This window comes from Pocillopora verrucosa, chromosome 7, assembly GCF_036669915.1.
Source record: "Pocillopora verrucosa isolate sample1 chromosome 7, ASM3666991v2, whole genome shotgun sequence".
Taxonomy (NCBI): domain Eukaryota; kingdom Metazoa; phylum Cnidaria; class Anthozoa; order Scleractinia; family Pocilloporidae; genus Pocillopora; species Pocillopora verrucosa.
The window spans coordinates 12,324,547-12,396,090 of record NC_089318.1 but is presented as its reverse complement, the minus strand read 5'-3'; the positions used below and the strand labels follow the sequence as shown (position 1 = coordinate 12,396,090).

At 38.5% G+C, this 71,544-nt stretch overlaps 4 protein-coding genes across 5 annotated transcripts; 3 read left to right on the top strand and 1 right to left on the bottom strand.

The window, feature by feature from the left end:
* Positions 1-15,934: 15,934 nt before the first annotated feature.
* LOC131775784 (polycystin-1-like protein 2) lies at positions 15,935-23,325 on the top strand. Of its 2 annotated transcripts, XM_066169483.1 has the most exons (5): positions 15,935-16,009; positions 17,181-18,265; positions 18,682-18,925; positions 19,947-20,115; positions 20,958-21,093. In XM_066169483.1, exons 1-4 carry the CDS (start codon positions 15,950-15,952, stop codon positions 20,004-20,006), a joined length of 1,449 nt encoding a protein of 482 aa, XP_066025580.1. In that variant the 5' UTR covers positions 15,935-15,949; the 3' UTR covers positions 20,007-20,115; positions 20,958-21,093. The 2 variants fall into 2 exon arrangements, with proteins under 2 accessions (XP_066025580.1, XP_058947896.2); XM_059091913.2 differs by lacking the exons at positions 15,935-16,009; positions 17,181-18,265 and having other exon boundaries at positions 18,785-18,925; positions 20,958-23,325.
* A 2,783-nt stretch (positions 23,326-26,108) lies between these two features.
* On the top strand, positions 26,109-44,453 carry LOC131775801 (uncharacterized). Its single transcript, XM_066170160.1, has 23 exons — positions 26,109-26,147; positions 27,476-27,545; positions 27,688-28,287; positions 29,161-29,258; positions 29,382-29,446; positions 29,608-29,771; positions 30,495-30,812; positions 31,822-32,136; positions 32,767-33,066; positions 33,372-33,695; positions 34,080-34,382; positions 35,273-35,380; positions 36,485-36,619; positions 37,692-37,991; positions 38,550-38,900; positions 39,342-39,644; positions 40,001-40,467; positions 40,777-40,871; positions 41,413-41,572; positions 42,076-42,142; positions 42,350-42,621; positions 43,149-43,302; positions 43,523-44,453. Exons 1-23 carry the CDS (start codon positions 26,109-26,111, stop codon positions 43,948-43,950), a joined length of 5,436 nt encoding a protein of 1,811 aa, XP_066026257.1. The 3' UTR covers positions 43,951-44,453.
* A 3,540-nt stretch (positions 44,454-47,993) lies between these two features.
* Positions 47,994-50,805, top strand: LOC131775762 (uncharacterized). The gene is made up of 3 exons (XM_059091885.2): positions 47,994-48,285; positions 48,626-49,485; positions 50,103-50,805. Exons 2-3 carry the CDS (start codon positions 48,745-48,747, stop codon positions 50,544-50,546), a joined length of 1,185 nt encoding a protein of 394 aa, XP_058947868.2. The 5' UTR covers positions 47,994-48,285; positions 48,626-48,744; the 3' UTR covers positions 50,547-50,805.
* Positions 50,806-52,876: 2,071 nt separating this feature from the next.
* Positions 52,877-65,273, bottom strand: LOC131775761 (vasodilator-stimulated phosphoprotein-like). The gene is made up of 13 exons (XM_059091884.2): positions 64,916-65,273; positions 62,083-62,248; positions 61,080-61,257; positions 60,260-60,459; positions 58,912-58,963; positions 58,143-58,342; positions 57,040-57,149; positions 56,641-56,671; positions 55,886-55,931; positions 55,254-55,359; positions 54,674-54,731; positions 54,467-54,524; positions 52,877-54,189 (listed from the first exon to the last, which is right to left on the bottom strand). The coding sequence occupies exons 1-13, from the start codon at positions 64,918-64,920 to the stop codon at positions 54,158-54,160; spliced, it is 1,242 nt and encodes a 413-aa protein (XP_058947867.2). The 5' UTR covers positions 64,921-65,273; the 3' UTR covers positions 52,877-54,157.
* Positions 65,274-71,544: the final 6,271 nt, after the last annotated feature.

The window sequence follows — 71,544 nt, the reverse complement described above, 5'->3', positions numbered from 1 at the left end:
GGCGATATGTATCCTGTTGGTATTAAGTGTTTTACTCGTTATTTCATCTTTCAAGTAGTTACTTTTATTCAGGTAAATTGACCAAGCATACTAAGGTGCCAGGTCACAGATTTCTCTTTTGACTTTCACTCCATGCTAAAGTAGCGTGGTGACAAGAGTGACGAGGAATCTTTTTGGATTGAGGGCTGTAAGTTATTTACGGCTTTTTATCTAACAGCTCTTTTTTCTGTGAAACTCATTTTTGCACTCGAGGAAAATCCACAAAATTTAAAAGAAAAAGAAAATTTCATAGAAAACGTTAGTGAAGCAAATTAATGCTAAATGGATGATAGGACTCTTTCAAAAGATGCCGGCTACCCTAGTGGTAGAATTCAGACACAAAAAAATTACATCCAACATTCATACTTCACATCTGTTGTACCTCGTTTAGTCATGTGGGTAATTAGATAAAATACGATGAAGAAATTTTGTGGACATTATTAATAACTTAAACCATGTTTTTATTTTGTCTTTTCCAGGTAACGTTTATTCTATTCGTGGCATCACACAATCTTCTTGCTCCAGCGGTTAACTTCTTGGTCAAAGCAGGTAAAACTTCCGAAGTTCGAAATAGCTAGCAAAAATCAATCCCCCCTTTCTATGTGCATTGGCTTAAAACAATGGATAAGGGGAGAGAAAGGCTAAGAAAATACTACCACGTTTTAATTATTCCCGTTTTTCTCTTCTTCAGATTCTTATAAAAGATGGACCTTAAATAATAACGACGATGAAATTGAAAAGAAGGGGACCGTAACATCGAAGCCATCACCAGTAGGATGGGGCGTCTATCTTGATGGATCACCGGACACCTACGTCAAACTAAAAGGCTACAAAGAGCAATGTTTGGGAAAACCTTCGCAATGTGACTTTACCATCGGGTTTCTTATGAAAATTATTCCCCAATCCGGAGTGCAGTTTTACTTTGGGAATAAAGTGGACAGACTTTTGTACGAAGGTGTAAACATATACCAAAATCATAGTGGCAGATTACGAGTAGAAGTTTTAGGCAATACTACTTACTGCAAATACGTCATAACGCCACCCCAAGGAGTGTGGTTTTATCTGGGGATTGTTTGGAACAGGGTAGGAACCTTGGGTTTGTATTATGACCCCTTCTCCAGCTTTTTTTACCCTTATTACCACTGTGGAGGTAGAATCGACGGACTGGTAAGGAATGGCACGTACCACCTAGGCAGATACACGTACCCTACTGCGTACTATGACAATTTAGAGATTTGGTATTCCGAACAGTCTCGTGGTGTTTTTGACGAGAGATGGAAAGCAGCATTTGGTAAGTTTGCCACTGTGCGTAAATTGATAATTTACAGTAGTGTCATTACATTTATCCTCTTTGATATTGACAGTTTAACAAAACTAACAAAGAAGTTCAGATTAAAAAGAGTCAAACATAGATTGGTGCAGACGCCTGGCATGTTAGGTGTACTTATCACATGCTAAAAACTAAGGAGATTAAGAGAATATACCTGTTTGTCTAAATTATTAGATAATACTTATACACTTAAAGTATGGTCCCGACGGAAACATTTAGTTTGTTTTCCCGAGAGTCTTGATGTTTCCTGAGACGAAGTCTAGGGAAACATCAGGACTCGAGGGAAAAAAAAAACTAACTAGTTTCCCGAGGGACCATACATTAAGTGCTTTGTTATATATTTAGACTTTCTCTCAAACAATCCTATGGCAAAAACATACTGTTGTATTCGGCGCGCGGGCAACAACTGCGCAATTGCATCCCGGTCCATCCAGGGGTACGTGACCAAGAATCAACCGATCACAGTGCTCGTTTTGTTGAGTGAAAGTCTAGGTATATAACAAATAAGATTATTGTTGGAAGAATATCATCATCAAGTTGAGAGAACGAGAACAACTGAAAAAGACATCAAAGGACGACTGCGTTATCCCTGAATAAGCAAAAAGAGTGTGAACAAAAGAGTCCTTTGTGATGCTTCAGAAACCTTTTTTTCGGTTATAAGGCCGCGGGTTTGACAATGAAATAATACCTGTCAACCCATTTTCAGCTTATGGCTTACCATTCAGGAAATAAATTTGATTTAGCCTTCTTAGTAATAGATGAATTTCCCTTCCATAGATGTTTTAACGCTGCATAAGAAATCACCCAAACTGCTTACGTTTGCCTTTGTCTTCACAGATGTTAGTGGACAATATACAGTTATACAATTGACCATTATTTTCCCTTACCTGCAATACAAGGCTGGAGACGTTGATCAGGACGAGTTTTCCAATAAAGTAAGAAATGTGACTCAAATGCGCCCATGGCATTCCTTGCTTTTTGTAACAAATCATTCAGTTCCTCAGGTAAATTATTATTTTAACCTTTTTCCTCAGTTGCTTGCCTGTTTCTCAACACAGGTTAAGGAATTATTCATTAGCGACGCGCATTTTCTAGACATCAAGAACGTCTCAGTTTCACAAAGGTAACGTCTTTTTTCAAAGCTTCTTTCTATATCCTATTTAGTTTTATAACACCGTTAGGGTACGATAGTCGCCCATTATAGCTTTTAATTTACTTAGTTATCGGTAAATTTAATATTGCTTTTATCTAATGTTGTATTTTCACACTTTTTCGTGTGACGCAGCGATGACAATAGGACAGCGGTATCATTTACTTTGGAATTTCATCGCACTCAAGACCTTTGGGAATCCATCCTGAATTTACAACTTGCAATGGAAAATGGTACTCTGCTAAGGTCTCCTAGCGTCTTTGATGAGGATTTGTGTCAGAACACTGATGACAGCCATTGTGAGTATGAATTATGCACCGGTGGTAGGGCGGGAAGCTAACAAGCAAACCAACTGATTAATTTAGAATCTCTCCAGTTTTTTAGCTCAAAAAGGTCGTCTTTAAATTAACTGAACTGTATAATGAGTATACAATGGATCACATTATCACCTTGGTCTGCTTCTTGACGATTTCTAAGCACAAATGGAAGGAACTTTTTGAGGTCATTCAGACCTCCTCTACTCAATGTGATCCTACGAATTTGAAAAAGCTTCTTTTTCTTGCCGACGTAGGCTATCTTTTATCTAAACAGTATCGAAAGATTTCCAAGAAAATCCCATTATGATAAAAAAATAAGAAAACACTCGTAGGGTGATGTAAAGAGAACTGCCAAAAAATCATTCATCATCCTGACGCCGCTGGTCAAGGTGACTATGCAATCGCTCCCAAATTTTTCATTCGACTATTCTCCGGGCGAGATCTTCAGCACCTCATTCCCATTCTTAGTTGGAAAGGAGCGGACTGTGCAAGATGTTTTTGAACATATAGTGAGGACTGAAATTTTCTGGGCGAGTACTTAGTTTTTTAAGTGGAACTGTTTTAACGATTCATTAAAGACGGTGCTTAACTACATTTAACAATGTGTGATAAATCCAAGATGTTTTCTGTTTTGTAGACTCAATCAATCATATGTGAAAAAAGATAACAATAAGACTAAATTCAGCCTATTCTCTGAATTTTCCAGTTTTCTGTGAGATACCTGCAAACTTTACCATAGCAAGGGTCCATGAATCCGCAGCAGAAATAGTATTGGACCAAGTTTTCCTTGAACCGCACGAAAACTATTTCTTCGGATACAGAGTCCTGTATAAAAATCTGGATAATCCCAACTCAAACTGGGCCATTAAAGAGAATATTCGCCGCTATTTGCCACCAAATGCCGTTGAGCACATAATTTCTTCACTTAAAAGCTATACGAAATACAGCTTTCGTGTCTTTGCGGCATCGTTCAAGTCTGCTGGCCTCATCTCGGAAGCTATTGAATTGAGAACAGATGAGTCAAGTAGGTGGCTTATAGTAAAAATAATTAGAGCACAGAAACTATGAAATTTGAGTTGTTGTCCAATATACTGAACTGAATTTTAACTGTGAACTTTTCTTTCAACGAAGTACTTGTCAGGTAAGGGTTCGAAAGAGTTGTTAGCGATATACCTGATAGGGAAACAAAAATTTCCAAGGACAACTTGCTAGCGTTTTTTGGAACAAGTAGACAATCACCGCTTAGGGAAAATTTTGCTCCAGAAAGTATATAATCTTCATCCAGCCATTAGAAAGGAAATATGAAAATAAGCTCATCATCGTGTTTGGAGATTCTAAAGCGTAACCTGACTGTTAGGAAATCATCATCGAATGCACTAAGACTTCAGCCATACACGCCGCCATATTTGAATTTAACTCAAAGTCAGAGCCGAAAAAATCTAACGTTAAAGAATTCGTTCACACACAGTCGCTGCTCAAGGTATCATAAAACAAATCACTATTTTAGTCTACAATACTCATTTTGTGCAGTTTTTATTCATTCAAACAAAGCTCAAAACAATGGGAAAGAGAGAAATGAGACATAGAAGTATCACAGGTAAGCGACCAGGTTGCTGAGCAGGATTCAGTATAGCGGCCTTCGTAGTCGGATTTTTTCACACAACTGAGTATAGTTTTCGAAAGGTTACGTTACTCTTTTGAGTCTCAAAACGCGTTCCTTTTTATTTTTTCTTGTTCACTTTTTCATCTCGAATTTTAAGACTTTTGAATCATACTTCTTCTTTACAGAGCAAATATCGTAGGAACATATATAGTGTAACGACATCTATGAGCTTCGAAATTGCCTCAAGGATTGATAGGAATGAAGTATTTTAACCAGGATTTTTGCTTTGAGATATCTGGGCTTCATTTTGTTGAAGACAAGTAAAGTGTAAGGTTGCTTGTATCGGGTATTGACTGTCCCCTTCGCATGACTAATGAACACAGTGATTCAGTTGATTTTACTTCAGCATTATCCTTAACCAAATCTTCCCATTTTCATGACGCGTAGCTCCTAGCATTGGTCCAGAAATTGTTGCCAGCCGAAGCACCAGCCCCACTTCAATCTATGTGCAGTGGAACCACACAATTCCAGAAAATAAAGTCAATGGCATTTTGATCGGTTACACAGTCCATTGGAATGACGGACGTTTTGGCCATGGTCACCCTTACAGCTCAGAGGGTGTCAAGGATCTTGAGCTTAACGCCACAAATTACACTATAACCTCACTTCACGAATACTGGCCTTATACAATTTCTGTGGCTGGACGAACATCGAAAGGAGCTGGAATACGGTCGTTGAGGAAAGTGACAACCATTGACGATGGTAAGAACTTCGCGAAATTTTTCCGAATGTTTTCGTAGTCGTCGGAATCGCTCGTAAAATTGTGTTTTCTGTAGTCCTTGAAATGAAAATATTTGAGGATTTTTAAACTGAGCATTTTCTTTTAAAAAAATCGGGTTTCTCGTTAATTGAAATTTCGGGTAACAGTTGACTTCGATAAAAGTTTTAATGGTAAGTTTGAAATACAGGAAAAAACTTTTTAAAGACGTCTTTTTCATGACATCACTTTTTCAGAAACAGATAAATCAATTGCTCATTACAGTTTCCATCAACAAAAGCTGAATTTTTTTAACCAGTTTTTGGCCTTTTTCGGTGGTGTCTCGCTTATTTCTAACCATGAACTCACAGGGTTCAAAAGAATGCCAAAGGTTCCATCGTAGAGAATGAATCGTTTTGGTAAAAAATCCTAACAATCAAACAGTAAATTCTAAGCAATCTTCCGAGAGGCAACTTAATGCTTGGGCAAAGTGCACACCTTCAGTTTTTTTTTTTTTTCGATAAGCACTTATGAGAATGTCGTTATATTTTTGCGAGTCTCACCAATGTTAGAGCAAATCCAGCCTTGTAATAAACTTGGATAATTTGTGTTTTTATTTCTGGTATTTCTACAGCTCCTTCAGAGGCACCGTACAACATTCAGCTTCACATGGTGAATGCAACTACTTTGATGGCTACTTGGCAAGATGTGCGTTTTATTCACCAAAATGGCATTATTCTGGGTTACCGTGTTCACTTTCACCATGCAGATGGCGGTCTGCTATTGTGGAACATGACCGTTAGACAAGACGTCCATGATTTCCTTTTCTCTAGTCTTTCGATCTTCCAGAATTATTCGGTACAGATGCAGGCTTACGCCAGAAAAGGTGATGGGCCGTGGAGTAACAAAGTATATCAGTTGACGGATGAATCAAGTAAGTGAAATGGCGGCGTCAGAATTTATCAATACATGGCCTCTCCATGCTATATAACTATATTGCCAACAAATGGGTGATAAGGTGAGATGCCTTGTAGAGGCATGTTCAGGATGAAAATTAACAGTAAGATCGCGCGGAGCTCGAGCTAGCCTGCTTCAACAGTCCAAAAATATTTTTAACCTCAGCTCGACGAGTTTCATTCCAAGATTTGTAACCTGGACTCGGCTTTGGTGCTAAAGTAATTCAGGAAACAAACTATTTCTTTTCCTTAGTTTTTTGTTTCTCTCTTCATTTTCAGCCCCTATAAATTCTCCTGTCAATCTGACAGCTTACAATGTCAGCTCACGGGAAATTAAAGTTCTTTGGAACTACGATGACAACCCTAGACTGGTTCTTGGCCACCTCCAAGGTTTCACACTTTATTTTCTGGAGGCCAATGCGAGCGATGTTTTCCCGGAAGATGCAAACTTAAAAACATTTGAAACTCGTAACAAAAATCTGCGAAGTAAGATCGCCGAAGAATTGGAAATATACCGGCTATACAATATCACTATAGCAGCTCGGACAGCCAAGGGTACAGGTCCCACAAGCAATTCATTTGTAGTCCGAACTCATGGTGAAGGTCAGTTAATTGAACTCAAAGTTTTAGCGCTCTTAAATGGACACTTGACTAATTGAATTCGAGCACTTTCGTATCCTTCCAGTACTTTCTGCAAGTTTTCCTTGGAGAAGCCACCTCTCTGTATTTATATGCAACCTTAAAAAATATTCACCATTCTAAACATCTTTTTTCTTTTATGGAGTATTCTTAATTCTCTACTATTTGCTATTTCAGCAACACGATTGATGGTTTCCATTGGTTTTATATATATATAGTGACAAACAAGGTTAAAAAGAAAGTATGGGGAAGTACTCCATTCAGATATAACTGCACCAGAAGTCCTGAAGTATACCTGTAACCCATAATTTCCGAACACTACCTTATGCTAAGGTCATATGTAACGAGCTTCCTGTATTATGCGGTCTGTTAGCAAAGGGCAAAAAAAAGGTGGCAATATTTAAATCTGTACATCATCAAATGATAAAAAAATCAGTTGTCGTCAAAAGAAAAGAAGTCACATGTCACAAGCCTTCGTACCCCGTAACATCCTTCTTTTTTGTCTCTCACGGTTAGTTCCCGGCGCCTCTCCCCAGGCTCTCACTGCCTTCAACACAAGTATGTTCAGCCTATTTGTACAATGGCAGGAAATAGTGAAGGACAAACAACATGGAATCATGTTGGGATATAAACTGTTTCTATACGAGTTATCAAAGAAAGGTTCAAAAAATGTGGAACATCGCACTTACGGGTTGAAAGTATTAGAGGCCAACTTCAAAGGACTCAAGTCTTTCACCGAATACAGGATAGAGGTTTTGGGGTTTAATTATTATGGAGACGGTCCCATTGGGGCAGTGGAGTTGTTCACAGCGGAGAGAGGTAAGAAGACGTCCATTATTCTTCAGTGTAAACAACTACTATTTACCAAACTAATCAACGATCCGACTATGGCTATTCACGTGCATTGGGAAATACCAATATGTATTAAACTGAAAGAGAAGTGAACGAAAAGACAAACATACCAAAATAGTGACTGGCAGACCCAGTGACCAGGTTAGAGTGCTTGTAACTTTGGCCAGATCACAATGCTGTTTTTCTTAGGGATTACATGAAGACATTTCTCTCTATTGCTTGCCAATAACATAAATTTGTTCCCTTGTGATCCTCCCGATTTGTTCTTGATATCCCTTTGTGACATTCTTTTATTCTTTGGTCTATTCCTCTCGCTTATTTGTTTTGTCTTTCATATTTTTCTTTCACCCGTTCACCTGTTCAGTTGTTTTCTTTTTCGAAAGTTGTTCGTTTTTTTAAACTGATTTTTCTAGACGTGCTCTCTTTCTCAGTTTCCTTTTTGAATTCGTTCCTTCTTTCGTTCATTTGTCAATAGGTTCTTTCGGTCCCATATTTGTTTTAGTCGTTCTTTTGCTCCTCCATTTGTTTATGCGATCTTTTCCATTTGTTCCCGCAGTTCTTCCTTCGTCGTTTGTCGAGAGGATTCCTAATTCCCGCTTAACTATGTCATCTATTTCTTTTAAAAGATATGAAACTTGTTTATGACAATTTGATTTGTTGTTGCAGACGTGATAAGTTGGGACACTTTTCCTGGAGAATCTCATCTTAATTTTTGTTTCCTTGCTATCTTTCAAACCAACATTGATAGGATCAGGTCCAGAAGTATATTTGAAAGGAATTTCAGGAGTGTGACTTAAGATCCCCTTTGTATTATCATATTTCTTTTAAGATGTCGATGAGTGCAGTTTCCGTCCAACGCCCTGTCCATATGGAGAAGCTTGCATAAATGGCGAAGGATCCTTCCTCTGTTTGAATACAACTAATGACATAGGTATTGTTGGGCTAACTAATAGGCTTTTCTATCGAAAACCACCAGATAACTGCTATAAAATACGGACCTATTCTTATTTCTTAGTAAGTATTTGAGCTGTAAAAAATATTGTTTTGATTAGTGATATATTTGCAGCTTTTGATACTTCCTTTTGACATATTTTCGCAGCTGTAGGGGCCACGGTTTTCTTGGTAAATTAACCTTCTATTCTGGCCATTCATGGCACATTTGGTTCGATAAGCCTCTATTTGCTATATTAAGCTAATTCATTTGGGACCAATGAATATACTGAATTAAGGTTAATCACTCGTTCATGCTCCTTTGGTCCGTGAAATCTATGAAGTAATCAATCAAGCATTGCCCTTCCTTTTTGTTATTGTTGTTTTAGATGGTTCCTCATGTGTCTTTGGATCTCGTGTGAAAATACTTAACATAGACAAGAATGTGAACACCACAACAAAGTTGACAAAATTGACCCGATACCTGTTCAACACAGAAGCGAGCACCAATTGCCACTCGTTGAGCTTTGAGTGGAAAGTTTCTAATGTCACCTCTCGGCCATTTAGTGTCGGAAGAGCGAGTTCCATTACCATTGGCTCGGGTACTGACTTGGACGACATCTCGTCCCTCGGTGTTGGAATTTATTTGGTCGAGTTCACTGCTCATTTTCGAAAGTTTTATTTTCTTGATTATGGCTTCATAGAAGTCCTCTCTTCTGCACCCGTCGCATTAATTGCTGGTGGACCAGAAGTATCGAGGGAACACAACTCCAACATAACTCTGGATGGGTCTCCATCTCGTGATTTTGATATTGGTAAAGGATTATATAAAGGCTTGACGTTTGAGTGGTCGTGTAAGGGAGAAGAAGAAATGTTCCATGATGAATCTGATAGTTCTAACCGAACAGTTATCGGGAGAGATGCCGCCAGTAGAGGATGTTTTGGCAATGAGGAGCAAAAACTGAAAGATACTGGTAGAATAGTTTTTTTGGACACCAGCTCAATGCAGATAAAGAAATATTACGATATCAAGTTAACAATTAAGAAGAGGGATCTCAGTGGGACCTTTGTGCAACGAGTCGAGATTGTCGATGGAACACCTCTTTATGCTGAAATAGAGTAAGCGGTACTTAAGTTATTGTTCCCTATATCGATCGTGTTTGTACAGTGTACGTTAAAATCCCCTTGTTAAATGGTCTCAAAACGCTAAGAATTATTTTTTCCATAACAAAAGATTCTGTCGTATAGCATCGTGGGTCTCTTCATTGCAAGTTCAGCTGAGTGTCTAAGATATATTTCGTTCTTGGGGGGTAACATTTGCCACATATACATGTTCATGGATTTGACATTGAGGTTAATTGACATTGACATTGATGTTGCACACACAGAAAAAAGGCAAAAAAGGTTCTTAAACTAAATATCAACAACACCTTTCACAAATTATCAAAGAAAACTTCTGCTCGTAACTAAGTTATAACTACTACCACAGTTGAAACTTAATTTTTTTGCTTTGATGTTGCACACGCAAAGAAAAATTCAAGTGTCGTGAAGGCAAAAGGGAACCTTATTATGCTCTTAACACTAGCCAGAACTTATGGTAAAGACCGAACCATTCATAAAGAGATTGTTTATCAGCACTATCAGACCAACTCAGTCACGTTCAAAATTTGATTAGTTATTCTGAGAAATGAATTTTACCAAAATTTTGGGAGACGTTCTCAAGTCTTCGCAGGTTTGAATTGATATCTGGCCAGTCGCTTTCGAATTATGAGAATGACCTACATTATTGGCCTATAACATCTTGGATTTCAGGAGACTTTTTTCATATTTATTTTGTAGTTGTCTCATGAATTGTGGATTGGAGGTCCTACCAAATGTCAAAGCTACCTTTGTGGCAAACTGCACAAATTCTCCTTGTTACACAAAAAGTGCTCTGTTGAGCTATCATTGGAGATTATTCCAAGAGACCAATGAGGCATGGTCAGAACTTCACCAAATGCAAGAAATCAGAGGAACTAGAGCGAATTCGAATTTTTTCACTATCAATCCCGATGCAATTATTCCAGGCAGAAAGTATCGTCTGACTATTGATGTAGAAAATATGAATGATCGTTCCTCTAAAGGCTTTTCTGCGTGGCTTTTTAAAAGCAGCACCATTCCTTTTGGTGGGTCTTGCACGGCTAGCAAATCATCCGGAATGGCTATTCAAACCGTCTTCACTCTTAAATGCGCTAACTGGAACGATCCAAACACACCACTTCTTTATGAATTTCTGGTACCCTTGGCAGAAGGACTCAGTGCTATTTTGTCTTCTAGTTATTCCACTGCTACAGAGATAGTGCTACCTCCCGGTGAATTCGTGAAAAACTATTCCTTAACAATCGAAGCGGTAGTTACAAGCTCCATTGGTTCTAGTTCTAGCACTTCTTTAACAATCCAGGTGAGCCGTGAATTTTATTGGAGGCAAGTATAGACACAAGTATGTTTTTTTGATAAAAGTTTACAGTTATGAAAATCTATTGGGTCATGGGGAAAACTCTGTCATATCATCCAAACTTTCCACTGAAAGATACTCCCTGATATTCTTTTTTCAACTTCCAGGTTTTTCCTTGGCCTATAATGAGTACAAAAAACGCGTCAGGCGAAATACTCCATCTTTTGGAAAAGCACTTTGTCGTCCATAGTGGTAGAGGAGATGTTACACGGGCTACCCAGTTGGCCATTGCTGTTTTAAAATCCTTAGAGCTACAGAAAGACGGAGTTATCAATATAGAAGAGAGACGCCAGGTAGCGAATTGGTGACAGGTTTAGTTAAGAAAGTTTAGGAAAACAGAAACGGGTATTCTTTGTTTCACAGTAATATCGCTGTTTATAAGAACAACGCCATAACAGCAAAATTATTTGAATGAAAGTTAAAGATTGCTTTCGTTCTCAAACTTTCTTACAGTTTGTACTCGTCTAGATAGATACGTATGCCTTTTCGTTCGAGACTAGATTACGTGATAAGATACCTTTTTCACCATTCTCCATTACTAGATGATGTAAGATGATGTAAGAAGCTCCTATTTCAGTAAAATCACTGCTAGGTAATGGAAATACAGTCGAATTAAAGTGCCAGTCACTGAATAATAAGAATAGTTTGCTAGATGCATCATTAACAAAAGATATTGTCGCTAAATCTAGGAAAAACGCAGTGATGTCCATTAAAAGGTAGACAATATTTAACGAGGTAATCTCCAGCTGAAAGACTCCAAAATAGGCGGGCTAAAATTACTGGTGCACTCTTTCTTCTATTGGTCGTGGGTCAAAATAATATGCTTGTCGAACTAAAAGGGTTTCAGAATAAATACATTAATTGGCTGTCACTTTGGACACAATATACTGAACGTAATGATAGGGTTCTAGTGCGACAGTGTTCCTCTGTGCTGCATATCGGGTATTTCCTATTTGTTACATCCACTTGGTATGATGTGTGCACGACTCACTTCATGAGCACTCGGTATGAATAAAGTTCTTATTTTCTAGATCAAAAGCCTCATCGTAAAGACCTTGAGCAAGATAGATATCGGAGACCTGAGGAAGCTCATTCAACTCTCTTCTGTTATTTCTCTTACGATGAATGATCCAGCAGAGATCACAGCGGATACTATGGTTAGTCTTTCATCTTAGTCCTATTTTCACGATTGTATTGTTGATGCAATGTTTTCCATTCTTCCATGTTGCCCCTTCGCAGCTTTAGCTGACAATTCATTCATATGCCACCCATATTGTACTAAGGGCCTTAAAAATGCACTGAACATTATAATGTCCTGAGTTTTAGAGGTAATTCATTTCCTTAAGATAGATAAGCCTTACACTCCAATTTCTTTTGACCGGCTAGAATTGATGATCACGTCAAATAAGAGAGGAGACGTTACGGAACAGAATTCCCTTCTGTAGACAGTGTTCTAGGCACCTGGTTTCTCTGAAACAATATTCCAAGAAACTTGCGTGTCATTTGAATTTTTCTATGTGAAGAACGAGTTGACACTGCATGGAACATGACTCGGAGATATGTGGAAATAATTTAGTTGCTATTTGAGAAGGCTTAAGTGAGCCTCTATGTGCTTGGTTGACTATCATTTTTAGGCAGTCATAGAGAGAAACAGTCTATTTTACCACATGAAGCTTTTGACATTGCCGTTTCCTGCGGAATGCAGGGGGAATGTTACTTATAGGCCCAGAGTTTGGCCAAACTTAAAGGGTTTAGATTACCTTGGGGCTGGGGGGAGCTCAGCTTTTTCATTGCTCTTTCGCTCTTTAATCGACCAATGAAGTTAAAATTCACTTTTTCTATTATTCGGGCCTAATGTGCCTTTGAGCTTGGTTGCCAAGACTTAAAAACGGATGAAGACCCAGTGGACCTTGTTGCAATTGAGCTAAGAAGCTAGTCAGAATGATAACAGAGTTAATGCACATTATAAAAACAACAAGGTTTGCAGCACACAGCTGTCAAATGATATCTCCTGGGTACGCCCTATATCCTAAACCCAAACCTTTCTCTCGATCGGCAGGAACTTATAATGGAGATGGTGCAGAAGATGACAAAGTTATTTGACGATATCAGTGCAAGAGGGTATACATTTGATGTGCCTTATTCTCGCATAGCCGAGAAGAATCTGGTTTACTCTATAGGAAAACAGCTTCAAGTTTTATCTAGTGACAATGGTGTTATAAATGGCTCTAGTTCCCTAAACATAACTGTAAGTATTAACAAGCACCCGTTCTTTTCTCAATAGCGTTTTAGTCTCTGGCTGAGTAAATGTTGCGTAAATTTCTTTACAACTTCTTCAACATGGACACAGAACTCTTTGTGCTTTCTCCTATCCTTATCCCTCCTTGGTTATCCTCCTTAATAGCCCCTAAGGAAGAAAGATTTGAGGGTTATCTTTGTAAAACCTGATCAAGGCTTTCGGTTAAAGGAGGCAAACGAAAAAACCGGCGAGAGAATTTGTGAATCTCTGCGAGACGGTTCTTTTTTCTTTCCCTCGACGAACACATTTTTCTTTCGCGCTATTTTTGCGATCAACTCCTCTTACTCAGAGGATACAGGCGATGTGTTGTGGTTTCACTAACCAGACCCAAATGAATAATAAATAATCAGGGCTAAAAACTGAATGTATAGATGGTGAAACTTTCAGTCACGGTCCATTTGAGAGAAAGACTGTTTTACTGAATGTTTTTCTTGAACGATAGTTAATTTACATTCTGCCTGTCCTTTCATTCGTTCGTATGTATTCGAGGTTGAAGGGTTCAAAAGCGAGAAAAACCAAACCATTCTGGTATACTTGTAACTCCACTCCTTTAGTTCTGTGAGATTAAGGTTAATTAAAACCTCCACAACCCTTCCAGTTGGTTACAGCTCCGTTAATGTTTGGTTTTTCAATATAGGCTTCTATGGAAATTATGCATAGAATGTTGCAGACTGTGGTGAAGAGAAAAGTTGTCGGAGAGGACCCAACTGTAATAAAAACGGAATCTTTGGAGATTCTTGTCGCAAGGCGTCATCCAGAACATGTGGCAGGTTCTGTACTTACCTTAGAAACGTGTCACATTCAGTTTCCTGAGTCACAAAATATGAGAGACATGCTTGCTGACACTGGGGAGTACGTTGACATAGAGGTATGGTTATGTTTATCATATTTGGTTTGCGATCTGAAATCTGACTCTAAAAGGTAATAGTAGGATGAGCCATTTGCAAAGCTTATTAACAGATAGAAGAGGAGCTTGCATTCGATCCATTCGACGTGCTCAAAAATTAAAGTGCAGCTTGGAATTTTTTGGAGATTTGTATGGCTATGCTTTGTATGCGTTCTGTGGGAAATAATAGTTCGCTGATGCGAAAAACTCAGGCTAAAAGCAACATTGATCATTTTTCCGCCTCAGGTAATTTCGTCGAAAGTCAACTATTATAACAGGAGTACCACCTCGTCATTCATCACATCATATATTGTTAAGGTTGATTTAAGAAGAGAGTCTGGCGAAGTCCTTAATGTGCGGAACCTTACCAACGACATACAACTAGGAATAGAACTCCTCAACGGCAATGGAAATTCACCTGAAAATGACTCTGTCTTTGATCATGAAAACAAATTCTTTATCAAGTCAGGAAACATCAAATATCACAAAATTGAAGTGAATCGCGAACGAACCTCATACCTCATAACAATGGAGTCTTCGGGGAGTTTCGACGTTTTGGTGAAATACGATAGCAAGCCAACAACGAATGATTTTGATGCGAATTTCACTGTCCCAGACTACTCTTCATGCACGAGAAACTTTAGAATCGATGGGGATGATGAAGAGTATAACTGCAGCCGTCATCCAAATCAACTGCTTTTGACAAATGCAGTAATACAAAAACCTGGAGTTTATTTTGTAGGGATCCTTTATACCCAACACTCTTCCCCTGGTAGCAATTCCCATCGTATGCGGAGGTCTTGTTTTAGCACCAACAGGCAAAAACGGTCATGTGTCGAGACAAAAGACCCTCCACCCCCTCTGGGAGTTTTATCAGCTTATGATCCGCGCGTTGGCGTGAACTACACACTTGTCTCTGATGAACTCAGCTGCCGATTTTGGTCACATAAAGAACAGAAATGGCTAACGGAGGGCTGCAAGGTATGCTGTTTAAATTTATTTCAGATAAAGAGGCTTGCGGTGTGATTAAATTTAGATTGGCCCAACAACGATGCCGAGCATTAAACAGTTAGAAAAATTCATCAACGTTTTATTCGTAAATCCTCTGGAAAAAGTATGCCGAGGACAAATAAATCTAACTCTCACGCTACTCTCAGTCCTAATCTTCTTCGGTAGTTTGGTATTCGGCTGGTGCTGAGGTGCAACATGGTAAAGTGTTATTCAAAAATGTCCCATCCAAATAAGATTAGAGAGACTCAACCAAACTTATGTACACTTGAAATTACTAAATTGTTTTGATCAGAGTCAAGCGAGTTAAATGTTTATGCAAAGGTCGTAATTGGTTGCACTGTGGCAATGGAATGCTTTATAATTGATTAGAATTTCTGATACCAATCATAAAACGTAGTAAAGAAAAAAAGAAGCAATTTTGGATTACTCTATACTCTCAACCGATGACCCTCTGATGTCTTTGTTAAAGTAACCATAATCACTAAAATTGTTATTCCTTCACGCCCCAGGTCGGACCTCTTTCCAATAAGCATCGTCTTCGTTGTCTCTGTAACCACCTTACATCGTTCGGTGGAGGCCTTTTAGTAGCACCCAACCCAATTGACATGGATACCGTTTTTAAAGAGCTCAGCCGCCTAGACGAAACTGATAACTTTAGCGTCCTGCTTACGATCATTCTTACGTTCATGTTGTATTGTATCGCCTTCGTCTTCGCCAAGAGGGCGGATAGAAGAGATCTCGCTAAGGTAAGGATTTAATCAGTAGCTTTTTCTTCAAAATCCTCCCCTTTTTTACAGAATTTCAACACCTTAAGATAGGAGACAACCACAATTTCCCATTTGCACTAAAACTTCATTCGAATCTCGGTCTCAAAGTCAAGCTTTAAGCTCTACTAATTGGAGAGAATATGTAGTTAAGAAACAGACCTAAAAATACAACTACAGCTCAAAAATAGAAGACCTGAATATGGATATAACTTTTATGACTCGATCTATGAATTTGCAGCGATTTTGCCAAACAATGTTATCAAAGAAGATTTCTTTTAAGGGGAAATAAATAATTTTCGCTCTATAAAACTTCATGACGAGGTTGTGCAAGCCGATCTGTCCTTCCTACCGACGAGAAACTAATACCCTACTGCTCACTTAATTGATTGTTTTTTATTAGAGTTAAATTGTTGATGCTCCTTGATAGCACACTGTCAAATTAAGTAGTACAGTATACTTAAGTATACAACTACAACTCAAAAAGAGAAGACCTGAATATGGATATAACTTTTATGACTCGATCTACAATTAAAAATCTATGGGATTGTGAAAACTTGATAATTAGATTCTAGAAGAGGAATTAATGAGTGGCTGAAACTTAAACTAACTGGCAAGCTCCTTAAGGTCCTGTTTTCTAATGTTCTTCTTGATACTACTCAAGGTTGGTGGGGACGTTGTCTGTCCTTATGTCTAAACGAATTTGCAGAGATTTTGCCAAGCAATGTTAGCAAAGAAGATTTCTTTTGAGGAGAAAAAAATAATTTTCGCTGTATAGAACTTCATGAAAAGGCTGTGCAAGCCGATCTGTCCTTCCTACCGACGAGAAACTAATACCCTCCTGCTTCACTTAATTGATTGTTGTCTATTAGAGTTAAATTGTTGATGCTCTTTGATAGCGCACTGTCAAATTAAGTAGTACAGTAAAGCAACACTGACAGGGGTTAGCCTACGATTGGAGATAAGATAAGAAAAGATAAGAATTACTCTAATGGTAGATGGTATGGGTTTCATCTATTTCTAACTCACGTGAATATAGATTGTTCTCCACTTCCCAAAAAACTTTGAGACAGCACGTACATTTGTAGTCGGGCAGTGTTATTGTGTTCAAGAGGAAAATAAGACTTTACCAATCCATTCTTTCATTTTTTAGCATGGGTCCAGGATTCTGTTGGAAACAGAGGAGTCCCCTCTCGTCCACCAATATGAGCTCACAATCAGTACAGGTGTGTGGTCAGATAGTGGTACAACAGCCGAAGTTACCATGGTGTTTTACGGTAGCCATGGCAACAGTAGACCAATTACTGTGCGTGGGGATCTTCATCCTTCTCGGTTGCTACTTTCCCGCGGTAGTGTCAACAAGTACCTTGTCTCACTACCGGGATCCCTTGGAACATTAAGCCACGCTTATGTTTGGCATGACAATTCCGGAGAAAGTCCTTCTTGGTTCCTGGACTACATTGTTGTTAAAGAACAAGAAACGAGTCAAAAATGGAAATTTTTATGCAATCAGTGGTTTTCTCCCGATAAGGACGATGGAAAAATTGCTAGAAAGTTGTTGGTCGAAACCACTAACTCATTTCCTGAATTTCAAGAGGCATTTCGCGCGCGCCTGTCTGGTACGCTGTATGAAAAACATTTATGGATGTCTTTAGTTTCTAAACGGCCGGGAAATTCATTTACACGCACTCAACGCGTCACCTGTTGTTTGTCCGTCATATTCAACGCCATGCTGGCCAATGCAATGTTTTTTAACTTGGGCGGTGAACCAACGGAGAGTACAATCAAACTTGGTCCATTAAAGATTTCGATGAAGCAAATCATAATAACGATTCAAAGCTGCTTGATAATAGCTCCCATCAATTTCCTCATTGTTGCCCTCTTCAAAAACTCCAGGTCAAAACTCGACAAGTACTGTTGCAATCAGTCTAGTGAAAAGGAAGATCAAGATTCCGTGGAAGTGGATGACGATGGAAACAAGCCCCTGCACCATATTTTTCTTTACGTTGCTTGGTTTCTTTCTTTGGCCACTGCCATAACCTCTGCCACAGTCGTGTTCTTCTACAGTCTTATGTGGGGTAAAGAGACGGCTGATAATTGGCTTTCATCAATCCTGATGTCCATAACAATGGACATCCTTGCGGTTCAACCTGTGCGTCTTGTTATGCTAGCCGCTGCCGCCGCCATGATAATAACCAGAGCAAATAGAACAAAAGGGAAGCTCTCGTCTAAGAAAAGGTAGCCGTAGAATCCCCAATATACCAATAAACCTCTATTTCCTTGTCTCTACCATAAGAGCCTGGTATAATGCTATCAGTGTAAGCTTTTCTTGTACAAAAATGAACTTGGGTTCATTTAAAGCGAAATAGCAGTACGACTACAAAGCTGTCGTTTCCAATACAAGGACACTGAATTCTTGCACAATCAAGAGCAGAACTAAGACAATGCTCACTTACTTTGATAAATTTTTCGCGTCTTTTAAGCTGTTGATCCATTGGTTCATGCTCAAATTTAATTTGTTGTGATTTGCTCATACGAGTTTTTCTCTCAATCTGGTTTCAGGCCAACACGATCGAAAACCCTTCTTCCTTGATCTTTGAAAAATATTATACTTAGGGATCATCAAAAATTTCTAACTTATCATTATATTGCAGTTGCATGGCCGTGGAGGACGATGAACCACCTGACATTTTTAAGGGAGCCTTACCAGATGCCATGCAACTGGAATGTTACAAAAAGGACAGAGTCAATGAGAAGAAAACCATGTCAGCATTCAAATCTTTGATTTCCTTTGTTTCATTTTTGTTGATACTTGGTATTGTGTGTTATGGAAACCAAGATTATCACCAATATCTGATAGGTAGAGAAGTCAAGGCCCTTTTACCTCGAAGTGAAAAGGCAAGTTATTCTTACAATTATGATTTGACATATTTTAATCATATAAGATTATATTCATATCTATAACGGAATTTACAGTTTTCATGCGACAGAGCTTAAATTTTTGAAACACTGTATGGAGCACATTAATTCCTGAGGCCTAAATTTCAAATTCATCTGAAAGTATCACGTAGAAATCGTTGTCAAGAAAAGACACTGACTACGAAACATGAAAAATATTTTGCATCGCAGAAAATAGTTTTGTTGGGTACTTCTGTTATTCTTCTGTTATTAAATAAGGAACTCAGCAATCTTATGATCCTAGTTCCCTCGCAACTGATTTAGTTAAGAACCTCTGTGACCTGTGGGACCGTCTATCAAAAAAATGACGCATTTAGATAAGAAGGATCTAGTAATTATGATAAGCAATTGTGAATTTGCGTTTAGGTAGTGGAAGTTTTAAATGCCATATATATATATATATGTGTTATTCACCAGACGAGAGGTCCGTATTGGAAAAAACTGTGTCCGAGGTCTTGGATACGGCCTCGGGCGGTACACGAGACAGAGGGCACAGTTTTTCACAATACGGACCGATCGTGGCTGGTGAATAACATTTTTATTTTTTTTTTAAACCTAACAAATGGCTCTGAAAAGAACCTGAATGATAAAGGGCTGTAATTACGGCAAGATTCTCCATAAACGGAACAATTTATGAGCGAGTAGATTGTAGAGAAAACAAGGGCAATGCAGATGAAAGAGAGAGGTTTCATCAAAACATATTTATTTGCGTAATGGTATTTAAAGGTGATTTAAAAGGCTTCCAAGAAAACTTCGAAACATTTTTTCGGATACCGCGCGCTGTGAGGGGGCCGGATGAGGAGAATACTGCCCGCTCTCGGAAACAATCAGATTGCAAGATTTGTAAAATACCGCCCGCTCACGAACTGAGAAAAAAATAAGGTAATATATTCACAGTTTACCAGTTTACAGTTACATGTTAATCAATAACACTTTATGGGGGGGGGGGGAATATTTTTAGGTACATGAGGCGTTGGGATTGTGGACGTGGTTGATTAACATTTATGCTCCTGCTATGTAGACATCCCATTGGTACAACGGCGATAAGGACAGCAACGAGATGTACATCAGTGACAAGAGCTCTGTTTTGATTGGCATGCCAAGGATCAGACAACTGAGGATCGTAAGAGGTAAGCGTGGTGTAAAATATTATTTTTCCACTGCCCCACGTTACTTTCCACTGCTCATTTGTCAATCAAGCCAGCTATTTCAAGGACAACGAGTTACAGTTTTGGTTTTGTTCGTGTTCTTCTAGTTTTTTTTAACTTTGGTAGTTTAGTTTTGTTACTCAGTTAGCTTTCCACACATCTTTTCATTTATCGATGTTTTTTGTGCCTAGGCTTCGGCACCAAAGTGTATAGGGCTATAAGCTTTCCTTTCCAGGATAAATATCACATGGCAATGGTGATATTAAAACAAGGCACCTTCTTTCTGCTAAGGGCCCTACATTTGAAAAATAGAAAATAATGTAGAGGAAGCCGAAGTGCTGGAAATTTGGGGTTGGGATCTACGTTGTTACTTCTTAGTTTTTCAAAGGGTTCAACCCTAGGATCTAAGTTTGTTTTCAACGAAAATTTGCCCTTAATATCCTCATTAAAAATAACAATATCAAGGCCCTCAAAAATATGCGCTGTTTCACGGGTTCAACGATCGTTTTTCAGGTTATTGAAAGGAGGATTTCGATCCATGTTTTTTTTTGTTATTGCTTTTAGATAATTATTGCGGTCATTAGCGGCAGCAAAAAATAAAATCGCAGATTCCGTTTGGTCAACGTCAGCATGTTATTGAAAGGCGCATGAAAGTAACTCAGGCAAGTTTGGATTGCTCTGATACAAAATTTGGGGCTTTAAGAGGAACATGTTTGTCAAAACCCGCGATGAGGATTATTTTTTGCATTTGCTCTCCTATAAGCGTTGAATTTACTTCTGTTTGTGCTTAATGTAGTAACCTTGGTGCATGTTTTGATCGACAGTCTCTTGTCCAAAGATACTCGTGGAAATCTATAACGTTACTGAAGTTTGCTATCCTAACTATGCCATTTGCTGCGAAGATAAAACACCAATGTACCTCCCGAAATGGAAACTTCCCCCAACTAACGTTTCACGTTCTTCGTTCGATATATTATGTCCAAAGCCTTGGCGGTATCATACCTCAGAAGAAATAAATAATTTACCGAAAGTAACCCCTCGAGGAACGTATGGAGGAGGTGGTTATGTTGCCGATCTAGGCTACGACTTGCAAACAGCAAGAAACGTTATGAAGAAATTAAATGAGAACAGCTGGATCGATCGGCGAACTCGAGCTGTCGTCTTGGAATTTAACATTTTCAACAGTAACATGAACATCCTCGTGGTCGCACAGTACTTCTTCGAATTCCTGCCAACAGGTGGTGTTTTCAAGTACGTAAGTGTGCAAATGTTGAACTTGTATGGAACAGAGACTGGTTTAGTGCAGCTTGTCTTACTATGTCGTCTTCTTCTCCTGATCATGATCATTGCCTTCAGTGTAGTACAAGTGGTCAAAATGTACCGTCAAAGAAAGTCATACCTCAAAAAAATTTGGAACTGGCTTATTCTTGCTCTCATCATTACTTCTATAACATCTGTAGTTCTTCACATCATTCGAGAGAAGGCCATGGAAGACATCATAAAGGAACTCCAGAAGAACATTTATGCCATGGTCGGCTTCCACAAACCTTTACGTTTGATGCACTTTGAAACTGCCGCTCTGTCCATCGTCATCTTTCTGGCGACAGTTAAGCTGCTGAGACTCCTACGCTTTAGCAAGCAAACAGTATTTCTGTCGATAACAGTTCGATTTGCTGGAAAATATCTGTTGTCCTTCTCGTTCGTTTTCATTATCATTTTCTGTTCGTTTGCCATGTCTGGTATGATGGCATTTGGATCTGTTGTGGAGTCCTATTCCGGTTTCCCCCGTGCTTGTGTGGCTCAGTTTGAATTCCTACTCGGAAAGGCTATGCCTACTTTTCAAATGGCAAAAGTAAACCCTTTTCTTTCCTTTTTGTTTTCCAGCCTTTACATTTGCACTATGACTGTCTTTTTCCTCAATCTTATCATCGTCATTTTGAACTGCGCTTTGGAGGAGGTTAAGGATAATTTAGATTCTGTGGCAGATGAGCTCGACTTGGCCGAATTTATGATTAGTTATTTATTTCGAAGCATTTCTAATTTATTTGGCTGGAAAAAACCCAAGAAACTTTACTGCGAAAGAACGACCTTTGAAGATGGGTGCGCCTATGTTAAGAAATGTCTTACAGAGATCGATCATAGACTGTTGGTATTGTCAGAGGACACCTTTCCAACAGAACTTTTGCAGAAAGTTCGAATGGTGTATACATCTCCTTGCCAAACACAGTCTAAGTTGGTTAACAGTGAACCAGGTTCTGACAGCAAAACACCGTCCTCTCACCAAGAAGATGGAGGAATTATGAGACAAGAAGAAACTCTTGACAATCCCGAGAGAGAAGTTGTAGTGGAAGAGGACGGCATTCCTTCGAAATTCACAATGAAAGAAATGATACAGGATTGCAAACAAATGGTAAATCGACCGACCACGCCTTCGCAGATATATTTAGAAACTAAATACGAACAGACGCCTTTTAAATGTGCGAACACCTGTTGAACTTAACAAAAAATCTCTGCGAAAATTATCTGGATCATGTTAATATATATAAATTCAGTGTCATTTAGTTTTGACAGTAATGTTCTTTTGAAGCAGGAGAGCGACTTGCCTCTCCATTCCAAGTAAAACAAAAATCAAGTTAATTTTACGACTGAAATTAGTGCTTTTTGTTGGAAGCAGCTGAAATTATGATTGTTTTAGCTCCAATGCAATTATCTCCTCAGTGATACAGTGAGTAGGTGTCATTTTCATAGTTTTGGGGTGGTTCTAAGGGCATCAATTGATTTTTATCGGCTTTTAATTAGTTGAAAAGAAAAATTATTGTATTTATGATGTAGCAGCTTCGGCACGAACGAGAGGCACGAGGCGCAGAGAGAAAATAGAACGTGTAATAGCAGACGGAAAGATTATCCTTCTACCATCACTCGAAAACAAGTACGGACACAGGTAGCCCATCCTCGATGAACGAGTTCAACTGTGCCAAATTGTTACAGCCTGCATTGCTGGCGGTTTTGTATGCGCTTTGAAGCGTCAAGTGGCGGAGCCATTGAAAAGAGTGGCGAGGCCGAGCCGGAGAGGTTTGTCATCAGTTAATTCAGAAAGAGAAAGCGGTTTCTCCCTAATGTAACACAGCAAATAAAGGTTGACCAACTAAATGACCAATCATCGTATTTTTGGCAGATAATGGAGTTACGCTATTGGTGGGAACATGATAACGAGAAAAACAAGAATAAATAATTTGAATGAAAAGCCTTCGTTGATACTGTGGGGTAGAGTGCGATTCAAAAGTTACGTATTTGTTCTAAAGTTTACGTCCTTGTCATATTTTTTTATGTCGCGAGGGTGTTCCCGGAATCTGTCACCTAGTCGTCTTCCTGTTTCACCAATGTATAACTTTTTTGCAAAAGGTGCAAGTTACATAGTAAATGATATTGGGAGATTTGCACGCGAAGTGATTAGTAATCTTAATGAATCCCCAAGGTCGTCTCCTCTACGTTATGAATGAAAAGACAGGTTTTGCATCGCGCGCGAGCGTAGTTGAAAGATCCAGAAAAAAAATAGCCGTCACTACATTTTCTGCAGTTTCTCAGACTTGGACATTTATGGAGTGATGAGTCTGACTTTTCCGTCGAATCAAACGCAGTCAGCACTACAAACGACACAAAAGGAAAATACCGACCCCATACTATATTCACTCTCACGTTTCACCCTCACAAACACACAGTTAAAATCTATCATTCGTTAAAACTTTAAACAACTTCAAAACGAGTCAAAGACTAGTATTATATTTTCGCCATCCCCAGTGATTTCATTCAAACGCGAAAAAAAACATAGGCAACTTTTTGGTCAGAAGTTCAGTACAAACTAATGACTAACCTGGAACTTTTGCTTTTGAAAATACCAAATTGCCTTGTTATACTCTCCCACCGACGCAGCACCCCTTTTATTCAAATAACATAGCAGGTTGACGTCCAAAAGGGAAAAGGTAAAGAAAAAGATCAGGGAACCAGCATGCATAAGAAAGAAAAGGAAATTCGCAACACGAATTCAGTCTTCTAGCTATTAAGTCTACGGAGCTTTTTCTTCATTCACAGACATATTTCATCTGAGGTATTTCCAGTGGAGAGAAATATTTCCAAATCGTTTGGTCGGAAATAGGTTATGTACTTAGGTGTACTGAAATGACCTTTGACCAATAGAGTGTCAATCAAAAGGAAGTTTTTATTGTAGCCCGTGGAGATGTGGTACGTAAAATGTTTTAAAAAGAAGAAACACTTCCTTTCGTCTCCACTTGTATGGAAATTTCTTATAAAGCAAACACCATCGAAAGCATTAAGGTGATTCCTCAATATTGCATTGTACTTAAAAATCACGTTATCAGGTGAACAAGCGCGCGCATTGCAAGAACACGGTATTGTTTTTCAAGCAATGGACCAGGCAAAGAGGTGCGATGGTCTTTAGGTCATAAACGAGCACGATAGCCTATATTTTTTATTGCATAAATTTTTGTGTACAAATTATCCCCTTTAGATTGGAGAAATTTTAAAAAAAATTAATTGAAGGTTAAAAAAAAAGCGCAGCTAAAAGCGTTCGCTAAGCCTGTAACTCGAAGATGCAATTTACAACCTTGAAAGCAAGGACTCGAGGAACGTCGTCAAAATTAGGTGATTTTTCTGTAGATTATATGCCAAATTGTTCCATACGCTCCAGACTTTCTAACCATCAATTTTTTTTAAATTGTTACTTTAAAAAACCCTTGCTTCCAGCAACCGCGAAATGTTCCATGAACCGATGAAACTGAGTTCGTGATTAGTGCCAATTTATGCATAAATGAGGAACATTTGGCCTGTGGTATCTCTTAGACAAGCAAATGTTTTCGCACCGTGATCAGCTGGTTTCTTCGTGGTTTATTTTCCTTGAGCGCCGTCGTCTACGAAAGGTTATCAAAGTTGCATTTAAGGTGATTCCTCGGAAAAAAAAGTTATCGAACAATTTTTTTAAACATTTAAGGAAATTTTTAAAAAATTGTTCGATAACTTTTTTTTCTGAGGAATCACCCTAAGTGCCACTTTGATAACCTTTCGTAGTCGACCGCGCTCAAGCAAAATAAACCTCGACCAAACCAGCTGATCACGGTACCAATTCCGTGAAACAAACACATTTCTCTAGTCTTGCTTTTGTATGAGAGCTGACAACATTTATTCAGTCCGCCTCATAAGACTAGAAAGCTTGAGGACTACTAATTTACTAGTTTTTAACTATTGTGCCACCCTCATAAAGACATCACTTAATTACTTACTATGTCGGCACCTTGCTCTATCATTTGAAGTCGAAGTTTATCTCTACTCAGCTAAAATTACATGACATAACTGTTATCATCACAAACAGGTGCTTCAGTCCATGGCGCCAACGCTAGTAACTCAGGAAAAAAAATCTTAAAAACAGAAAAAGCTTCAAACATCATATGAGAGATTTCGACGGTATTTTCACCTGCGTGGCTTGTTTCCGTGGATGTTTTTGTCACAAGTGTGACGAAAATTTTTTCTTCAGAAGAACGATTAGTTGTTGGCTAACAGTAATCTGTGAGTCACGGGTTCTTCCAGTCCTCTAGCACAGGGATCCAGTTCATTTCTGTCCAATTTTTATAAAAAATGTAATTCAAAATATTTCACAAAGTCAATGATAATGTTAGTAGTAATAATAATAGTTATGACAGTGGTTAAATATTTAAATTGCCAAAAAACAGATCTCTTGTGTTCGCGAAAGACCAAACTTGAAACCCCCTTGAAGGTTTCTCACCATCCAACCAATAACACTTTTGTTTCCTCTGACAAAGACATAAAAGGCGGCACGATCCATCACGATAGATACCCCGCAAGCCATTTTCATTGCACAATAATCAGAAAACCAGCTGTCGTGGGATTGTGTTATGTATTTCTGCTAAGTGACTGCTTACCGTTCTAAGGAGACGTTATAAGTAATGGATCGGTTGAGGAAAAACTTTCCTTTTTCATGCAAGGTATGTCACATAAGTCATAACTTTACAATCTTTCCTTTTTAGGAATTGTTAATTCCTATTCCTATTTTTATCATAACTTTAAGTCTATGGTTATGAAAGCTGAACGAGATTTGACGTTCGATGTATTTTCACATGGTCAAGACTATTGAGTGAAGTTTTGTGACTCATAAGTTTGTTTAACTGAACTGAGTTCCTCAGAGTTTCCTGTGTGTGCTTTGGTAGAAGATAAGAATTTCAAGGGTTTTCAACATATTTAGGCTGCGTTATCGAAGGATTTTCACATCTTTACAGGTGTCTTCTGCCCGTAAAACTGTTAACTGAAAGACTGAAACGATCTTTTGTGTGACCTAGAAAGGGAGGGGATTGAAAATTTCATACGGAGTTCGATGTCTTTATCACATAATTTTTTTTTCCAAAATCATGTTACATAACAATTTATGAGAAGTTTTCATTACCATTATTTTCTCTGAAAAGCTTTAATTCTTCAGAAAGCTTTCTAACGTGAGCAGAGTACTGTACAGAACAAAAGAAAACATAACGATTGAAAATTATTTGCAAAATATGATTGAATTGTATCTAGATTCAGTTTACTAGCTCAAAGACAGTCTGAAGCAGCGGTAAAGAAGTTATCAAGGAAAGTTTAAGAGGCATGCAGTATAGGAGGATATGTTAATTTTAGTTAAAAGTTTGCACCTTAACTTACGCCAATGTTATTTTCGTCAGCGTGAATGAATTGCTCTAATTAAAAAAATGTAAACACCCTTGTAATGATCTAATTCATCCATCAATTCTGGACCATCATTTCTGTGGGTGATATGTATCCTGTTGGTATTTAGTGTTTTACTCGTTATTACATCTTTCAAGTAGTTACTTTTATTCAGGTAAATTAACCAAGCATACTAAGGCGTTAGGTCACAGATTTCTCTTTTGACTTTCACTCCATGCTAAAATAGCGTGGTGACAAGAGTGACGAGGAATCTTTTTGGATTGAGGGCTGTAAGTTATTTACGGCTTTTTATCTAACAGCTCTTTTTTCTGTGAAACTCATTTTTGCGGTCGAGGACAATCCACAAAATTTAAAAGAAAAAGACAATTTTATAGAAAACATTGGTGAAGAAAACTAATGCTAAATGGATTATGGGACTCTTTCAAAAGATGCCGGCTACCCTAATGGTAGAAAACAGACACAAAAAAAATTACATCCAACATTCATACTTCACATCTCTTGTACCTCGTTTAGTCATGTGGGTAATTAGATAAAATGTGATGAAGAAATATTATGGACATTATTAATAACTTAAACCATGTTTTTATTTTGTCTTTTCCAGGTAACGTTTATTCTATTCGTGGCATCACACAATCTTCTTGCTCCAGCGGTTAACTTCTTGGTCAAAGCAGGTAAAACTTCCGAAGTTCGAAATGGCCAGCAAAAATCAATCCCCCCTTTCTATGTGCATTGGCTTAAAACAATGGATAAGGGGGGAGAAAGGCTAAGAAAGTAATACCACGTTTTAATTTTTCCCTTTTTTCTCTTCTTCAGATTCCTATAAAAGATGGAGCTTAAATAATAACGACGATGAAATTGAAAAGAAGGGGACCGTAACATCGAAGCCATCACCAGTAGGATGGGGCATCTATCTTGATGGATCACCGGACACCTACGTCAAACTAAAAGGTTACAAAGAGCAATGTTTGGGAAAACCTTCGCAATGTGACTTTACCATCGGGTTTCTTATGAAAATTATTCCCCAATCCGGAGTGCAGTTTTACTTTGGGAATAAAGTGGACGGACTTTTGTACGAAGGTGTAAACATATACCAAAATCATAATGGCAGATTACGAGTAGAAGTTTTAGGCAATACTACTTGCTGCAAATACGTCATAACGCCACCCCAAGGAGTGTGGTTTTATCTGGGGATTGTTTGGAACAGGGTAGGAACCTTGGGTTTGTATTATGACCCCTTATCCAGCTTTTCTGTCCCTTATTACCACTGTGGAGGTAGAATCGACGGACTGGTAAGGAATGGCACGTACCACCTAGGCAGATACACTTACCCTACTGCGTACTATGACAATTTAGAGATTTGGTATTCCAAACAGTCTCATATTGTTTTTGATGAGAGGTGGAAAGCAGCATTTGGTAAGTTTGCCACTGTGCGTAAATTGATAATTTACAGAAGTGTCATTACATTTATCCTCTTTCATATTGACAGTATAACAAAACCGCAGAAGTTCAGATTAAAAAGAGTGAAACATAGATTGGTGCAGACGTCTGGCTTGTTAGGTGTACTTATCACATGCTAAAAACTAAGGAGATTAAGAGAATGTACCTGTTTGTCTAAATTATTAGATAATAATTATACACTTAAAGTATGGTCCCGAAGGAAACATTTAGTTTGTTTTCCCGAGAGTCCTGATGTTTCCTGAGACGAAGTCTAGGGAATCATCAGGACTCGAGGGAAAACAAAACTAACTAGTTTCCCGAGGGACCATACATTAAGTGCTTTGTTATATATTTAGACTTTCCCTCAAACAATCCTATGGCGAAAACATACTGTTGAATTCGGCGCGCGGGCAACAACTGCACAATTGCATCCCGGTCAATCCAGAGGTACGTGACCAAGAATTAACCGATCACAGTGCTCGTTTTGTTGAGTGAAAGTCTAGGTATATAACAAATAAGATTATTGTTGGAAGAATATCATCATAAAGTTGAGAGAACGAGAACAACTGAAAAAGACATAAAAGGACGACTGCGTTATCCCTGAATAAGCAAAAAGAGTGTGAACAAAAGAGTCCTTTGTGACGCTTCAGAAACCTTTTTTTTCGGTTATAAGGCCGTGGGTTTGACAATGAAATAATACCTGTCAACCCATTTTTAGCTTATGGCTTACCATTCAGGAAATAAATTTGATTTAGCCTTCTTAGTAATAAATGAATTTCCCTTCCATATATGTTTTAACGCTGCATAGGAAATCACCCAAACTGCTTACGTTTGCCTTTGTCTTCACAGATGTTAGTGGACAATATACGGTTATACAATTGACCATTATCTTCCCTTACCTGCAATACAAGGCTGGAGACGTTGATCAGGACGAGTTTTCCAACAAAGTAAGAAATGTGACTCAAATGCGCCCATGGCATTCCTTGCTTTTTGTAACTAATCATTCAGTTCCTCAGGTAAATTATTATTTTAACCTTTTTCCTCAGTTGCTTGCCTGTTTCTCAACACAGGTTAAGGAATTATTCATTAACGACGCGCATTTTCGAGACATCAAGAACGTCTCAGTTTCTCAAAGGTAACGTCTTTTGTCAAAGCTTCTTTCCATATCCTATTTAGTTTTATAACACCGTTAGGGTACGATAGTCGCCCATTATAGCTTTTAATTTACTTAGTTATCGGTAAATTTAATATGGCTTTCATCTAATGTTGTATTTCACACTTTTTCGTGTGACGCAGCGATGACAGTAAAACAGCAGTATCATTTACTTTGGAATTTAATCGCACTCAAGACCTTTGGGAATCCATCCTGAATTTACAACTTGCCATGGAAAATGGTACTCTTCTAAGGTCTCCTGGCGTCTTTGATGAGGATTCGTGTCAGAACACTGATGACAGCCATTGTGAGTATGAATTATGCACTGGTGGTACGGCGGGACGCTAACAAGCAAACCAATTGATTAATTTAGAATCTCTCCAGTTTTTTAGCTCAAAAAGGTCGTCTTTAAATTAACTGAACTGTATAATGAGTATACAATGGATCACGTTATCACCTTGGTCTGCTTCTTGACGATTTCTAAGCACAAATGGAAGGAACTTTTTGAGGTCATTCAGACCTCCTCTACTTAATGTAATCCTACGAATTTGAAAAAGCTTCTTTTTCTTGCCGACGTAGGCTATCTTTTATCTAAACAGTATCGAAAGATTTCCAAGAAAATCCCATTATGATAAAAAAATAAGAAAACACTCGTAGGGTGATGTAAAGAGAACTGCCAAAAAATCATTCATCATCCTGACGCCGCTGGTCAAGGTGACTATGCAATCGCTCCCAAATTTTTCATTCGACTATTCTCCGGGCGAGATCTGCAGCACCTCATTCCCATTCTTAGTTGGACTGGAGCGGACTGTGCAAGATGTTTTTGAACATATAGTGAGGACTGAAATTTTCTGGGCGAGTACTTAGTTTTTTAAGTGGAACTGTTTTAACGATTCTTAAAGACGGTGCTTAACTACATTTAACAATGTGTGATAAATCCAAGATGTTTTCTGTTTTGTAGACTCAATCAATCATATGTGAAAAAAGATAACAATAAGACTAAATTCAGCCTATTCTCTGAATTTTCCAGTTTTCTGTGAGATACCTGCAAACTTTACCATAGCAAGGGTCCATGCATCCGCAGCAGAAATAGTATTGGACCAAGTTTTCCTTGAACCGCACGAAAACTATTTCTTCGGATACAGAGTCCTGTATAAAAATCTGGATGATCCCAACTCAAACTGGGCCATTAAAGAGAATATTCGCCGCTATTTGCCACCAAATGCCGTTGAGCACAAAATTTCTTCACTTAAAAGCTATACGAAATACAGCTTTCGTGTCTTTGCGGCATCGTTCAAGTCTGCTGGCCTCATCTCGGAAGCTATTGAATTGAGAACAGATGAGTCAAGTAGGTGGCTTATAGTAAAAATAATTAGAGCACAGAAACTATGAAATTTGAGTTGTTGTCCAATATACTGAACTGAATTTTAACTGTGAACTTTTCTTTCAACGAAGTACTTGTCAGGTAAGGGTTCGAAAGAGTTGTTAGCGATATACCTGATAGGGAAACAAAAATTTCCAAGGACAACTTGCTAGCGTTTTTTGGAACAAGTAGACAATCACCGCTTAGGGAAAATTTTGCTCCAGAAAGTATATAATCTTCATCCAGCCATTAGAAAGGAAATATGAAAATAAGCTCATCATCGTGTTTGGAGATTCTAAAGCGTAACCTGACTGTTAGGAAATCATCATCGAATGCACTAAGACTTCAGCCATACACGCCGCCATATTTGAATTTAACTCAAAGTCAGAGCCGAAAAAATCTAACGTTAAAGAATTCGTTCACACACAGCCGCTGCTCAAGGTATCATAAAACAAATCACTATTTTAGTCTACAATACTCATTTTGTGCAGTTTGTATTCATTCAAACAAAGCTCAAAACAATGGGAAAGAGAGAAATGAGACATAGAAGTAGGTTGCTGAGTAGGATTCAGTATAGCGGCGTTCGTAGTCGGATTTTTTCACACAACTGAGTATAGTTTTCGAAAGGTTACGTTACTCTTTTGAGTCTCAAAGTGCGTTCCTTTTTATTTTTTCTTGTTCACTTTTTCATCTCGAATTTTAAGACTTTTGAATCATACTTCTTCTTTACAAAGCAAATATCGTGGGAACATATATAGTGTAACGTCATCTGCGAGCTTCGAAATTGCCTCAAGGATTGATAGGAATGAAGTATTTTAACCAGGATTTTTGCTTTGAGATATCTGGGCTTCATTTTGTTGAAGACAAGTAAAGTGTAAGGTTGTTTGTATCGGGTATTGACTGTCCCCTTCGCATGACTAATGAACACAGTGATTCAGTTGATTTTACTTCAGCATTATCCTTAACCAAATCTTCCCATTTTCATGACGCGTAGCTCCTAGCATTGGTCCAGAAATTGTTGCCAGCCGAAGCACCAGCCCCACTTCAATCTATGTGCAGTGGAACCACACAATTCCAGAAAATAAAGTCAATGGCATTTTGATCGGTTACACAGTCCATTGGAATGACGGACGTTTTGACCATGGTCACCCTTACAGCTCAAAGGGTGTCAAGGATCTTGAGCTTAACGCCACAAATTACACTATAACCTCACTTCACGAATACTGGCCTTATTCAATTTCTGTGGCTGGACGAACATCGAAAGGAGCTGGAATACGGACGTTGAGGAAAGTGACAACCATTGACGATGGTAAGAACTTCGCGAAATTTTTCCGAATGTTTTCGTAGTCGTCGGAATCGCTCGTAAAATTGTGTTCTCTGTAGTCCTTGAAATGAATATATTTGGGGATTTTTAAACTGAGCATTTTCTTTTAAGAAAATCGGGTTTCTCGTTAATTGAAATTTCGGGTAACAGTTGACTTCGATAAAAGTTTTAATCGTAAGTTTGAAATACAGGAAAAAACTTTTTAAAGACGTCTTTTTCATGACATCGCTTTTTCAGAAACAGATAAATCAATTGCTCATTACAGTTTCCATCAACAAAAGCTGAATTTTTTTAACCAGTTTTTGGCCTTTTTCGGTGGTGTCTCGCTTATTTCTAACCATGAACTCACATGATTCAAAAGAATGCCAAAGGTTCCATCGTAGAGAATGAATCGTTTTGGTTAAAAATCCTAACAATCAAACAGTAAATTCTAAGCAATCTTCCGAGAGGCAACTTGATTCTTGGGCAAAGTGTACACCTTCAGTTTTTTTTTTTTTTTTGATAAGCACTTATGAGAATGTCGTTATATTTTTGCGAGTCTCACCAATGTTAGAGGAAATCCAGCCTTGTAATAAACTTGGATAATTTGTGTTTTTATTTCTGGTATTTCTACAGCTCCTTCAGAGGCACCGTACAACATTCAGCTTCACATGGTGAATGCAACTACTTTAAATGCTATTTGGCAAGATGTGCGTTTAATTCACCAAAATGGCATTATTCTGGGTTACCGTGTTCGCTTTCACCATGCAGATGGCGGTCTGCTATTGTGGAACATGACCGTTAGACCAGACGTCCATGATTTCCTTTTCTCTAGTCTTTCGATCTTCCAGAATTATTCGGTACAGATGCAGGCTTACGCCAGAAAAGGTGATGGGCCGTGGAGTAACAAAGTATATCAGTTGACGGATGAATCAAGTAAGTGAAATGGCGGCGTCAGAATTTATCAGTACATGGCCTCTCCATGCTATATTGCTATATTGCCAACAAATGGGTGATAAGGTGAGATGCCTTGTAAAGGCATGTTCAGGATGAAAATTAACAGTAAGATCGCGTGGAGCTCGAGCTAGCCTGCTCCAACAGTCCAAAAATGTTTTTAGCCTCAGCTCGGCGAGTTTCATTCCAGGATTCGTAACCTGGACTCGGTTTTTGTACTAAAGTAATTCAGGAAACAAACTATTTCTTTTCCTTAATTTTTTTTATGTTTTTCTCTTCATTTTCAGCCCCTATAAATTCTCCTGTCAATCTTAGAGCTTACAATGTCAGCTCACGGGAAATTAAAGTTCTTTGGAACTACGATCATAACCCTAGACTGGTTCTTGGCCGCTTGCAAGGTTTCACACTGTATTTTCAGGAGGCCAATGCCAGCGATATTTTCCCAGAAGAGGCAAACTTAAAAACTTTTGAAACTCGTAACAAAACTCTGCGAAGTAAGATCGCCGCAGAATTGAAAATATACCGGCTATACAACATTACTATAGCAGCTCGGACAGCCAAGGGTACAGGTCCCACGAACGAGTCATTTGTGGTCCGAACTCACGGTGAAGGTTAGTTGAGTCAACTTAAAGTTTCAGCGCTCTTAGTTGGATCCTTGTTTAATTAAGTTCTAGCTCTCATATTCTTTCAATGCTGTTACTGACGTTTTCTCGAAGAAGCCACTTCTCCACATGTGCACCTCGAAGGCTACACTAACCATTTTTCGTATTCTTCATATTCAAACCGGTAAAATATTCTGACAAGTAAAGACTCACAATGAAAAACGACAAGCGTAGTTCGCTAAATGATTCCCTCGACGTTTCACGATCATTGTTATTTACCTTTATTACACCTCGGAACTCATGTAGGTTCTCTCGCACAGCCCTGAATTGATTTAAACTTGATTGTGAGCTACAGGCCTTGGTACATCTCTTTTTTCTGTCTCCCGTGGTTAGTCCCTGGCGCTTCCCCCCAGGCTCTCACTGCCTACAACACAAGTAAGTCCAGCATATATGCCCGATGGCAGGAGATAGTGGAAGACAAACAGCATGGAATCATGCTGGGATACAAGCTGTTTGTATACGAGTTAACAGGTAATGGTTCAAAAACTGTGGAAAATCGCACTTACGGGTTGGATAAAGTGGAGACTAACTTCACAAGACTAAAGATATTCACCAAATACAGGATAGAGGTTCTGGGGTTTAATAATTATGGAGACGGTCCGATTGTGGCTGTGGATTTGTTTACTGAGGAGAGCGGTAAGTAGAAGTTGAATCTTTATTTAGTGTATACTAGTACTCTTCTGTCAAATTAATCGAAGGTCCAGTTATGGCTATTCAGTTGCCCGAGGAAATACCTATATATATGAAAGTGAAATAGAAATAAAGGAACAGCCAAACATATCAAATGACTGACTGATAGATGAACGGACGGGCCCACGGAAGTTCTAAGGGACTAAGTGACGTTTTAACCTACTAACTGACTGACTGACTGACTAAATGAATGGCTAACTAAATGACTAACTCACTGAGTGACTGACTGACTTACTACCTTACTGATTGACTGGCTTACCCACCTACTGACTAACTGACTTACTGACATACTGACCCATTTATTGACTGACTAAATGACGATCTTACTGAGTGACTTACTGACTGACTCTCTAAGTGATTGACTGACTGACTGACTTAATGACAGACTAACAGACTGACTGGCTGGCTGACTAACCTACTCAATGACCTACTCACTAAGTAACTGACTGACCGATTGACTGACTGACTGAATAACTGGTTGACTGACTAACCGTTCCACCGACCGATTGATCTAGTGACCAGGTGATAATGTGAGTAACAGTTCATTTTTCCTCTCAGGATTAGACAAAGATAATTTATCTGTTGCCTTCCAAAAACAAAAAGAATTACTTTTGTGATCCTCCTGGTTTTTTCTTGAAGTTCTCTGAGACATTTGTGTGAACCAAAATAACTGTACTATCTGGCCGACTCCTCTTATGGCTGCCTTTCACCAAATTGACTTACTGGAGAACGGTCGACATATCGACTAAAATGCCAATTAAGTGGCTGACGTCAAAAAATCTCTGAAGACAGACTTTCTTTGGTAAAATTTATTATTCCGCATTGCTCTTTTGCAGTTCCGAGTCAGCCGCCCTCTAATTTCACAGCTTACAATGAGAGTTCCACCATACTCCTTGCCACTTGGAAACCTGTGCCCAAATGTTGTCGGCTCGGAATTATTCGAGGTTATCATGCAACATTGACAGACCCAAGCAACACTTCGGTGACAATAACAAAAACGGTTATAAGGTCTGGTGTACGGTTCCCGAAGCTGAAAAAGTTTCATACCTATCAGATATCCATTGTCGCATTTACATCTAAAGGAAATGGAGCCAACGTTTCAACGTTAGCGTCTACCGATCAGGATGGTGCGTTAAATTTGTCAAGGGTCATGCAATTTTAAGGCCTTATTAGAAAAACCGAAACCCCATTCAAACCAAAGCTTAAACAGCTGTTTTGTCAAAAACAGCTTGAAATGAGAGGGGTTAGGTTCTGAAGAAACTGTGGTGCTACATCGGTGGGGGAGTATAACAAGATAATTTGGTTTTATCAACTGAATTGATAATGTAAATTGGTCAGCGTAAAGAGTTTTAAAGCTGACGTTTCGAGTGTTAGCCCTTTATCTTTCGCATTAACGAAGGACTAATGCTTTAAACGTCAGCTTTTGAACTCTTAAGGGAGGCCAATTTACATCATCAGCTCAGTTGATAAAACCAAATTATCACGGTTTGAAATAGTTTTCTTGATAGAAGCTGCTTAAAATTGATGTTTGTAGACTTCCAATTGAGCGCAATGAAAATTAAAGTCATTGATTACTTGAACCTTATACAGAATTGGGTATTTCAGTTTTCTATTGCTGATTTTTATTTATTTAAAACTGGTTTAAGTAATAATGTTAAATAAATCTCTGTCGTCGTATCTACAACTGGGAAACAATCAATGAAAAATTATTGTAGCCTTCTGTTCTCTTCCGTCCTATTTGAGTAGTGGTTTCTACTTTTGAATTGTAAAATTATCTCCCTGGGTCCATTTAGCTTAAAGATGACGTTAGGTTTAATGTGCAAAAAAATTCACTTCTATCAGTTTTTGAAAGTGTAAATTATCTTTGGAACCTTTCATTTCAGTTCCGGACGCACCACCACAGACTGTAACCGGTCATAACGTAAGTCAGACAGAGATAAAGTTACTATGGCGGCCGGTTCCTCTAGACAACCTTAACGGAATTTTGATGGGCTATAAAGGATCTTGCCGGATAGCAAATGGAAACCAGCCTAGTACTGAAAAGCAGTTCAACACCTCTGTCTTTGAGGGAGTACTAGATGGATTAAACGCTTTTACGACCTACGCATGCAGTGTCAGGGCGTTTACTATCAAAGGCGACGGTCCACCCAGTTCAGATATACTTGTGAAAACTGAGGAGGAAGGTAAGGGAAATCGACATCACCTGATAACTGATGATTTATAGATTCAGAAACGTGGACACAGCCCCATGCATGCTTCATTATGCATACAGTTCCTGGATTAAGAAAACAATGGCAATGGCAATGGCAATGGATACGTTCTTTCTTTCTTTCTATAAGTTCGCACTTTCATTCGATCATTTGTCAATTCGTTCTTTCGATCCTTCATTTGTTCGTGCGTTCTTTTCCTCCCTCATTTGTCCGTTCTTCCTTTTTCCTCCTTCATTTGTTTGTTCGTTCTATTTCTCTATAATTTGTTTGTTTGTTCTTTTCCTCCTTAATTTGTTTGTATGTCCTTTTCATCCTTGATTTCTTTGTACTTTTCCTCCTTGATTTGTTTGTTTGTTCTTTTTCTTCTTGATTTATTCGTTTGTTCTTTTCATCCTTGAATTGTTGGTTTGTTCTTTTCCTCCTTGATTTGTCTGTTTGTTCTTTTCTTCTTTAAATTGTTTGTTTGTTTTTCTTTTCCTCCTTGATTTGTTTGTTCTTTTCATCCTTAATTTGTTTTTTGTTTGTTCTTTTCATCCTTGTTTTTTTTGTTTGTTCTTTTCCTCCCTGATTTGTTTGTTCTTTTCCTCCTTGATTTGCTTGTTCTTTCTTTTCCTCCTTTATTTGTTTGTGCTTTCTTTTTCATTTATTCTCTCAGTTCTTTCTCTCCTAGCCCGTTTAAAAGTTATTTAATTTGTACTAAACTTTGCTAGGTAGGGTGATTTCAATCATCGCAAATAATCTTAGATTGATTTAGTTTTGAGTTAATTCGCTATGTGATTGGTCCAGAAAACGCGCGCCATCCTCTCAACCAATCAGATTGAAAACTCAGGCAATCGCGACTTGGTCACTAGCGTTTTCCGGCACTTCCAGTGATTTACATTTTTACTTTGCGATCTCATTGGTTCCTTGTAATGAATTGCTTCCCTGTGATTGGCTGTTATGATTACTCTGGTTTGGTTTTACAACACTCAATCGGAATGCGCTTTACTTAATTTTTTTGGTTCACTTAAACATTTGCACTCACAATGCTTTGTCCTTCCTACAGCACCTCGAGTAGCACCAACAACCTTTCAAGGGATAAATTCAAGTTCAACTTCTATCTCACTGCAGTGGAGTAATATTTCTGCCATGGACGTCGCCGGAGTACTTAGAAACTTTCACATCGCTTATCGCGAATTAGACACAGCTGACAACACCACGCACACCGTAACTGTGCCACTAGCGAACCTAACATTTGAATTAACTGACCTAAGGAAATACACCAACTACAGTATTGAGATTATGGGAGTTACAAAGTTTGTCGGGATAGGCACAGAACCGATAATAGTTTCCACTGATGAAGACAGTAAGTTTAAGCTTTTCCTTTTAATTCCTTGATATACCTCGGTGGACTTTGATTCATTAACAGACAAATGAGTGAATGAATAGATTGATGAAAGAAAGAAGGAAGGAAAAAAGAAACGAGTGAGGAAATAAATGAATGAATAATTATATAATTGAATTGACCATTAGTATACGTGTACCTTGATTCCTTCCTCAGATTAATTTCATTTCGTATCCGTAAAAGTTGCAAAACCAGCCCAAAACTGTATGAGACCTCCACTGCTTTACATGCTACAGAGAGGTCAATCAATAAAAGGGAAAAAAAAGAAGAAAGAGATAAATGATCGAAAACGTGAGCTCACAGAGCAATCCGCGTAAATATAACTGATGCCATGGAATTATAAGATGTCTGCTACCATCCGCCTTTATTTCAAAATTTAAGAAGTTCTTACATAACCATCTACCAATAGGTAAGGTTTGACAAAAAATCTCGGGGCAGGTTTTCTTTTCAGGGCGATTGACCATAGTGATATAATAAACCAATTAGTATCATTGAGGGTCCAAATTTTGCATTGTGTAGTTCCAAGTCTTCCTCCTCAAGACATCAAGTTGCAAAATTCCAGCTCCACAAGTATATTTGTTCAGTGGAAACCAATCCCTAAACACAACGTTCATGGTAAACTCCTGGGAATCAAGCTTTTATATCGATCTGCACCAAGAGACAACAGCATAGTGTTCAGGTCCCACGCAAGGCGTTCGATCGTGAGCGACTGGTCCGTGTACACCGATATTACTTTACCTCCGAACGCTCTTTCCTATAACATAACGTCTCTCGAGAAATTTACGAACTATTCTGTGGAAATACTGGGTTTCACCTCAAAAGGAGATGGAAATGTTAGTCACAGGTTTATTGTATCTACGGATGAGGATGGTCAGTATGGAAATTATTTATGTTCATCCAGTTGCTACTTACATTTTCCTTATTTAATTCGACTGGAGTGACAGAAACCCTCACGCCAATGATTGGTTGGTCCAATAATTTAGAATATGCACAGTGATTGGCCGCTGATTATAGCCCACAACTGATTGATGTTGAGAAACCTAAAATGCCTTTGTAGCCACTCAGCTAAGTTGTAAATTGCCTTAAAGCACAAACGGATTTAGCTTGAGTGGTGCATGGAACTAGTCAATTCATATTTGAAAGGGTTTTTCATGGTCGTTTTCCCACATTTTATAAATTCATCTAAAAGAAAATCGGCAAAATCAAGGTATTAACTACTGTTACAGAACAATCCAACACTAATAACCGCAATTACCTTCGTTCACTCTAGAGTTCTGATCGTCATTGTTTATGTTTGAAATATTTTTGCAGTTCCTAGTATGCCGCCAGCGTCTCTTACTCCCATATCCCGCAGTGGGGACTTCAAAATGGATGTCAGTTGGGAACCAGTGCCGGATGGTTTTGTACATGGAATTCTGTTGGGATACCGCATTTACTATAGAAAGGTGCAAGAGTTAGGAAGAGCCTCTACCTCTGAGACGGAGGCTGTGTCTGTTGGACCTTTTGAACAGAACACCACAGTAACGATGCTGAAAAACTTTGCAGTTTATGATTTGCAAATTGCAGCTTTCACGATCAAAGGAGTAGGAGTGTTGACTGATATTAAAGATGGATGTAAGTTCTCGTTTTGGTGATATTCATTGACTGACAACATACCCGCTGAAAAGAAAAGCGGGGAAAGGGAGAGTCAAACTTGTAAAAAGAGGTTACCAAAAGTACACATGATCCAGACTTTTAAGTTTAGTCGTTTAAACAGGAAACTGAGATGTGCAACTCATTAGCCATAAGCGCCCAGTTTCTTTATTTGCCAAACTTATCTTCATATATTTAGTCACCTACCACTTTTCTCGTCATCCAAAGAAATAATGCATTTCTTTTGTGGCAACTCTTTTGCGTTGATCTGTCGGTTGAAAACCTTTTGACGGCAAGGAAATTCCGAAGTGTTTATAATGTGCTTAATTGCTTTTCAGCGACTTGCAGGTGCCCCCGAGAGTTTAAAACGACCTGGTACCCGTTCCCCCCGTATATCACATACGAAAACGGCACCGTGGGCGGCTTCATCCCACGAATCCTGGAGGGGGCGGTGGAATATTGCTGCAGTGACTGTGTCCTCGCCAATGGCAAACCTGCAACTACTATCGACTTTGTGCTTGACGGAAAGGGAGGCCTCGCGCAGAAGAGTGGCGTCGAGGCTCTGATTAGCAGCATCGATTCACAGACCGATTTCAGTACGCCAGTGAATGGGTTCCAAGGGCAGACACATTACTCTCTGTACAGATACGTCAAACTAGCAGAGTCCCCCGGAGTGGGTTTCATCACTGTGATGAATCCACACGAAAAAGCCATCGCAATTGCAAATGTTTTTATTCGGTCATGGCCGCTGCTCCTCCTCTCCATAATCATGATGGTCGCAGTTGGAATTATAATGTGGTTGCTGGTATGTAGAGCCATATAAGGCTCGTTTGAGAAATTACTTTTAGGGTGGCTCTTAACAGTACTGGAATGAATGTCTGTAGAAATACGCCAGTGACTGTGCTCTGATTCTGTCTTAGCTGTTTAAATCCCTTGTTTTTGCTTCAACCCAAAATATTCATAACATTACTCTCTATTATGATAAAGTATAATAAAACTGTCGCAGAGTTTTATTTTTTTACTTTCACCAACCAATCTGATGTATCTGACTTTCATCCTACATAAACAATAGAGACCTCATTAACAAAAAAATGCAAGATATATTTTCCTTCAGGACGCCCGATCTAACAGTCAAGAGTTCCCAGGCTCTTTCACCCGAGGGGCCCCTGAGGGACTTTGGTGGGCCTTTGTTACATCGACGACTGTGGGGTAAGGCGAGTTTATCAACAATTCGTACGTGTCTTTACATACCACAGCTGATAAAGTTGTCGGACCTGATAAGTCAACTTTTGTTTTCGTTAACTGTGGCCGCGTCGCTTCTTCTAACCAGAAATGAAAATTTATTTTTAAATGGGTCATGTCTTATATACCTCATCGCCCATTACTATCTGAACTTTTTTCTTAACATAGAGCAACTTAGAGTGTTGCTTCCCTCCCTTGATAGTGGAGTGGGTATGGTGCAGATGTGAGAGCGCTCGCAACCCTCTGCTATGGCCCGGGTTCGATTCCGAGAACTGGCGTCACATATGGGTTGACATCCGTGTATACTCTTGGATGGAGGCATGTGTCTTACTCAAGTAGCGGCAAGTGGACAATGATGATAACCAGATTCGAACCCAGACCACTTCATCCCTCCCGGAATTATTATTCTGTAATTAGGTGAATAGAATAAATCGAACCTAGGAGTAGAGTCACGATCCGAAGAGTAGTTCTTCGTCCACTGATACCTTGAAATTTGGCTCTTGTGCAGGTATGGTGACCGCTGTCCGAGAGGAGTGTTTGCTCGCTTATTTGCAATTTCTTGGACATTGAGTGGTTTGGTGCTTATTGCCATTTTAACTGGAAGAGTCGCCACAGTTCTCACGGAATTTGGTTATAAAGGGCCCTACATACAACTCTATGGTGCAGAGGTTAGTCATTTGGTCAAAATTACAGAGTTGGGTTAGTGTGCTCGATAATTAACAACTCGTATTAGTCGATAAAAGTGCACAACAAAGACAGCCTTGCCTCTTTCAAAATTATAACCTGAAAAACCAGGTGCTGGGTGTTTTAGTTTGTCTTGTATAGCCTGTCCGCAGGCCCTCATGGGTAGCGCTTCGGGAAGATCATTTCTTCGAAATTGTGAGGCCTTAGGCAACGCGAGCCAGGGAGAAGTTTGCGGGGGTCTGACACTGATAGTGCCAGACCCCCGCAAACCTCTCCCCGACTCCGGTGACCCGTCTCAAAACTTGGGCGGAGAAACGCACATCTTGCAGCGCTGATAATGAGGGCGTGCTTCAAAGCTATGCCTTGAAATCCTCCGCTCTGACATATGAAATAAGAAATTCGCAAAATTAATCTCTTAGATAAATTATTTTTTGTTTGCCCATATATAATTTCATTTCTTTTGCTGACAATACATTTTGGCCTCTAGGTTGCAGCTATTGCGAACAATTCTGATTTTCGACTAGGTGTGCGGAAGAATGCACGGATGAACACAGGTAAATATTCGTTTCAAGGAACAAAGTCTTTTCAGGTTCATTTTTTTCTCGAAGTTATTCATTCTACGTTAGAAAAACAATTGAAGAAACGTCTGCAGTGTACCTTTCGCATTAAGTCCTTCTCTGGGTTTGAGTTTTCTTTCAGCTTGTCCCCGTGATACCTTTGATCTTCACTAACTTCACAATTTCCTCCTTAAAATTTTCTAGTCCGTAACTACATGAGTTATGAGGAAATTAGCCGTGCTTTGGCAGACCAGGAAGTAAAAGGCGCTTTGGTGGACCTTTATGTGCTGTCCTCTCACAACCACTTGTTTAATGACCCTCGCTTCAGGATCGTTCGGATATACGATTTCAAGACCAGTTATGGGGTGGTCCTTGCAGGGAACTCTATGAAGCTGGAGCAGTGTTTTACCGAGCATATCAAGGCTTACTCAGGCAGTGTTTTCCAGAAAATTGAAGACAATATCAAGTTTCTCAGGGTACGACTGCATGAAAATTTTAGCTTTTGTGAGAGCCCCCTAGAAGTTAGTTAGTTAGAGGGGTCCATGTTCCTTACTTCCTTCTTTTGCAATAGTCCACCGAATACAATTTTACATTTTTCATAAACTTTAGCTTTTCAATTACCCCTGATCACAGAAATTGTTCCAATTTTCCTTCCTGACTCTTCAGGTATGTTCTCCTCCATTTCTGAATGCTACTCATCCAAACTCTTCCAAGCTTAGACAAGTGTAACAAACTGATCAGTTTTTTCTTTCTTTCTTCTCTAAAAAAAGCTTGGCTCCAGGCCTCGATCCACTATTCAGAATCTTATAACAAGAGAATATAAATGAAACATTATGCGGTTGAAATATGAAATCAATGATGGGCAACCTTTCTTGTCAGATACTGACTTCGCAAGTTGCCCTATTCGATGAAGGTTATTATCGAAATACAAACACTTCGTAAAGGCGCGTTCGATATGACGTGGTAAACGGGTTTTGTTGTTTTGTTGTTTGTTTGTTTTTAGGAACCAGATCATAGCCCGGCCGAGCAAAATTCTACAGAGCTGTTCAATATCACCTCTCCACAGTTCATCATCGCCGTCTCGATCATCGGGTCACTGTTGATATTAGCTTGTGTGCTCGGAGTTGTCTACGAAAGGCGACGAAAGAAACCTGAAGGTTAGTTTTGATCCAAAAAATTCTATGACGAGTTGTACGGATGAGCTAAATAATACACGCATTTTGATGATCTATAGGAAGACAGTCGCCTCTACAACGTCAACAAGTTTTTGCTTACTCCCGGCTTATATCGCCACGATTATTCGTTAGAATGATCAAGAACCTTGTGTCCATAACAACGTAACATTTTTTAATGATGAACCTTTCTGACTTTTTGCAGTTTTAATTAAAAGCAAGGACCTTAAGAACGAGATGTCGCAAGTTTTACACAGCTTTATTGCCAGATTAAAGGAAAAGGTAGAAGTGATTTCAAAGCGGCACAGGGCAGAGAGATTTCACCTAAAGCACACAGAAAGAGAGCGAGACCAGCAAGCAGCGAGTACAGTACAGAAGTGTTACGAAGTACTGAGCTTGCGTGACATCCAACAAGAATGGTCCCCACGCGACGGAACTGTCAGAAGTGTTACACCATCGTTGCCTAGCACAAACTTGTACAATCTAAGGCCGAGGCTATTTAGTGAGGCGAGATATGATTCGTCTCCCAATGTTGTAACAAGTCGGAAACTTCCGTTAAGGAGAAAATCCGGGTTTAACCTTCCTGTCCCACTAGAGCCAGAAGTTCGCATTATGGATCAAACAAACCTTTAGATGTTCTTTGTAACAAGCTTTTTTCATTCATGCCCGTAGAGGCAAAAACGTTTCCCCGAAAATGTTCCAAAATGGGCAAAATGGCATGAGAATTTGTTCTAGAGCTTATTAAAACTTTCTTGGAAAAGATCCCCCGGACCCCGACCCGGCCCACTGTAATACATTACGATCGCTACAACTGCCAGGTCCCCTCACTTCTAAATTCGTTCCTACCGGCAATATGTTTGTTCCCGCTCGGGCCAATCACCTGTTTCGATGACGCGTCATGCGTGATAGGAAACTTGGCGTTGTAAAACGAGAGAAATATGCTTGTCTCCTGACAAAAACAATTTTTTTTTCTCTGATGGTAACTTTTATGGTCTCCTGTAAAGAGATGGCTAAATGAGAGGGTACACTGCAAGAAACATTAACATTAAATTGTTCAAAGCTGGGTTAAGATAACTTGGGGTTAGTGTGAAATTTGATTTTAGATCTGAAAGCTTGAAGAGCCAATTCAGTTTATTTCTTTTTTACGACAATTAGATAAGTGAATGCTCTAAAAACAATGGGTAAAATTATTCCAAAACGGCTTTTGAACAGAGAAATATAGAAACCTGGATTGAAATTAAACCCTGGGTTAGCGCTAATCGGCCCTTGAACAACTGGGCCCAGATGTCTAAAATTTAAAGCCGCACCGTAATTGCCGAAGTAAATACTATTACGGCTATCAAAAACTCCATCTTTTACGGCAACAGGATTAAAACTGAAATAGGAGGTGTAAATTATAAATCTTGCTCTTGGTTTATGAATAAAAACGACCTCAAAACTGTGAATTAACATAGTCAGTGAATTCGTCATGTTAGTAGCGAACTCGAACGTACCGCTGGAAATCGACAAGTAGTGCCGGAAACGGGCGTGAATCAGAACAAGTTTCTCTCGCTAGTGATAACTGATTAATCTAAAACCACTTTACATCGAGCGCGCTGAAAGATACGCAGGCCACGTAGTACTTCATTGAATATCCTTTGTTCTGTGTTGTGGTCAAAAATTGACAAACATAAGCTCTCGCTATTGTGTGAATAGTTCTCAGGTTGTTCCGCAATGCACACTGAAATTAACATACGACGCTTTCACTATTATGTAATAGTTCTGAAAATACTTTCGACAATGTTCCGATCGCTTCTCTTCTCTCAGATCACACGAAAATATATATAATAAATGTGGAACGAACTGACTTTTTTGTGGAACGAACTGACTATTTTAGGAACAATCCGACTTGGAACGATCTGACTATGGAACGAAATGACCGTAAACCGACAGACAGAATGAGGGTTATGAATAAGCTCTGAAAATTGCAATTTTTACGAAAGTTACCAGTGGAATGGTCGCAGCTAGCGGCCACTAAGTTGCAAGCCTCATCTCCCTTTCTTCTCTTAACGGCCTCTAGTCAAAAGTAATTTCGTAAAAAGACGTTCTTTTCTTCCTCAAGATGATCATCTCACACCTGGAGCTTGGGCTGCATGTGGTCTTAAGTCAAGCCCTTTTTACAGTTCACGGCGCCATATTGGAATAATAATCACGTTCACGTTTCACGTTCTAATGCACTTTTCAATGCGATTTCTCCCTTCAAAATGGTTCTTTAATACAATACTATGGAAATTTCGTCATTAGATGACATCCAGAAACTCGAAGCAAAAGATCTCAGGGAGATTTTAAAATCTAATTCAAAATCGACGGGCGGAATTAGAGCCGACTTAGTGTCAAAAGTTTATGCTTTGCTGATGTGACACGTTCTTTCATCAAGTAGTGGAGAAAACCGAGAACTTCTTACAGATGCCCAGGACCTAGAACAAAACCAGAGCGACTTCAAATACTAAGCAACTGTGGTAAGGATTTCAGCCCTTGGATGGTCGAGCGATCTCCGTAATTTAACTGAGATTAATTTCATTCAGCTTTACGATTACCTTGTTGTTTCACGAGAATATCGCCACATCGTGTTGAGAGGAACGCACCACAGGAAGTACCATAGAAGTTGTTCAGTATGGCTTAGAAAGCGAGGCAAAGGCTGTAGCCCTCTAGGTAGAGGAGGTTGTTGATGTGGTACTTGTTGTTGTACCATATTCTTCAGCTAAAGTTGTTCCCATTTTGTTTACCAAGATGTATTTTAGTTTGCCATTTGTACATTGTATCTTATGGTAAACTATACAATAGAGCCTGTACAGCCACTTGATTATAACCTTCTTTCTATCAACCCATGAGGGAAACTGTAACTAACAGATGTCATAATATTTTGAAACCCATCTAGCCCAGGACAACTTATGCTCGTGATACATTGAAAACCATTTGAGTTTGCACTCATGGTAATTTATTAGATGGCAAGACAGCATTGAAAGAATCAGACCAAAATATTAGACAATTTAAAAACTCCCAAAAGTGACTGATTCATGTAACTTCTCCCTATAATATCCAAACACTATCCAGCAAACAGATAATGATAATACTGAAACTTATCAGGCAGAAGTTATCTTGATCTTACATCAAATTCTCATAACTTATTTACAAGTAAATGTGTAGCAACTAGAAGGGAGAATTAACAATCAGATCTTGGGTATTTAAGGGTTAAAGGAAGAGAGCAGAAATGCTTCCTCTCAGCTACTAATCTCAGCAATGCTAGTCCTTTACACACATTTAAGTTTCTGTCAGTGATAAACATTTACTGAATTGATATTCCCATTCTTAGCACTCAGAGGCCTTCTGGCACAAATGTTTGCTATACTAGTACTTATTGCCTTGTTTTAACCAATGTTATGATAATATAATTTTGAGATACTTAAAAGATTGAGAAATATATCCAAATCAAGATATTCATTTTATACTGTTACAGTTGATTGATACATAAAGCACACAAAATATTTTGTGAGAGTTCCATGTGGCATCCATAATGGATTACTATGCTATCATGAAAAACAAAAACAACAACTACTGAAAACTGCTTTTGTCACAATTGCTACCAAATTTGTGTCAGTTTTTTGGGTCTGCCATAATAAGTGAAAACTCTGAAGATACAGTGTCTTGGTTATTTTATTAAAAGCAATTACTTTCCAAGAGTTTCTCTGCTAGGAGTGTTCTAGGAAAGCCATGTAGTAAACAGGTGAGTAGTACTGAACTTATTGACTTACTGCCGCAATGAAAAAAAAATCTATCGAACTTAAAACAATTCAGGTACCTAATTGAAAATTTGTACTAATTTTGCAACAATAGTCACCCTCATCCATAATTCACTGAGAATAAGATAAGTATAGAACGATAAATACTTAGCAAAAATACATGCCTCCGTGCATAACCTTGAAGAAGTAAAAGCTCGTAGGCAAACCATTGGGGCCATAAAATGTATTTGAACAACCAAAAGCGGCACACTACTCTCCTTTCTTTTTGGGAGAAAAATTAGCTTTATCGAGATTTTGGCTAGGACCATCCATTTTCCTTAAAAATCAAACAATTTCACTGCCTAAATGTGAATATCATCAAAAGCGCTCAGAGATTTAACACGAGTTAACCCCCAGCCTCGTTCTCACGTGTGCGCGGTTGCATTCCCAATATGGCGCTAGCTTCGACCTGTAGGTCGGAGCTAGCGCCTAGCGACGCGGACAACCAGAGAACTGGAGCCATTCGTGTATTTCACCGCTGACAGGAATAGCTCCGACTCAAACGTTTAATAACTTTTTTTCAATGATTTTTTAATAATTTTTTTAACAGTTTTTGAAAAAAAAATTAAAACTAAACTAGTGAGCAGCACTGGGCGAACAGCAGTTTTAAAACAGATGAAGAGCCCGATGAATGGTTTTGTCCTTCATGTGAACAATAACCAAGAAAATCAGTTTTCCACGAAAAAAAACTCCCTCGATTGTGGCCAAGCCATATTTCTCCGGCAGAGCATACTGTAAATTAAAACATCGGGCGCAGCGTCACGCAACATTGCGTGATTTTCCAAACGTGAGATGCAGTTGCTGCATTATTTTAAGACTTAGGAACTACATGGCCCTGTAGTAATAAAAGAGGACTTCATTTGCAAGCACTGTAGACTTCAACATAAGAAGAATCTAATAAATCGCTCTCTCAGTTTTTATCTCAGTGTATGAATTATTTAGCCAGAACGAAAAAAAAATTAATATACGCATGAGTTGGAGCCATTCCTGTCTGCGGTGAAATACACGAATGGCTCCAGTCTCTGGTCGTCCGCCTTAACTGACTAAATGAGTTTTGTCAGCGGAGCTTGTCAGCGGATGACTTTTTCATCGCCGGAATATCGCTGAACGACCTCGCTGATCAAGATAGACTCTGCCTTCTCTTGATTATGTAAGTAGCCATTTCTTGATTGACTCATCGGTGTTTTCACATTGATATTTCATTGTTACGCTTCGAGACACGCGGTTAACCATACTCACGAGCAAGGAGTTAAGATATAAGTATTAACTTTTATTATTTTTATCATCCAATCACGGGTCGGAGCCATTCCTGTATTTAGTCGCTAGTACTGTAAAAAAGGTCACTTCGAAACACATAATGGTTTACAACGTGTAAGTGACAACGTGAAAGGCGACGTGTTAGAGGCGGAGATGTGTAAACCTTTTCGTTTTCTGTAGAAACCGAAGCATTTTATCGTCTTAAATAATGTATGATATTTTCTGACTTGCAGCCAATGATGAAACGCCTGACGAAAACAAAAATGACGTAATTCTACTTTTTTTATATAAGCAACTGAATTTAAAATTTTTGCCCAACACGGATAAACTATTTCGATACAAAACTTGCAAAATGGCCGAAGACCAAAGCAATCCTTTTCTGACTGCTACTATCATTGGCGATTGTGGAAATTCTACCAGTGGTGGATCAGAACCAAAATATGTTCCACTAGCCGCTGATCTTGTTCCCGTTGAAGTAAAAAGCTGGTTCGTGGCAATGGAAGCGAAAGAGTTATTGAAGAAGTATTCCCCAAACACTGAAGCGAGAGAGTTTCTACCGAAAACTTCCAAGTATGGTTGTAAAGAGAAAATGATAGCCGCTATAGGCTCAGAAGAGATGGTTTACCCCGGAGATTGCGGACTGTTTTCAACCATTCTAACAGCCTACAACAACCACTGGACACTTCGAACGTCTCCCGATGACTGGTGGTTCTGTGTGATCAGGCGAGTGGCAGGTGCTATCGAAAAAAACGCCAAGAAAGATTCCGTACGTAAGATGTTTGTTGATCACGAAGGAAAAAAAGAAATTGAAGTGGAAGTACCTGACACCACCATCTACACTGTTGACTATAGCTGGTTCTTTGATCAAATGGCAAAGGGAATACGAAAGAACGTCAAAGTACCTGAGTTCGTTGATGGAGTAACGGCGGATTTTAGCACCACAACACCAGTGCAGAAGGTCGTCTCACAGATTGTGTTGATGCATTCGGTTCAGGAGTATTTTAAGTACAGCATGATGCTTATGTGTGGCATTCCTGCTGTGGAAATGCTGGGCACTGAGGACGATTGGAAGAAACTTAAGTCCAAACTTAAGGTAACCTTAGATCCTTGTGTGCCCCCCCCCCCTTTAACCCTAACCCTAACCCCCCTCCTTTTGCCTTGCAGTGATAGGAGATAAACTTAACCTATTTATCACGATCTGCTTTTTGGGCCACTCAAGTCCCACATTTTTTCCTTCTGACCCTAATACTCTCACTCCCATACAAGGGTGTAGTTAAGGGCACTTGTACTTGATGATGGGGAAAAATCCTGAAGTGAGCAGTGCAAACTGTAAGAAAGTGCAGGAGAAAGGGAAGAGAAAGAGACCTTACAGTTTCATTAGCAAATTATTTTTATTTCTACCCCTCCTCCACAACCACCATTGCAAAAACTGTTGAAACCACAAGGTTGCGCAGTTGTCACCATAAGAATGTGGCAGCCTCTTTTTTAAAGATCAAACAGACATATCTCAGCTTTTTTGACAAGCACATGTCCTCAAATAACCTTGATTAACTAGTTTCTATAAAGTTCACAAGCCAGCCCCTCAACAGTTGGAAGTTTGAACCTTTGTCAGGTTTGTTCACAGTATTTGTGTACTTTGTACATAATTGATGGCTAAGTAGTGCACTAGATATACCCACTTAAATAGCTGATTCATTTATCCTTTTTTAGGTGCTGCGAGCACTGCTTGAACCTATCGAGAATGACCTTGATTTACAGACAGAATGGTGGAATGCTGTGGAAAATGTGTTTAACAACTTGGTGGCTACCTATTGTGGGAACCCAGACAAGAAATGGTGGAGTCATATCATTTCTTACAAGAAAGAGTTCGGATCTGGAAGCCCTGAATACCAAGGGTGGATAACAGAGTTTTTGGAAGGCACAAACAGGGTCCTGACCATGAGCCAGTTGTCAAGTGGTATCATTAGTGTGCCCCTTGAACTTAAAAACCCAGGTGGCTTGCAAGACACTGCTACACTTGTGGCAGGAATGGCAGGTTTCACCATGCATAACAAGGACACTACAAGTGTGTCTGTGCAGCCATACCAAGGCTGGTGTCTTTTTTTAAAAGAAGACTCTCCATTTTGCCAAAATTCTCTGAGTGGTGGAAAATAGAGGACCTGTATCTTGGGTATAAAAGCAATTCTTTAACATGTTTTGATTCATTTTCAGTTCGTATGTGGGATGTTTTTACCCAGTATGTAAACAAAAATCTGCATCCTAGCAGTTAATTTACATCCAGAAATATTATAGCCCTCATATAGTGTAAGAAGTACTGACAAAAATAAATATATAGCATTCATGTTGAAATTGATATGACAAAAAAGTGGAAATGTTGCTTTAGAGGTGAACCAATAAAGACAAGTAAAACTTTTGTTACTGACTTTCACAGTTAGACCACAGGTTTGTTAGGGAATGGGTAGAAGTGACAAAAATGTCTTACCCAAAAATCCCAGCTCTGCTCAAAATACAAAAGATGACTCCATAGATTGGAATGTCCCTTTATTAGTAAATTCAACACTAAAGGAACCCCTAGAGGTATGTACGGCTCCCAGTTGAACTGAAAAGTGTTCCAAAAAGATTTGTGAGGTTTCCAGGGCTACAGTCTCAACTATTTTTAAAGTTTTCATTCAGCTACTAAAGGTCGTAAAGATGTCACCAAAAATAAAAAAAGTGGAATAGAATACTCAGTAACACACTGATTTATGTAAGTATTTGTTTTGATTTAACTTAACCCTTTCTCCCCTTAACAGTGGTATTCATATTCTCCACACTGTTCTCCTTACATTTCCTCTGGTACTGACTAGGAGAATTTGTTTGACAATCAGGAGCGTTCTAAATTGGTGATCATTTCCTTAATGTATGATTCAAGGGTGATACTGCAAGGAGAAACTGGCAGCTAGTCCCTCTTAGAGGTCAAGACAAAGGAAACACAAAGTATACCCTACTGCCTGACCACTAACCACAGATAATTTGCCAAATTAGCCACTTATGAAGCTGGTTCAGTCCCCAAAATTAATCTGGCATGCAGCTTCAAGCTCCTGTTTATTTTTCAGGATCATTATCCTCGAGTGCCATGTGTTATACCAATCCATAAACTAGTATCCCAGGAAAAGGTTACACTTGTACTCTCACTTGCCCAACCCTTTACACCCAAACATCAGTTGGCATATTCTACATACTGTTCTCAATACATTTCCTGAAGTGCTGAGATGGAGAATTTGTTTAACAATTTAGAATTTTTTAAGCGATCATTTCCTTTATTCTTGAGACCTTAATGTGTGATTTGGGAGTGATTTTGTCAGGAGAAATTAGATGCTTGACACCTAGGGAGTCAAAGGGTAAAACCTCCCACCCAAGAAGTCTCTGACCCCCTCTGAAAGTTTCTTTCTCTCCCTCCATTTCTCTGTCACATTGCACAAGATGGCAGCTATTACACATGACATGATGAATAACTATTTTAGTGAATGAAAAAGGGTTACTACTCATAAAATTTGAAATTTGTTTTTAACTTCTTTAGCCAAACAATTGATGAGTAATCTGTATGCTCGATTCACAAACCAACCATACCTTGAAACTTTGAGTCATGACTTCCACATTTTAACTTGCTAGGACATCTTTGAGAAAAAAGATTCTGAAATATCATCCACAATATTTGACACCTTACTTTCAGAGGTCAAACATCATACTGTTGGCTCACTTCCAAAAAGTTAGGACAATGCCCCATCCAGCACTGGGAGATTAATGATAATAGTGATCCTTTCAGAACCAGTAATGACAATCTGATAGGTTGAATTTGGCAATGACTACCTAGTCATGTAATAGATCAAATAAATTCACCAGGTAACAACTTCAAACTGACTGTGCACCCTTAAATACCAAATTATAATCACCAGATATGGCTGGCTAAGTAAGGTAACAAAGGAGGATCACATCTGCCATTGAAGGGAAATACTGCTTCAAAATCTGACTGCTACCTATTGGCACTTGAAAGAAATTAAGCCTAGCAAAATTTTTGTATTTTTAACTCTGACCCCAAAGAGAGACTGGCACATAACTTCTTCTTACAGTACCAACCCTGAATCACACATGAAGGTCACAATAAAGAGGAAATGATCACCAACAAAAGTGCACTTGATTGTAAAACAAATTCTCCTTGTTAGCTTGAGGAATGTATAGGGACCAGTATATGGAGAATACAGTACCGAAGTTAAGGTGTAGAGGGTTACAAAACACCACGTTTACTAACAAATTAAGGGTCAAGATACTTCAATGAAAAAATTAAATGGCATTTTCCAAGCAAAAAGAAATGTGAAAGTACTTGTAGAGGGAAGCCTTCATTATTTTCTCCCTCACTTTGCTGGAAAGTTTATGCCACCTTTCACTTAAAGACTAGAGATTAAAAAAAGAGAGAGATAAAAAATAAAGCTTTCAGGAGCCAAACAACAAATTAACTCAAACTTTACTCCTTCATGTAAACAGATTGCAGCAGCAATGAGTAATTACTTTTAATATACAGCAGGGATTTAGTATACTAAGCTGCTAAACTTAACTTAAATTAAAAAAAACAAGGAATTAAAACTATGCCTCTTATAACTTTTTACTCCTGAAGCACATATCACACATAGTCCTCCTTGTATTCAGTTATGTTATGGTGCACTTTTCATGAAAACTTTGAGAGTTATAGTTTGCAGATTGGTAATTCTTTATTAAGGCAATTTCTAATGTCCTCTATGAAGAGCTCCCAAAGGTTGCATGGAGAGCAGTGGTGCCAGTTGTTGGAAAACTTAAGATGAATTTGCCTTAGAGATTGGTAAGAGACTGTCATGTTAAACAAGGTATGCAATGAAAACTCAAGCCTTTGTTATTCCAAATGAATGAAATTTCCCTGGGAACCAATCTTGTGATTTTCTGTTTAAGTAACAGACCACTAACTAGGAAATAAATCTCACTTTGTTTTCATTTGAAGCAGGTAGTCAGTTTTGAGGTAGTAAACTGTGCGATTTTCCTTCTGAGTATCTCTGAATTAAGGACTATCTGCCAAATTCAGTTAAAATTAAATTCTGCAAAATTTTCATGAAACACCTTAAGAGGTCATTTTGTTTAATTCCCTACAGTAGCCCATTCTAAATCAAAACAGTTACAGTATTTTTCAACCAATCTTGAAGTGGTAGCGTTCAAAAAAAATACTTGTGAATATTACACTTCAGATTTTGAAAACAAATGGATTATGGAGCAGATTATGAATTCCCCAAAACAAATAAATCTAGTAAGAACTTGTCACTCTTGAGGTGATGTGTAACCAGCATAATTAATCAAAGTTGATTTATGTAAATTCTGGTATAACTAGATACAAACACAATGCATCATTCTATCTAAATAAGAGCTACTGGTAATCATGTTTGCACAGCTCTGCCCTGATGATTAATCATTGCATCACATTCATGCAATATTTATTACAAATTTGTTGAGGGGCTAATGAACCCTATTGTTTAAAAATGTCCTTTTATTAAGAAGGGTTATAACACACCTTCACAAGTCATTTGTTTCATTTGCCAATTAAAACTGTACTTCCAGAGCCAACTGTGTATAATTTCATTTATATCCCAAATCTTTATTATGATGTCAGCAAAAGGAACAAATACATGAAGTTATTCTTTCCATCAATCAGGAGTTTCCCAATTATTTTAGTAGCTTCTGGATTGGTACATTAGTTCCACACCCACTCACCGAAGGCGAGCAATTTCTTGTCTTACAGCTGCGAGAGGAGAAAAGAGAAACATTTTCACCAAAATTGCAAAGAACTTACGGTCACAAAAAAAATTAAAATGACTTAAAGTACATGATGCAATAATGAACTAAGTTTTTAGTATGCGACTTTTGTTTGGCAAAGAAACACAGCTCCAGAGTTATTTTTTGCAATTTTTATCCATGCAAAATATACTAAAGCCTGAAAGTTTCTAAGTAGCCATAGGGAAGCAAGTCTTTTATTTTTCCTTTCATTTCCTTTTTTGCCCTCCTTTTAAACCACTAACCTTCAATTATCTCTCTCTTGGCAGTATCCAATTCCTGTTTAAATTCAGCAAGTAATTCCTATATGAGAAACATACAAAGTTAATATACAGGGTCAATTTCCAGCAAAATACAACTGTGTATTGGAAATCTTGAGATAGAAATGCAATATATAAATTATGCTCTAGCTTTCCATTTTAACCATTAGAATATCACAAAAATAATCCTACCGATTTTAATTCTTCAAGCTGATCATTACTTAAGGGGGATTCTGACTTGCTGTTTTTCCTGCAAACCAAAAGAACAATTTAAAACTCAGTGATTTTTGCTCTCAAAGTTGTCTTTTCATGGTATAAATAAACTTGTGTAATTCAAACCTCAAGCTTAGATTGATCTTGTAAATGCCACACAACTGCCTTTTAAAATAATTGAAATATCAACAACAATAACTGGCAGACAAGATTTCTTGTCAGGGGAAAAATTTCTCTCCAACGTAATGAGATGAAGTACACATGAAGCTTTACCTTTATCTTGAATTTTGTCAAAATTTGGATTAACAGGGCTTATAGACTTTCATCTAATTAGGAACATTAGCACTTCACTCTAATGAAGGGCTAACCATCAAAACGTCAGCTTTAGAAACTGGCCAATTAACTCAGCTAATTAAACCAAACTATCAAGTTTCATGTTACTTGTTGAAACCTTCATAATTCATGGAGCCCGCATTAAGTCTCTCATCCAAAAAGAATATTTCCACCTTCCACAGCTTGAATATTTTTCTCAACATTCCTTGATTAAGACCACCCTTACCTGGCACCATTACTTGTTGGTTTCCCTATTGATGAGAAGTTTGGTTTAATGTTGTTGTTTCCAAATGCTGGAGCTGGGGGTGGATTGCTTACAGTGGTGCGAGGTGCTAGTAGCGTCATAAAAATAAAGCATAAGTCAACAAACTAAAATTGGAATAACACCTTATAGAGAAACTTGTCTCAACGAAATTACTAATCCCTTAATATAATTTTAACCACGTATGTAAGACCATCGAAAATTTTAAAAAAAATTTCCATGATTGAAAAATGAGATGTGACTTGATTTAGGAAAATGTTTCAAGTGCTGAAAAATTGAACAAGGTGGAACAGCAAACATTATAGAATAAGAGCAATGAAAAAATAAATCTCCTATTTTACACCATGTCACTTTATACAATATTCTCGCATCATCTACTAAAATCAATTTCTCTCAAGAGCTTTGTCCAGGAAAGAAAACCAAAGAGAGTTTATCAAACCATGAAAGAAGACTTTAGGTATCATTTCAGCAAGAAAGATTACAAGTATGTCTTGACTTTGTCTACTACATTCAGTTTTCCAGGCTCATGTCCAAAAGTATCTTTTGAAGGCTTAGCTATAACAGATAATGAGACATCAAAAAGGTTGAATACTTACCAGCAGGTGCTCTTTCTGTTCTTGCCTCAGTTTCCTCTCTGACAGGCTAAAAATAAAATTAAACATAAAATTAAACAGGTAAACAAATTCAAAGCGATATTGGAGTCGGCAGCAAGTAAGGTTTAAGGAATATAAATATTGTTATCATTGTGTTTGTTGTTGTTGTAATTACTAACTCAAGTGAAATGGAGGAAAATAACATGCATTAATTGAATGCTTAAAAAAATTAGTTGCCTCTGGAGCCATAACTGCCCCACCTGGCATCAGACCTTATCTTGGTTTCCAAAGTAAGACATGACTTGGAGTCACTTCTCCACTTGCATGGGATATAAGTCCATTATAAGCTACCAACCCCCTCCACCCCCCCCCCCCCCACCTATCCAGAATTTTGCAAAGTTTTTCTGGTAGTTCACTGGTACTTGTTTACTGTCATATGTTAGGAGAGGAACAGTGAGAGTAAAGTGTCTTGCCCAAGAAGACAACAAAATGACCCACCCCAGGTCAAACCCAAACCTCTTGGCCAACTCGACTCCTTACAGATTCAACAGATGAGTACATTGTCAGGCATGAAGATATTCAAGAAAAATATTCACCCAAGGATATTTTTTAATTCAAAACCTTTTCTAAAGCAAAAAATTTGATAAACATATGACAAACAGTAAAGAAAATCGATACTGAGATCTTAACAGATGAAAGATGTGACAATGAAAATAGTGCTTAAGATGGAACACCCTTAAAGCGTTGAAAAATCTTACCTCGATTTCTCTTCCCTCCTCTTTGGCTTTCCTATGACAAAAGTGCAGGTCATGTTTATTGCAGTTTGTGTAATGTAGGGATGGAAAACAACTTGTACAATACAATTAATGCTGCATCTGGGTAAAGGTTTTATCTACCTGGAACTATAAATTTAAAATCATTATCAACTAAAATAGGATACTGCGTTTTTTCAACTGAATGTAATGCACTGGTACCCATTTATACCCCTGGGTGGAGAAGTACTATGAAAGTCAAATGACTTGCTCAAGAATACAGCACAGTAACTTGGCCAGAGCTAGAACTCAAATCTCCAGCTCTGGAGTTGCACAATCATGCAGATCACTGAGCCACCAAATCTACCAGAATTGTATAACAACAATTGATTGAATCTCTCACACCTTGCAGCCAACTTTCTTTGCATTTCTGCCATCATGTCCATTCCCCCACCTATGGACTTACTTCGACTTGTTGAATTAGCTCGTTCAGTTCTCGGACTTTCATTTTCAGCCTACACAATAACATAGAAGTAAACATCAAATTTGTCAATAAAATCAGTAACTTCAGCTAGGAATCTGAAATCTGGAGATGTTTGATTCTGGATCTTTCCCCTCCTCCTGGATTGCACATGGTTCCAGTTCCTCTCCAAACATTAAAGTTTAGAATAAATGTAGGTCCAATTGCATGCAATCTAAAATTAAAAATAACTTAAGGTAAAAGCAGTCCTTCTTGAACATAAACCAAATGAAATTTATCCAGGAGATGAAATTTACTTGATTTTCCCTCACTTGATGAAAGTATATTCAACTTTTGTTTTTTTGCAGTGAGATTTAACACAGTGTATGCAAGAGGAACAGAAGTTTTTCTCTTTTTTGCATTAAATGGCATCTATAGAATGAGGTTGTTCAAAATTTTTCCCTTTTCTTGAATGTTCAATGCATTTACTTTTTTTAAATAGAATAAGAGAGATGGTAAGTTTTGAGTTCAGTAGAGAAATAGAAAGATGTTTTTCATCTTGTCACGAGCATGGGACAAAGAAAAATTCTGAGTCCCCACGTGGAATCTAACCTCAGACCTTCGGATTCTGTGTTCCAATGCTCTACCACTAAGCCACAGAGACTCTACTGTGAGCAAGGTCTATTACAAAGTTCAAGTTTTTTTCTTTGTCCCACACTCATGGCAAGACAAAAAACATCTTTCTATTTACCAAGCTCAAAACTTACCATCTCTCAAGTATTCTATTTACAAACATGATGCTACCGACATTGCTGATCCTAGCAGTATTAAGGAAGTGTGTCATATGAAATTCATAACAGACCTTGCTTACCATAGAGTCTCTGTGGCTCAGTGGTAGAGCATCGGAGTGCAGCATCCGAAGGTCTGAGGTTTGATTCCTTATGGGGACTCAGAATTTTTTTCTTTGTCCCACCCTTGTGACAAGACGAAAAACATCTTTCCACATTTACTATTGCATGAACAAGGTACATAACCTCCATAATCTTACCTTAGCTGCCTTCTTCAATTTTGCAGCTGCAATCTGATCTGCTAATGAGCCTCCACCTCCACCACTAGGTGTAGGAGGAGGAGGAGGTGGTGCAGGAGGTCCCCCACCAGGAACAGGAGGAGCTGCTGGGGGAGCAGGTGGAGCAGGGGGTGCTGGGGGAGCAGGTGGAGCTGATGGGACAGGAGGTGCCTGGGGTACATCTGCCAAACAGATCAACACAACAGGAAAATGATTAACTCTGTTTACCATTTATACAAAAGCAAGAATTGATACCTACTTTATTGTATTTCATCTAGCATTTCTCTCACTAGTTTGATACTCCTGTGAAAAGCCAATCACCAGTTTTTTTTCCTACTTGCATGCTGTTCACTATTAGCTTGAAGGTCTTCCCTTAAGAGGACAGCAACAAGGACATATTTTCACCTTATCGCTTTGAAGGGAAGCCCCTTAACCCTCTCACTTTCAAGATTTCATTAGTAATTCTCCTTACTGTCTTCTGTAAAATCCTTACAATTTTAGTTCAGAGAATTTGGTATCCAATCTTAAGTAATATTCCCCTCATGGATATTTTCCATTATTCTCATCCCTTGTCTGCTTAATGTTACATTGATATGGTCAGGAGAAATTCTGTCTTGGTCACTCATGGGAGTTAACGCCTTAATTGAAACAACAGACCACTATTGCCCAGAGATACTACTTAAATTAGGGCTTTCTGTTTTCTATAGAAAAACTCTTGCAAGTGTGTAGAAATTCCAAATTTATAACCTACTCTGTGGTGGCAACTGTGGTCCAGGAGATGTTGACAAGGAAATAGTGCTTGACTGGTGAAACAAATATGAAAATATACAATGTTGCTTCAGCAAAGAACACTCTTCATGTTACCATGTTATTTTGGAAAACTAAGCCAATATGTTGATATTTTCACCTTAAATGCACCATTAAAATTAAGTACAGACCATTATCTACTGGTTGATAAGTTCGATTTGATTTCTAGCCAATGTAATCACGGTATGTAGAGAAAAGTGCTAACCAAGCTGCCAACAGAGGAAAATATCTGCACGAAACCTTAACAGATGGGCTGGGCAAAGAAGTGTGTGTATGCATGTATACTTAATTGAACACACCTGATAGCACTTTTCAGGGCCAATACTAATAAATTGAATCAGTCACTGTAAATAAACATAGTGTATAAAAATCCTGACTGCCTGGAGACAGACCAGTAGGCTGTATGTACAAAGCACAACAGAGGACTGGAAATAGGAACTATCACACCCTGGTTGTTCGGAGGTTGGATAAGGCTATCCACCAGACAAAGCTGTATCCATTCAATAACACTATACATTTTGTAATAACTTATCTGCTGGATAGTGATTTATCCTTTGGATAGTGCTACCCCCCTGTATACAACTGGGTCCAGATTACAAGCCCAGCTTCCTAACCACTGGGCCACAATGCCTCCAGATGTCCATACAGAGAAGAATGAGGTCTAACATTTTCCCAGCACATCACATGCAAGCTTTGTTAGAATTATATTTGTAAACAGCAAATTTCTTTTTTAATGCTTTCATGAGACTTCTCTTCTGATTCACAGTCCTGGTCAAAATGGCAATTTTTGGCTATGCACTCTGTAGTTTATAGCATATTTAACAGAAAATCTTCTAAATGGTGTGCTATTTTAATTTTCAAATGTTTTGGAAAGTCATGCAAGATCATTTCAAACAATGCCTAGTCCATTACTGGGAAAATATTGACTTTCGTAGGATAAAAGATAAAAGAAATATGATTGCTTGATTTTAGTTGTAAGCCTTCTATCTTAGAAAAAATAAATCACCTTAGTGAAGTGATAGAGTAATCTGTGGTTCAAGAGGAAGCCAACCATTCAAACCTTATTAACCATTTACACCCATAAATATGCATTTTCATTTACCACACTGTTTGCGATACATTTCCCACTGACATAGAGAATTGGATTAACAAATCAGAGCTTCTTCATTCTCCTGACGTTATCATGTGATTCAGGGGTGATATTTCATAGAGAAATTAGACGTTGGCTACTCCTTGGGGTCAAAGTGTTAAACAGGTGAGAACAGACTACTATAGCCGAAAGGTATACTTACATTAGGGCTTTCTGTTTCACGAGGTGCATCATACTGAGGGCGGTGAGATCTGTTTTCTGAGGAGACCTTCCCTCGTGAATATTGGTCATGTCCATCAAAGTGGTCTCGATTCACCACTTCATCATGATCAATACCCCTACTGCTGTTTGTATACTGGGGCTGTTGTTGGGGCACCATGGGCAGCTGGTGAGAAAGTCCAGCTGTGAACCAATAGACAACACTTATTATCATCACCAAAAATTTTCTTGTAGGCTTACCAGTCAGTGTGTACCCAAATATGTTTTGTACTCAGTCAATTCATGCCAAGCTATGTTTTCCATGTTAGGTATAAAGCGACATCAGTTACTTTTTACTGTTAATTACAAAGGGAAAAATCACACTTGCATTGCATGAGGCACCAATTTAGTTTTTACTGGGGTTAAGAAGGTCATATGTACACTCAACAGAACTTTAATTGTATCTTACTTGCTTGACCTTTAACCAATTGTTGTTCACAACAATCAACATGCATTAACTTTGGTTATGGTCACAGAATGTTCGGAAGAGTATGAATCAACCAGTGCATAAAGTACAGACTGGCACAAACTGGGTACAAATTGTCCAAATTTGGGTACCAGTTGGCTGAGTATGAAGAGTCCCTGCTGGGCATGAAATGACAATGCCTTCTGCCATTTTAACACTCCAACTCAAGCAGTTTATCTATCTGAGAGCCTTCTTTAAAACAAGTTAAATTTCCCCTTGGTGTGCTCGAAATTTAGGTACAATATTCAAAAGGTGACTGAATATAAAATTCATTAGTTTTAACTTTCTTTTGACATACCAGTGCCACCACTCTTGAGGTTTTCCAAGGCAGTATTCACAGCTGACCCAAAAACTTGTGCATCTTCTTTGCTTGGAAAATTCAAACCATACACCTGTCTCTGATCTCTCCATTGATGAAAAGTTGGAGTAGCTTCATTGTATTTTAATCCTTTTGCTAATGCACAGTTTATAACAACCTGTAATTTCAAAATTGGCCCAAGTTATTAGAAGTGTAGATTGAATTCCAGGATACAATGCAGTACAACTGCAACAGCAAAGTAACTTTGAATTCATTCCCAGACCAGATGTTACTGAAAGCTGCTCATTTGATTTTTAATTTAAAATTTTTTGTACCCACATTTGCATACTTTTCAGAGGCAAAGTTCATGAATTCAAGGGCTAAATTAGAAAAATACTACCCAGAGGGCTAATAAGTAAAGACCAGTAGGTACACATAGATGAAAAACTTCCATACAAAAGCTTACAGACCACAGGCCAAATTTTCTGGTAACTACCATCATTATGTACTCTAATGAATGGCAAATCAACATCATTTGTTCCCTCAGAGAAATTTGAAGTCCCAGCCTGGGATGGGTTCCTTTCATGGGAATGAGGAAATGTACTTGAAAACGGTATCAAAAAAAGGGACAACCCATTACATGCTAACAGGCCTGGTCCTAGATATAACTTAATGAATAGGTAATTGATTTGCTGGAGTAAGCTACTATGTTCCCTTGGGAGGGGGGGAGTAATACAGGGAATAAAAGGGAAATGGTACCATGGAAAGGGGCACCCAAAACTTCATCAAGAAGCATGGTCCAAGATCTAGCTGGGGCAATAAAAATTTAATTTGATGGTCTCAATCCCCCCTTTGTAGGGAATTGGGGGAATAACTGGGAGATTGTACCAAAGGGGGTACCCCATTTCCCATGAAAAAAAAACATGTTCCATTGTAGCATTTACACTGTGCACATACTTTTACAGACAGTCACCAACAGTGATGTTTTAACCTCACAACATACCGTATGATCTTGTACTTTTCTCCCAACTATTCTGTATGTATTGTTGACTGGATGATGATAAACATGAACTCTGGAGAGCCCTGATGATCCTCCAGAGTGTTCCCATTCTTTTCTGTCATTGTTGTAGAGCATTACAGATGCCCGTGCCTGAGCAATGGATTGTTCGCTGAAAAAGAAAAGTAATAATCTTTTGAAGACCTTTTTAATCTAGTATTTAGATTCTCAGACTGGGGTTTCAATAACAGCTGAGTAACAGATACATTTGTAGATCCACCAACTTGTAATACCATGCCTACATGTTTCAGCCTTGAGCCAGTATCATTGGCCAGTAGAAAAAAGCCAGCTCAAGAGTTTCACTTTTACATCTTTACACTTTTAAATGAAAGAAAAACAAACTAATCTTTTAGAGTCCAGTGATAGTGGCTTGCTGGTATGTCAGCTAATAATAACCTCAGCTGAAAGATTGTCCTCAAAATTTCACATTTTGCCTCATGTTTCAGCCCCAAACATTATCAGCTGACATACCAGCTGCCTGAAGGGGTTTACTCACTAAATATTCCATAACAATAGTTTGATAAAAATAGTTCTAGATACAGTTTGTTTTCCATGCTTTACTATCTGTATGTATGTATCCACCCCATGAACTAAACCTATACAGAAGACAACTGAACCTAACTCTCAGATAAATGAAAACACTAGTATATGTAGTTATGGATAAAGTATAGCCTCCCAAACTGAGTCTTCACTGAAGTATTATTATAGTCTAGGAAACTTGTTTACTCCTCTTTATCATCTTTTAAACTATACAGTAAACTTTTACTAGTAATTATCCCTTTAAATTAACCTTCACTAATAATGCAACAACAAGGAAACTTACTGATAATTTCCTTATTATTTTATTATAGGAGTGGAAAAGAATTAGTCTTTGACATCGACACAAACAAATTCTGTATAAAGACAGAACAACACCAGGAGAAAATAACAAATTTTGTTTTTTCATTCAGACACATCTTAGCAGGCTGGAATCATAAAACAGTCACTTTCCCTTCATACTTGAATACCTAAACGGACCTCATACCCAGTAAATAACTATATTGTTTCAAGCCTATACTTCAAAAGACATTGAAGGGCACTGGTGTTGATATTCATGTGATGTTGCAATCAGGAAAGAGAGTCCTATTTAATCTCCAGAGTCATGATCTAACATAGTTAGAAAACGAAAATATTTATTTTGGCAACTGTCCTATCAGGAAAAAACACTAGTCAGGGAGATTTGATCCAACACGTAAGCAAATAATTGGTCATCAATATTCCAATGCCAAAGAAATACCCCTCATTCATGAAATTATCAAATTTGTTCACAAGTGCAAATGTGTATATTGTCAATGCAAATAGTTGAACTCTCAATGTGTATACATTATTTAATCAAAGACATCATTCAGTCAATTACACTGGAAAATGAAAATTTAGGAGAGAGATTTGGTAGAACTGAGGAAACTAAAGTATTTATATGTTACAGTATATTTATCACCTAAATACACGCGCGGGATAGAACAATCTAATTATGGTATCTACCAGCTAATTACATCGAACTGATCAATATATCTTTAGAAAGTCGTATACTTTGAAAATCTTAAGTACTATCTTCTGAAACTCGTCAACGTCAAGTCTTTCTACATTGTTTACACAGACAAACAGAGCATTTTATGCGCTAGAGCCTGCAAACAGTCTTGTTTAGTTTTCACACTAGTTCAAGTACGACCAGGTACTATAATTATCCCCGTGACATGAAACCCGTATGCTCCAAAATAAAACGATGTATTCATAGAAAGGAACGAGGGGTTAATTACTGCAAAAAATTACCGCAACGTTTCAGCAAGTTCTCAAGAACTCGCTTTTTTGTGGGGATTTGATCGTTGCATTGTCTAAAGAATTTGTCGCAGAAACCTGCACTACAACATACAACCTGTGCGTAGTATACATGTTTACAAATTCGCAGTTTGATTGACCTTCATCTTTGCAATATAACTCCGAAAGGCCGCCAAACGAACACTGACAAGTTTATGAAATATAGATTACAAGATTTGCCGAGAAGTGCATTGACAAAATTGAAACTCAATACCTGAAATACCAACCATCGGCCAAGAAAACAAATATCTCGCTTTCACAAATGTAACTTTCAATTTCAGAGGTTTGGACGAATGAACATGACCAAAAGTGAAAAATATATTTACATTTGCTTTCATCGAATGATAAACACTTCTAGAATAAGACAAAATTTCAGCTGGCTTACATGTAGACATGCTTCTACGCAAGACACATGTTATAGCTTATTCGAACCGTGCATTGATCCAATAAAAGTCAACAGTCAAGTAATCCCACAAAATGTAGAGCATCAAGACGCAGAAATATTCCTTAAGATTACTTCCTTATAACCCCCTACTAGATCACTTCTTTATAGTTTACAAAAATACTGCCCCAGGGCCACTGAAGTCCAGGGGAAAATAACACAAACGCGACATTTTAACTCAATGTTTTCGAAGCGATTAAAAGTTCGAAATACCAATGCAGTATCATTCAATTACCAACGAAATATTGCAAGGTAGATTATTCGATTGTTTAACGGAAAAATAACAAGAGCAGAGGTAACGGGCTACAAACCAGTGGGAAACACAAATGAATGAAATACAAACATAAGAGTTAGAATATTGTAATTTTAAGCCGATTTCATCGCGGCGGTAGAGTCAGTCCTCATAAATGCTCAACAGGCTTTCGATCGTCTGTCATGTCGTGTTAAAAGGGGATCAAAATCAATAAAATAAAGCATACTTACCTCATATTGAAATAGGACGATCGGCAATAATCGTTTCACGTCAATTCAATGATCTGATATGTTACAGAACGATCGTAATTCAAAAAATGATGACTGATTGAAAAAATTGAGGCTAGTTTGTTTCCAAATCACCGCACCCACGGCGTTCTGCCGCTGAATCAAGACAATTCAGTCCAAAGACGATCCTTCGAAAGATATTTCCTGGATCGAAAATTCTCGCAACCATTCGACAGAGACTAGGTCTGAACGTTTACTTCCGAAAGTCGAGCAACAAGGAAGCTGGAAGAGCTTTCACCTTGTGGTGTATTCCACCGGATGTGCCCACCTTCACGACGCCGCCATTGCCGCCGTAAGACGTCATCAGACTGTTCCCCAATCTTCCTCTACCTGGGTTGGTAGGCTGTCAAAGACCTAGCGACTTCTTGTTGTGAGCTGATTTTAAGCTCACCAACAGATAACTCGAGCACATTTTACAGAAGGACTATTTCACGCTATTAATGATCTCCCGAGATAATTCGCAAAAAATTATTAAAGTCTGAAACAAAAAGGAAAAAATACAGGCTGCGACAAGATCGAACCCGTGTGACCTTTGCGACGCCGAAGCACAAGACGGAAATAGACCAGGTAAATTCAATTGCAACTTAATATTTTTATAACAACATTAAAATAGAAGTTAAAGAGTGTATAGAATTTTTCATAAAGTAGATGATTGTGATGTCAGATATGGTACTAGACAGCAAAGTTCATCTCATAATTTAATTGTGGCAAGCATTGTTCCCAGGCCGGCGGAAAATGCACTAGCATAACGGTTCCTACTTAAGCTGCACAAGAAATACAAACGAGTTGCTAAAAGTGTGAAATAGAGGGTTGGAACAAGAATAGTAGATCCTACGAGAGAGTATTTCTCCTCTCAAACCCTACTACTTTGAAAACCTCGCGGAAGTTTTTTTTTTTTAAACAGAATCACTTCTCATGACTATAACAAATTAATTCCGTTAGCTAGTTATTTACGAAACACCAAGACCCTGGCGCCACCAGGCAGCCCATGTGAGAGGGCCTCTACTTTTTAGATCGTGAGTCGAACCGACTTGAATTAGCGCATTTGATAATATCCTCCTGTATGTTAATTTGCGCTATATAAATATTAAATATTATTATTACGAATCTGTCGTTATTCGTGTCGCAGACACCAAAGCTGTTTTAAGAAAATAGCAACTGTCTTCTCATATCATAATGTGCCATGTGATTGATTACAGCCAATAAACCTGTAAATTTAACTTTAAGGTGACTGCGACTACTTGGGACTTTTTCAATTAGATCTTTAACCAAAGAGAAAAGCACCCCTGTGTAGTGGTTAGCGAACCAGAAATCCTTTTATAAGCAGAAGTCAATATTTATGTTTTCGAACTGTTTCCAGTGAAGTTTTCTGCCTCATTCCCCACTTCTTCGGCAATCATCATGGTGTACTTTGTAGCACTTTTCAGATTTTATCAAACTCGCCGCAACGTTAAAATTCAAAGCCAAGATTGCCAGAACTACTTCCTTCTCTGAATGTGCTTACCTAGTCTCGTACCCAGATCCTATCGTATAAAAAATGTACAACCTCTTGGCCGAGGAAGCTGTGGGTACAACGCTAGTACTTACCATTTCCGAAGCGAGGCGCAGCCTATGTAGAGATTTATTATCACGGTCTCACAATGATAATTAAAATTTCTTTAGGCACTTTTCGAGCCACAATGATATAAACACACTATGCTAAACGATACCAACGACAGGTAATCTTGTGTTAACAACTGAGTTGAAAACGTAAATTGGGCACCATAAAGAGGCTGACATTTCGAGCGTTAGCCCTTCGTTAGAGCGATTGACGAAGGGCTAACGCTCGAAATGTCAGTCTTCAAACTCTTTATGGTGCCCAATTTACGTTGCAACTCAGTTGTTAACACTAAATTACCTGTTATACTCTCCCACCGACGCTGCACCACAATTTCTTTAGAAACTTACCCCCTTGATACCAACGACAGGCTGACTAAAAATTTAGACAAAGAAAACGAATTAATAGGAATTTAGCAACGGGATAGCTCTTTGCTCACTGCTACCCATGTCGACACTGATGCCTGGAGTGTTTGTGGTCAGCAATTTTTTTTTTTTTTTTTTTTTTTTTTTTTTTTTTTTTTTTATCTAGAACTTAAAAACAATTTCTCCTCAAAAAAAATACATCCACCTCTTCAAATGTCGATTTCAACCTCTTTAATTGTGTTGATGTCCGGGAGTCGTGGAGCTGTGTTCTCATGCAAGAGGTTCCCGTTCAGACTATGACTGAGTACGTGGAAATGCTCTTCATAAAACTGACCGATTGTATGTCCTTTCAAAACTTTTCATTTGGTAACTATAGTTTCATTATAGAAACTTTCAGTTGAGCGTCGAAAATAATCTGTTATCGCACTGACTTTAATTGTTTAACTTCACTCTGTGATTGGTCGAGGAAAATCACGCAATCTTCTTCAAAGGTTAGTGGTGGGTGGTTCGACCAAAGCCTAAGGGAGTGACACTATGTCTATTGCGATGCAATAAGAAAGTGATCAACAAGCAATTTGATCAATCCTTTCCAACGAAAAACAGAAATCTGTAATCTAAAAATTTGTTAGCAAGTATGGCCAATAATAATTTGTTATCACTGACTTCCCAGGAGCCCATCAAGTTGAATGATTTTGACAATTCCTTTCTGTTTCTTTTCGCGATATTCGTATATCTATTGTTTAAGCAGTTCATAGTCTCGGACTCGAGCTACCCGGGTTTCTTCCTAACTGTTTTAAAACTATAAGAAATAAAAGCATACCACTGTTCTAGATACGTTAGAATACTTCTGTGGTCAAACCGTTTTTAGTAAACTGAATTTTAACCAGCGGTAAATGCAATGTCACATTACGTTCATTTTGACTGTATGTTTACAATAGGTACGAAAGCGATAAATTCTTAACAGTAACCAATTTACAGAGACCTATCAACTTACAGCGTCGATGTCTCTGGCTACCAAAATCAGAAGATTCCTCCTTCGTCTAATGGCAACCGATTTAAGTGAATTTTTTCATTATAATTCGAACTTTACCAGAAAAAAAAGAGGATCGTATTTTAAGACGGCGATCTTTGACAAATTATTGAAGCTCTTTCATGGTACAATCGTTTTTCATCAGCCAAGCCGAGGATGTAGTTTGGATGAATATCTGACTCACCAGTAGCCCCAGCAGGTGCAATCTGCCTCAAGTGCTGGAACACGTCAAACCTATTTGACTCTTTTGCCATCCGAGCCAAGCAAGAGATCACTATCTTAGTTTTACGGTCTGCCTCATTCAGAGAAGCTTTATCTATTTGCAGACTTGCTTTGAGTCGTCGTAAACCTCTTTGGCACCACGCAAAGCTGACATGAGTGATTATTGAACTTCAGCAGGAAGGGATATTTTCTCAGAATCTAAAATGAAAACGTTGCATCACAGTCAAATTCTTTTTATTCTTTCGTGAAACTTTTCTTCCTGGAATGGAGAATTTACATTGCAATTAACCCTAAACCCTGACTTACATGGAAAAATAAGGATCGAAACACTGGTCAATAGGTTCATTTGGTGACTAGAAAAGATTTCATTTTTTCCTCTCCGCTGCTTTTCATTTCCTATCTTCGTCCTTACAGGTTGCCTCACTCTGCACACCGTCGAATTAACTGCGGACAACCTCAAGCCAGGCATCTCCATCGGCTATTTTGTAGCAAGGTGAAAATTCCATATTAAGAGTAAACAAGAAAGATAAAGGAATTTTCTCTTAAAGATTGTGATGTTTGCTGATTACTTTAACTGTCATTATTTTTCTTTTCCTTAAAAGGTATTTCTCATTGGTATGTATATCTGAGGAAGTCAAAGAATGTTAAATTTGCAACTTCCATGCTTTGCCTCTGTGAAATGAGATCGAATGTGTTGAGACGACAGTTTTCTTAAGGTCCAATTTAGCTGCTTCATTTGCGCATAAAAGGTATACATGAAATACCGCTTTAACAATTTAGACAAAAATAACCTCAAGTCACCTTTCATAGCAACCAACTCTCTCCCGTTCATGTTCAGCTTTCAGCTGTGGGATATGAGCAGAAATAATCATTTTTCGGCACATGAAATATTGTTAATTATCCTGGTAATGCCGCCTACAGAGAGCGTGCGAGATTCAATCACTTTCAGCCCTTAAAAGATAGGCCCAGCAGTAACCTGGTGAAGTTTCCACCCTTAAATTACCACCTCGTTACCACGAAAAACAAACTTTTATTCGTGTTAGTAAAGTGAATCGTAGGTCAAAGCGTGATACAAATTGTGCCGCCTTAAAAATATGAAGAAATTAAATTCAAAGTTCATGTACAGCACAAAAGCTGAGAAAAAGGTAATGTTACGATGAAAAAAGATCGTTACCTGGCTTTCATTTGGTGACAACCATGGCGAAAATGTCTCGACCTGAACTTTTTTGTTTAGTGCAGTGGGACACCTCCTGCAACGAACGGTTCTCTTTGCACTGCATATTTCAGACTCAGTCCAGTAATGGAGACAATCCTCCTGCTTGCAATCTCCTGTGCGATGTGGGCGAAAGTACTTGAGTGAGCCTCCTGTACAACTGACCGGACACATGAAACTCACATCAAATCTCAAGTTCTTCATCCAAGAGAACTCCTTTCGCATTGACTCAAGTACTGATCCCAAATGTCTTCACACTGTATGAGCAAACGCGTCGTCGAAGGTTTCATTGCTGACATTCATACACAACGTCACCTGTGATGGCTGGAAGCATTTCAATTCATCAGCGAGATAAAGAAATTGTGCTCATAAGAAAAGGCTGCTGCAGCATTTTCATCTTGGTGTTTTTCTCCTGCTTTCCATACCTCATAAACAATTTAAAAATGGGAAGGATCAGCATCTATCCCAACAGTGCTGTCCTCAAGTGGATTGAACTTTTGGCCCGTAAGTGATGTTTTTAAGCTGGTCTTTCCAGAGCGGTCTTGTCGAATCAACATGATCGGAACCCTTTTGTTTTGAGTCTTCCCTCCAGCAAGAGCCTTGTTCAAGGCCCTTATAGCCATACGTCCCCTTGCAAGAATCTCTGGAGGAGCGACCTCTGTAACAGTTGCCAAAAAATTGCGAAAAAGTTACGTTTCATAGAGCTAACAACAAGGAAAATGTAAGACACTACCTAATTAACAGAGAGTTCAAAAGTATCTTAACACTATCGAAACACATTTACATTTTAGAAGTGAGCAAATCTAATTTCACGATGATGATTCGAGCCGATAACCTTAAATTTAAACACACTGCTAACATAAGCAACTCAGAAACAAAATTTTAAAGTATTGTTAATTTTGTGAGTGGAAACATCGCCTGAAGAGCCCTAGAAGTATGTAGTCGAAACGTTGCAATCCACATCCCAATTGACCGCATCGTGAGAAAAACGATGATATTTCTTTTTTGAAAGAGTTCTTTACCTCGATGACAAACCACCACCTATTTTACGATACGGTGAAAAGGAAGTTAGAAAATTAGGCTTTGCAGTCAAGATTGCCTGCGATACTGTCTATTTTGAAGGAAGTATATTTAGGCGTCTGCGTATTTGCTATAGTTCACAGTTTGCTGAGAGGAGGATATCTTCCGTAAGGAAGCAGAGTTTTCCTCGAACCTACCGCTTTTTCCATTTTTTATAGCAATACAAACCCGTTATTTCAACCACCGTCTGCACATGGAAACATTTTTTGTGCCAGAACCAAAAACATCCAACATTTGCCGTCCAAGCTGAATACACGTTTACCTGGCTTGTCCTGGGCTGGCGTATGCTTCAAATTTTCGATAATTGGTTCTAGAATCTTGACCGTGTCGTGTTTTGTTGATCTAATGTCCCTTTTTTGTTTCAAAGCGTTCACATCTGAGTAAATGCTCTCCGGCGGCTTTTGTAGGGAATTTATCTGAGTTTGATTTTCCCCTTTGATACGTTGTTCTAGTCGGCTACGAACTTCATTTGTGGGAAATTCTGACCCTGTTAAATCACCAACGATATAAAGAGGGTTGACACTAAGAGCTCTAAATGCTTCTGTAGCGTGCTGCACCTACTGATCAAAAGTGACTTTCACAATTTCAGGAGACAGCGAGTGAATAAGCGAATTTCTTAAAAGACGCAATTGATCAATAGCTAATGCCAACGTTTCAGCAGTATTTCCGCTCGGGCCTGGAACAGGGTGGCACAATCCCATTTTTCTTAGGAGAGGTGTGTGGGAACTTTGATTTTTCCACCCTCTAAAGTGAGAAAGAAATTTCTCACTGCAGTGGAGTCATCCCACAGATGATGACTGTGAAGATGTGTTAAGTTGTTGTCCCACATAGTCTTGAATGTCTGATGTAAGGCTTTTGGGAACCTCTCCAAAACAATGGTCGAAAATTTAAAATAATTCAACTCCTCCTTCCGAAATTGTTGTTGCGTCATTTGTTTTAACAGCTGTCTAAAAGGTAGTAAACCAGGCTTATTAAATCTTGGCAATCTGTGGAATACTAATAAAGTTGAAAATTTGAAAATCACATAATAACACGTTACTACTTAACGGTAAATCAACCCCAAGT

What these genes read in the sequence shown, in the direction of transcription:
- LOC131775784 (XM_059091913.2), top strand. Translation starts at nt 20,046, where the DNA reads ATGTACATCAGTGACAAGAGCTCTGTTTTGATTGGCATGCCAAGGATC. An exon ending in ACAACTGAGGATCGTAAGAG is followed by an intron (nt 20,116 to 20,957) that starts GTAAGCGTGGTG and finishes TTTGATCGACAG; the next exon opens with TCTCTTGTCCAAAGATACTC.
- LOC131775761 (XM_059091884.2), bottom strand. An exon ending in AGGAGGGAAGAGAAATCGAG is followed by an intron (nt 55,932 to 56,640) that starts GTAAGATTTTTC and finishes TTTTATTTTTAG; the next exon opens with CCTGTCAGAGAGGAAACTGA. An exon ending in CAAGAGAGAGATAATTGAAG is followed by an intron (nt 54,190 to 54,466) that starts GTTAGTGGTTTA and finishes CTCCTCTCGCAG; the next exon opens with CTGTAAGACAAGAAATTGCT.
- LOC131775762 (XM_059091885.2), top strand. Translation starts at nt 48,745, where the DNA reads ATGGCCGAAGACCAAAGCAATCCTTTTCTGACTGCTACTATCATTGGC. An exon ending in AACTTAAGTCCAAACTTAAG is followed by an intron (nt 49,486 to 50,102) that starts GTAACCTTAGAT and finishes ATCCTTTTTTAG; the next exon opens with GTGCTGCGAGCACTGCTTGA.
- LOC131775801 (XM_066170160.1), top strand. Translation starts at nt 26,109, where the DNA reads ATGGATCGGTTGAGGAAAAACTTTCCTTTTTCATGCAAG. An exon ending in GTTACATCGACGACTGTGGG is followed by an intron (nt 40,872 to 41,412) that starts GTAAGGCGAGTT and finishes GCTCTTGTGCAG; the next exon opens with GTATGGTGACCGCTGTCCGA. An exon ending in TACAACTCTATGGTGCAGAG is followed by an intron (nt 41,573 to 42,075) that starts GTTAGTCATTTG and finishes TTTGGCCTCTAG; the next exon opens with GTTGCAGCTATTGCGAACAA.